The following is a 72,089-nucleotide window of genomic DNA, read 5'->3' as shown; positions in this document are numbered from 1 at the left end:
TAGAGCAGCGTGCTACCATCAGGAAAATGATTATTTTCTGTGTAGAAATGGTTGAAGAGGCCAAGGCAGTCATTAAATGCAAACCAAGAAGCACACATTCTTCACTATGATACCACGTTTGACCTGGGCAAATTTTATGTTTCGCCCCTTGTTTTCCGTCATGTAGCATTTCAAGAGGCACCTGTCCTTCCCCTGGCCTTTTTCATTCACACCACCCGGCACATGGAAAACCACAAACAGTTATTTCGCATCATCCTTTAACTCCTTCCCCAACTATCAACAGCAATCTTCTGCACAGACCGTGAGGTGACTATTGAGGGAGCAATCCAGTCTGTGCTGCCGCAAGCCAGGATTGTCAATTGCTGGAACCTCATCTCGAAACAATGTGAAGTACAAGATGGGGTCATAGGGTGCCCAAGCTGTGGCCGATTACCAGCATGCCATCAAAAAGCCTCTTCAACCATTTCTGGTGCTGCCACCACCAGAAGGGTTGCGGGTCGAGTCTCCATATGGGTGACAAATCCGGGGAGAATGTCACCCATCATATGTGTTGTGCCACCAACTCGTCCTGGTCCAAAACAGTAATGTCCCTTGGTCGACGAATTGTGTCCTTCACTTGTGCCAAGTTGCGAGGTTGGTACTCTGGCATGAAGGATGTATTTGGGGGTGGTGGTGGGTTATTGGTCATGTCAGTGTACTTTCCCAGGTGTTTCAGTCTTTAGCCTGGACATTTCATCTGTAATTGAGGGAGCCAATCAGATGAAATCCCTTGCTTGCTGCTGTTGGCTGTTGCCGTTGGGGACAGCGGAAAGCAAAGTAGTGAACTAGCACAGTATGAGGCTGATGCAGCAACTCATACTCCCTTTTTTTGGAGCCCTGGTGCTTCCTTCCCTGCATACTATCGCACCCTTAGTTTTGGTGAACGGCGCGGAAGGCTGTGGGATCCCTTCTGAATCCATCGCTTTTGGTCCGAACATAAAAATGTCTCCAGGCTTGGGGTGGAGTGGTGGAAGGTGGGATATGTTAGCGGGATCAACCGTTTCAAACATTTCAGCTGCTTGTGCTGGTGTTAAAGGCAGCAGGCATGTGGTGCATTCTTGCTGGGGTATTGATTAAGGGACCTGGGGTAGTGTAGGGGCAATCTGGGAGACGGAGGGGGATTGCGCATTGGCTATCCTTCCCCTCCTCCACACGCCATAGAGTTGACGATGATAGCTGAGGGTGTTAGACCTTTCCAGTTCAATGACCAGCACAGAAAATAATCATTTTCCTGATGGTAGCACGCTGCTCTAACTTCGTCTGGTGAGAGGCCTAACCTTTTAACAACTGAGGCAATGTCATCAAAAGTTGGGGCCCTCTTTCTTTTTGGCATTCTGATAAGTATGGAGATGACACATAGGACAAGTTTTCCAGACAGTTACAGGCTAACTATATGGAATGTTATATGGAGAAATGTCCCCTAGTGCTTCAAATAGTTTTCCAAGCTAGATTGGGGTCCATTCAGAATTAAATTGAGACCTGTTACATTCTACATCAGTTACTTCTTTTTAAATGGAAATAATCAGTATACAGAATTTGACATTGAATGTAAAGAACATGGATTGAAAGTGAATTACAATAGTATTTTTTTTTAACCATATCCCCCCTGTAATCTATGATCATTTCTAAATTCATGACTTTCCCAATCATGTCTAAGCAATGATTACTTCCAGTGAGGATGGAATTGCGCTATGACGCATAACCACAGTGGGCTGCAGGCATAATCCACATACGCAGTAGCTAGGAGACCACCGACCATTATTATCATTATTATTTCTTTTTTAACAGCGGTCACTTACTGTTGTGCTACAATAGTAAAATACACAAGGTGAAATTTAGAGATTTGGTTGTGCATCAGCAGTTGGTTAGCAAATAAAAGTTTGTCACATACACATATGTTATCGTACGGGCAACAAAATGTTGGTTTCTAGCTCCAACAATGCAGTAATACCTAACAATACAAAACACACAATCCTAAAAATGTATATAGTAAATATCAGAACAAATATTGCCAGTCACCGAGTCACAATTAGCCATGTCAGCTACAAAAATGTAGATTGGTAAGTTAGTCTAGCCAGTTATCTAAACTTCTTGTAATAATGGCCCGATACCGACTGGGCACGCAGGGGCATGTGCCCAAGGGCCCTGACCTCCAGGAGGCCCCCAATGATTGTGTTAGTCACTCTCACTCAAACATGGTTAACATTGCATAAATCTTGGCAAAATGTGTAGAATTGCAGCAAATTCACTGTAATACTGCACCTTTTCTCTGCTCCGTGGCAAAATGAGTCTAATTGCATGAAATGTATTCAAAATTGCTAAACCTTTCCCTGCACAATGGCAAAATGGCCACAATTGAAATGTAAATATTTCAACAATTTCAATTTCTCTCCACCGTCAAGAGGGGGGAGGGCACTACAACGTTTTGCCAGCGAGGTGGGCAGCCCCCAAACCAAATATTGGTTAGGGCCCTCAAAAGCCATGTTAAGATCCAAATGAACAACATAACATGGACAGAGGGGGACCTGGGACTTCATCCACAAATCATCTCACAGTAATTGTTGATCTAGGATGTGTCTATAATCTTATTCTTGTTGTAAACTGCAAAACTGATCCGAGAGGAACACTCCTACTCTGAGACAGTTGATACGTAAGGCTCCAGGTTAGATGGAATGTTAACACTTGGCCCCTGGGGTTGAGTGGGGTCATATGGGTATCAAACTTCATGCTAATGAATTTATCTGGAGTAGGAGTGATGAGTTATTGCTGATGTGGACGAGGCAGAGGCTCAAGTGTTTCCACTGTACAAGATATCTGTGGAATGGTTACAGACAATATACAGGTGAGAGGTCAAAAGTATATTATATGCAAATAACAGGATTGGGTTGTGTAGCTGACAGTAGTGGCTCGCTCAATCTTTACATATATCCCTCCTTTTGTCCTCCTAAGGTGTAATCACTGAGTAGAAATGACTAGACAGGTTAATGCCATGTAGTGGAGCCCTTAGTTTCACCTGCCCATTCCTGTCTAAGCAGTGATTACTTCAAGGAGGGAGGAAGGAGTTGCTCAGTAATTTGTATCAAACATCTCAGTTCTCCCAAAGTGCCCCCTTTCAATTCTCTGCATGAACAGGAAATATGGTGGAAACTCCTTTTGGGCCATGCATACGCCAATCTAATGCTTTTACATTTATGGCGAATAGTGAATCATATTATGTACGCCCTTCAGGAGAAGTGAGTGTTTGATGTCATTACACTAAATTGAAATATTGATCATCATAAGTGATTTCTTACAGACATCCCACCAAATGATGTTAAATATATTTCAAAAGGACAAATTAAGAAAGACTACAAATGAAATGCATCACCCACATATGAAACATATTCAATGTCTACATGAACAAATATAGCAATGTGCAGAATAAATTAGCAATTTCAATTGTCATTGATTGACATTTCCCCTCATCCCAAATCACATGTCATGTCTACATCAAGTAGCACTTTTCCATCTAACTGCACCGTAGGTCAGCCCACATGGGACAAGTGAGAGGGATTTTTTTTTTCACACGCTAGATCAAACAATGAAAGTTCAGCAGGATGTCATCCAGAATGTGGAAATTTAAGGCCCTTTGCAAGGGGTCAAAGGTTACAATAGTGCAGAATGGAAAGTATCACCAATAACCAGAGACTGGATGTATTATTAGTGTATTTGTATACTGTTCTGCATATACACAGAAAGAACCGGATGAATTTTTCACCCGTTAGTTGGAATTTCTCTACCCCACACTGTCAGATCGTCAAGTTGTAGTTCATGAATGTCTTTGACAGGAAAGTTGTGGTTAGCTAATGGCCAACTTTCACCAAAATTTAGAAATGTGTTGTTGTATATGTAAGACTTAAAGCATAATAAATGCAAAAAGTAACTAAATGTTTTCTGGTAGGGTCCACTACATCATAGGCCCTGTCCGGGGGAATCATAGGACATGGCCACAGTGTCTCCCTACCCCTCGTATCTCAGCCTCCAGTATTTATGCTGCAAAAGTTTGTGTCAGAGGGCTAGGGTCAATCTGTTATATCTGGAGTATTTCTCCTGTCTCATGCACCCTGTAATTCTCTCTCTCTCTCCCTCACCCTCCCCTCCCAGAGGACCTGAGCCCTGGAACCATGCCTCAGGACTTCCTGGCCTGATGACAACAACCTCTCCCTCAATGTGAGCAAGACAAAGGGGCTGATCGTGGACTTTAGGAAAAGGAGGGCCGAACAGGCCCCCATTAACATCGACGGGGCTGAAGTTGAGCGAGTCGAGAGTTCCAAGTTCCTTGGTGTCCACATCACCAACAAACTATCATGGTCGAAACACACCAACACAGTTGTGAAGAGGGCACGACAAAACCTTTCCCCCTCAGGAGACTGACAATATTTAGCATGGATCCCCAGATCCTCAAAAAGTTCTACAGCTGCACCATCGAGAGCATCCTGAGAGGTTGTATAACCGCCTGGTACTGCAACTGCTGGGCATCTGGCCATAAGGCGCTACAGAGGGTAGTGCGTACGGCCCAGTACATTACTGGGGCAAAGCTTCCTGACATCAAGGACCTATATACTAAGCGTTGTCACAGGAAGGGCAAAAAAATTGTCAAAGAGCCCCCACCCCCCCAGTGTTTTTACACTGCTGCTACTCACTGTTAATTATAAATGCAAAGTCACTTTACAAATGACCTCAACTAACCTGTACCCCCGCACATTGACTCTGTACCGGTACCCCATGTATATAGCCTCGTTATTGTTATGTAATTGTCTTGTGTTACTTATGGATTTAATAAAAAAAATAGACTTTAGTTTATTAAAACTTTTCTTAACTCTATTTCTTGACCTGCATTGTTGGTTCAGGGCTTGTAAGTAAGACCTTCACAGTAAGGTCCACAGCTGTTGTATTCGGCGCATGTGACAAATAAAATTTGATTTGATTTGGCTTGGTTTTTGCTCTGGCATGCACTGTCAACTGTGGGACCTTATATAGACAGGTGTGTGCCTTTCCAAATCATGTCCAATCAATTGAATTTACCACAGGTGGACTCCAATGAAGTTGTAGAAACAGCTCTAGGATGATCAATGGAAACAGGATGCACCTGAGCTCAATTTGAGACTCATTGCAAAGGGGAAGAATCATTATGTAAATAAGGTATTTCTGTTTTTTATTTGTAATTAATTTGCTAAAATGTATAAACACGGTATTCACTTTGTCATCATAGGGTATTGTGTGTAGATTGAGGGAAAATATTAACATAATCGATTTTAGAATAAGGTTGTTAGGTTATAGCATGTGAAAAAGAAAAAGGAGTCTCTGCATGTGAAAAGTAAAAGGAGTCTGTCTGTCTGGTAGAGTAGTGGTTATGGCGTTTGCTCCCTGAACCAGAGTTTGAGAGTTCAAATCTGAGAAGAGTAATTTTTAGAGAGCCATTTTTGATGTTGCGTTTTGTTGGCATGAAAGAGCTATTTTGAGGTGTGTAGGGGGGTAGGGGCTAGTTCCCATCAAATAGAAGGACTGAAGTGACACCTTGTATAGAATGTCCTTTTAATAGAGTTGTGATAACATACTTTGTCGTGGAGTAACAATATAATCCTTGTCTGCAAAAAGCCAATTTTGACCTGGGGGCATGCTTTGTAGACCATTCAAAAGCGTTCCGATACCTTGTCCCCAAGAAAAAACCCACATGTCATGATAGCTTATAGACAGTAGTAGGCAAATGAAGGGACAAAGTTCCAATATTAAGATTTTGGAATAACATTTCTAGGGTCTATTTGCTGGTAATTGGAAACACGTCCCTTTCGAATTTCGTCCCCTGTTCCTAAACACATCCATTCCTATAGTGTAGGTTTTGAAGATTCATAATCTATGCTTGTAATCATCAGAAGAAGATTGAAGGAACGGTTGGTGGACCCAAGAAGTACAAGCCCCCACACCATTCTCCAACCTCTGAAATGTTGTCTTTGATGTGTGCATTTTGAAGTATCCATTAGCATTTAGTCTCTGTCTGTCTGGTAGAGTAGTGGTTATGGCGGTTGCTCCCCGAACCAGAGTTTGAGAGTTCAAATCTGAGAAGAGTAATTTTTAGAGAGCCATTTTTGATGTTGCGTTTTGTTGGCATGAAAGAGCTATTTTGAGGTGTGTAGGGGGGTAGGGGCTAGTTCCCATCAAATAGAAGGACTGAAGTGACACCTTGTATAGAATGTCCTTTTAATAGAGTTGTGATAACATACTTTGTCAGTGGAGTAACAATATAATCCTTGTCTGCAAAAAGCCAATTTTGACCTGGGGGCATGCTTTGTAGACCATTCAAAAGCGTTCCGATACCTTGTCCCCAAGAAAAAACCCACATGTCATGATAGCTTATAGACAGTAGTAGGCAAATGAAGGGACAAAGTTCCAATATTAAGATTTTGGAATAACATTTCTAGGGTCTATTTGCTGGTAATTGGAAACACGTCCCTTTTGAATTTCGTCCCCTGTTCCTAAACACAACCATCCTATAGTGTAGGTTTTGAAGATTCATAATCTATGTTTGTAATCATCAGAAGAAGATTGAGGAACGGTTGGTGGACCCAAGAAGTACAAGCCCCCACACCATTCTCCAACCTCTGAAATGTTGTCTTTGATGTGTGCATTTTGAAGTATCCATTAGCATTTAGTCTCTGTCTGTCTGGTAGAGTAGTGGTTATGGCGGTTGCTCCCCGAACCAGAGATTTGAGAGTTCAAATCTGAGAAGAGTAATTTTTAGAGAGCCATTTTTGATGTTGCGTTTTGTTGGCATGAAAGAGCTATTTTGAGGTGTGTAGGGGGGTAGGGGCTAGTTCCCATCAAATAGAAGGACTGAAGTGACACCTTGTATAGAATGTCCTTTTAATAGAGTTGTGATAACATACTTTGTCGTGGAGTAACAATATAATCCTTGTCTGCAAAAAGCCAATTTTGACCTGGGGGCATGCTTTGTAGACCATTCAAAAGCGTTCCGATACCTTGTCCCCAAGAAAAAACCCACATGTCATGATAGCTTATAGACAGTAGTAGGCAAATGAAGGGACAAAGTTCCAATATTAAGATTTTGGAATAACATTTCTAGGGTCTATTTGCTGGTAATTGGAAACACGTCCCTTTCGAATTTCGTCCCCCGTTCCTAAACACATCCATTCTATAGTGTAGGTTTTGAAGATTCATAATCTATGCTTGTAGTCATCAGAAGAAGATTAAGGAACGGTTGGTGGACCCAAGAAGTACAAGCCCCCACACCATTCTCCAACCTCTGAAATGTTGTCTTTGATGTGTGCATTTTCATGATCCCCTTAATACTTAGTCTCTGTCTGTCTGGTAGAGTAGTGGTTATGGTGGTTGCTCCCCGAACCAGAGTTTGAGAGTTCAAATCCCAGAGAAACAGTTAATGTAGCACCTTCTTTCTTGTTGCCTTTGTGGGCCTGAAAGAGCAAACAAGAGGTATGTAGGGGAAAAGGGGCTAGTTCCCATCAAATAGCAAGAATGAAGTGACACCTTGTTTCAAATGTCATTTCAATAGAGTTGTGATATGCTGTGGGGTAACAATACAACCATACTCTGCAAAAGCCAACTTTTACCTGGGGCCATTCTTTGTAGACCATTCAAAGGTGTTCCTAGTCTTGGTCCCCCTGAAGAAAGCCACATGTTAAGATAGTTTAAAAATAGTTGTAGTAGTAGTTATGGTGGTGAATTCCCAAAGGAGAGGTTGTGAGTTAAATTCCTTTCAAGAGCATGCCAACTTGCTTTTGTTGCCTTGACAGAACAATGTTGAGGTGGGGTTCCGGAAGGACATAGACAGCAAGGGAAATTGGATTATAAAATGTTAGGGTACAGCAACTGGTGTTGAGTAGGAGTGCTGATCTATGATCAAACCCACCCCTGTCCATATAATCTTATTCCAGAGACAACTGATTCAGAATGATCAAGGCAAAGCTGATCGTAGAAAAGTGCTCCTCTGTACGCATTTATGAAATGTCTCAGGCTAAGAGTGCTGAACTGGAATCAGTACCCCCCACCCCCCGTCAAAGTAATGTTATTCATTCTACTCACAAATGCTAAACAGATCCTAGTTCAGCACTCCTACTTCAAGCCACCAAGTGAATGTTGGATATTGGGTGCTAAACGTCTTGAACAGTGGTTGAAAAAGTACCCAATTGTCATACTTGAGTAAAAGTAAAGATACCTTAATAGAAAATGTCTCAAGTAAAAGTCACCCAGTAAAATACTAAGTAAATGTCATTGCTAAAAGATACTTAAGTATCAGTGGTAAAAGTATAAATTATTTGACCTTCCATATATTAAGCCAACCAGACAGCACAATTCTCTTGTATTTTTATTTAAGAAATAGCCATGGGAACACTCAGACATAATTTACAAACGAAGCATGTGTTTAGTGAGTCTGCTAGATCAGAGGCAGTAGGGATGACCAGGGATGTTCTCTTGATAAGTGTGTGAATTGGACCATTTTCCTGTCCGGCTTAGCATTCAAAATGCAAAAAGTACTTTTGGGTGCCAGGGAAACTGTATGGAGTAAAAAAAATATTATTTTCTTTAGAAATGTGGTGAAGTAAAATATAATGTTGTAAAGAAACAGAAAGAGTAAAAGTACAGATACAAAAAAAACAGATATAAACGGAATGTAGTGGAGTAGTTTAAATACATTTTTGTTAAGTAATTTACACCACTGGACTTGAAAGGAACACCTCAATTACCTCGACTAACAGGTGCCCCGACACATTGACTCTGTACCGGTACCCCATGTATATAGGCTCGCTGTTTTTATTTTACTGCTGATCTTTAATTATTTGTTACTTTTATTTCTTATTTTTCTTACAACTAAATTGTTGGTTAAGGGCTTAATTTCAGCATTTCACTGCAAGGTCTACACATGTAGTATTCGGCGCATGTGACAAATACAATTTGATTTGTGACACATGAAAACATGTTGTGAACCTGGTGTGACATTATTGAAGCTGTGCTGACACCTAGTGGACATCAAGAGGACCTACACTACACACACATATACACACACACACACACTATAACCTTAAAACAGATAGGATGCTTTACATAAGTTGCTCTTTTTTATTAGACATTAATATATATGTCCAATAAACAGACGTTCAAAAGTCGGAATGTAAAGCAAAAACGACTGGAAAGTTATTCAAAAGCAGGTGTAGTGAATCAAGCTTCTTGGGGTTACCTGAAATAGGTCAAAGTATATATTTTAAATATTCTAATTTATTTAATCTTTATTTAACTAGGCAAGATGAACTCAACAACATCGACAGACACAAGTTACCTGCTATATTTGGGAAACAGGGCTAGCGGTCATTAGTTACATTTCAACCACAGAGATTCCCTAATTGAGGCGCAACAGAGTTCACCGGCAAATGCAGGAACACCGGAAATAATAACTAAACCAACGAACGAGAACTGGTGGAGGCTACCAGATCGAAGAGACATTTTTCCGAATAAACGTGGTGAGTGAAAAACGTAATTACATAGCTCACTCCCTACCCGGTATGTCATTCTACTGTTATACGACTGTATGCGTTGTTTGTTGGCAACCTTGATATTTACGACGTTTTTGGAACGGATTCCTGTTGGAACGTTCCTCAAATTATACCCACCCTAATCAGTCCTCTAGCTGACTAAAAACAACAGCACCTTAAATATGAAATTAAATCGGATAACTAACTAGACGACAGAAGTGAGTTTAAAACACAGTGGCTCTAGAGCTTTATTGGCTCGGCTATTATGTCTAGCAAGCTACCGAGGTGGCTGACCAACTGTTGCTGCTGTTGAAAGAAGCGTTCCGTCCACTAGATTATACGTCACACTAGCAGCATAACCTAAAAGCCCCAAACCGCCATCTGCTGATTGGAGTGGGCAAAATATCACAGTAAAATATTGTTATGACTATAACTTTTGTTGTCACCTTCAATTGTTGCACATTTTCTCATAAAAAGTATATTTTAACACTGTCTGTCTGTTCAGGCAAATTTGCCGAACTCCTAAACTTGGAACCAATCAGAGGTCCCGTACATACCCCTCGTGATGTAGGCAGCCAATGGCCTGCTTTTATCTACGATGTAACTACAGCTTCTTGTGAAAACGTGAGCTGCTGTCTGATGAAGAGAAACAGATATTACTAGTTCCCAAAGACTGAAATTAGATAATAATATGTTTTAGAGTGCATTTGAAATGTTCAGTATGCAATAATAATTATCTTGATAGTATGAAGAGGTAACTCCATGGACCATGTATCCAATTTATTGAAAGCTAGCCAATGTTACAGTTTGAATAGCCTAGCCAGCTACTGTAAATGTCAATTTGTGTTTCATTAGCTAGCTATCCATGTCAGTTAATAGCACTTTTGAATCATGTTTTGGCCTGATTATATGTCTCATTTCAAATAACTAGCTTCGGCTTGAAGAATCATTCCAATCATATACTTTGCACAGAAACCCAAGTGAAATCCCCCTATTGTAATTACCCAAGGTCTCTCTGAATTCCAGGACCACAGACTGTTTTTTTGTTGTTGCCATCAGACAGCAGCTCACGTTTTCACAAGAGGCTGTAGTTACATCGTAGATAAAAGCAGGCCATTGGCTGCCTCCATCACGAGGGACCTCTGACGGGACCTCTGATTGGTTCCAAGTTTAGGAGTTCGGGCAAATTTACCTGAGCAGGCAGAGTGTTAAAATCTACTTTTTATGAGAAAACGTGCAACAATTGACGGTGACAACAAATGTTATAATCATAACAATATTTTCTGTGATATTTTGCCTACTCCAATCAGCAGTAGGCCGTTTGGTGCTTTTAGGTTATGCTGCTAGTGTGACGTATAATCTAGTGGACGGAACGCACGTATAATCTAGTGGACGGAACGCTTCTTTCAACAGCAGCAACAATAGTTCGTCAGACACCTCGGTAGCTTGCTAGACAAAATAGACGAACCAATAAAACTCTTTACAGAGCCACTGTGTTTTAAACTCACTTCTGTCGTCTAGTTAGTTATCCGATTTAATTTCATATTTAAGGTGCTGTTGTTTTTAGTCAGCTAGCTGGCTGATTAAGTTAGCATTAGCCTAGCTAGCTAACATCCCCGACCATGAGTTCACTAAGCTACTCTCCTCCTGCTACAGAAGAGGAGGTCTGCTGGACGGAGAAAGAAGTTCTCGTGAAAGAGGAGGAGGAAGAGGAGGCTGTTACAATACAAAAACAAGTAGAGGGTGAGGCTGTTACCGTGAAAGAAGAAGAGAAAGACGTTTCAGTGAAAGAAGAGGAAGACGCATTCAGAGTGAAAGAGGAGGAGGGTGTTACAGTAAAAGAAGAGGAGAATGCTGTTTTTGGAGTGGAAGAGGAGGAGGGGGAGATGACTGTCACATCGAAAAAGGAGGAGGAAGAAGAGGAGGAAACTGGATATCTGGGCCCGGTTTCCCAAAGACAACTTACGCCGTACAATGGTTCTAATGATGAACTGAGTCGTGAAATGGTTTTGAAAAACCGTGCCCTGATTAACACTAGTAAGTACTGTCTTAAAAACAGAGGAACAAACTCTGCAGTTGTTGAACTGATGTGTGGTGTTAAAGGTGAAATCTGCAATTGCATCTATATTTTGACTTTTAAATTATTTATTTATAGCCATTGATTCTTGAAGAATATAACACATGCCCCATGAGCTTAGTTCAACTGTTGTACCCCATCAGAACCCCAAATAAGATTTTTTTACCCCAATGTTTAGAAACAATGTAAATCAACACTGTATAGCCTCAACATGGTTAAAACTGTCATGTTGATATCATGGATGGTCAGTCCTTGCATCCATTGGTCTGTCGATGAATTAAAGAGTAGTTACATTTCTCCAGGCCCATCCCTCATCTTATTACCAAAACAGTGGTGGAATGACAGATTTGTTATTGTTTAAACTGCATATTGGTTGATTGATGTGTGGCTTTTTTAAAGGGGCAAACTAGGATTTAAACAACAACAAAATGGCATCCCAGACACTTGGTTTGGTAAACAGCTGAGGGATGGGGGCTGGAGAAATGTAACCACTATCAAATTCATAGAGAAAGCTATTGTAGCAACCTTAACCCAAAACCTAGTGACCTCGTCAAGAAGTTCAGACATCTTGGCATAACAGTTATAAGGTGTTGACTTGACAGTCACTGGATCCAGGTTTGAGTTCAGCTCAGGGCTACCCCCTGAATTCACTACACTATGAATACAAGGACTGGCCATCCATGAGGTCATAATGATAGTTTTGACCAGATTTTGAGACTATACAGTGTTTGTTTATGAACAGTGGTGTTTAACAAGCTTATGTTTTGGTTTCTGGTCGGGGTAAGACAGTTGAATCATTTGAGGCATTTATAAGTTATATTCTTCAAGAATCAATGTCTATATTGTCTGACCCCATTTAGTCGACTGGTCGATAGGCTATTGGTCAACCAACATCTTTTTAGTCGAGCAAATTATATATATTTTTTATGGCACAAGACACCTGTCTTGCGCCGTTTCAGTGGACTAATCCATTGCGGAGGCTGTGGGGACAGTACAAGAAGGGGCGTGTACACTACATGATTTTGGCCCCGATTTAGCTGTCTTTGACAAGTATTTGTGATCGGAGACAAAGTCCCCGTGTCGTTGCCTACTCGGGGTGTGAGGCTGTCACTGACACTCGTTTAATGTGAGCTGGGCAGAGACACAATCTGAGGGCTGCTGATCACATCTATGAGCTGTCCCAGACGTCCTGATATTTTAAAACATGTTTGATTTTAACGGAACATAATCTACAATGCATTTTTAGTGGTGAGATGCGCAATGACATGTTTTGAGAACGGTGATCAGAAATAGCCAATGAGAGCTCGTTAGAGAAGAGGCCATCGAGATGGTAACATTGTGGAGACTCTCCAGCAGGAGAGATGACTACTACCACTACCACCACTACTACTACTACTACTACTACTCCAGCAGGAGAGATGACTACTACCACTACCACCACTACTACTACTACTACTACTACTACTCCAGCAGGAGAGATGACTACTACCACTACCACCACTACTACTACTACTACTACTACTAATACTACTACTACTAATACTACTACTCCAGCAGGAGAGATGACTACTACCACTACCACCACTACTACTACTCCTAATACTACTACTCGAGCAGGAGAGATGACTACTACTACTACTACTACTAATCCAGCAGGAGAGATGACTACTACCACTACCACCACTACTACTACTACTACTACTACTAATACTACTACTCCAGCAGGAGAGATGACTACTACCACTACCACCACTACTACTACTACTAATACTACTACTCCAGCAGGAGAGATGACTACTACCACTACCACCACTACTACTACTACTACTACTAATACTACTACTCCAGCAGGAGAGATGACTACTACCACTACCACCACTACTACTACTACTACTACTACTACTAATACTAATACTAATACTACTACTCCAGCAGGAGAGATGACTACTACCACTACCACCACTACTACTACTACTACCACTACCACTACTACCACCACTACTACTACTACTACTACTACTACTCCAGCAGGAGAGATGACTACCACCACTACTACTACTACTAATACTACTACTACTACTACTACTACTACTACTACCACTACTACTACTACTACTACTACTACTACTCCAGCAGGAGAGATGACTACTACCACTACTACTACTACTACTACTACTACTACTACTCCAGCAGGAGAGATGACTACTACCACTACCACCACTACTACTACTACTACTACTACTACTACTACTACTACCACTACTACTACTACTACTACTAATACTACTACTCCAGCAGGAGAGATGACTACTACCACTACCACCACTACTACTACTACTACTACTACTACTAATCCAGCAGGAGAGATGACTACTACCACTACCACCACTACTACTACTACTACTAATAATCCAGCAGGAGAGATGACTACTACCACTACTACTACTACTACTACTAATACTACTACTCCAGCAGGAGAGATGACTACTACCACTACCACCACTACTACCACTACTACTACTAATACTACTACTCCAGCAGGAGAGATGACTACTTGTATGTGTTTGTCCTCGCCTTTAACCAAAGCCAGTGGGAAATCGTTCCAGCTTTGAAGTTCACAAGCAATGTTATTAAAAATGTTTGGTGGATATTTCAACTCTGTAGGGTAAGGGTGAATGTCTGACTGAAAAGGTTTATGCGGCTGCTTTGAGCCACAGCTTGTTCTAGCTACGTTAACAATCTAATTACATCATCACATCATTGTTTTAGAGAGACAGCGTGGTGGTAAATCAAAGTTTTTGTCACGTGCGCCGAATAGAATAGACCTTACAGTGAAATGCTTTACTTTCTAGCCCTAACCAACAGTGCAGTTCAAGAAGAAATATTTACCAATTCTTAAGTAAAAAATAGACAAGTAAAGAAATCAAATAAAAAAACTGTTAAATTACAGTGAAAATAACAGTAGCGAGGCTCTATAGAGGAGGTACCGGTACAAAGTCAATGTGGAGGCTATATACAGGGGGTACAGAGTCAATGTGGAGGCTATATACAGGGGGTACAGAGTCAATGTGGAGGCTATATACAGGGGGTACAGAGTCAATGTGGAGGCTATATACAGGGGGTACAGAGTCAATGTGGAGGCTATATACAGGGGGTACAGAGTCAATGTGGAGGCTATATACAGGGGGTACAGAGTCAATGTGGAGGCTATATACAGGGGGTACAGAGTCAATGTGGAGGCTATATACAGGGGGTACAGAGTCAATGTGGAGGCTATATACAGGGGGTACAGAGTCAATGTGGAGGCTATATACAGGTGGTACCGGTACAGAGTCATTGTGGAGGCTATATACAGGTGGTACCGGTACAGAGTCAATGTGGAGGCTATATACAGGTGGTACCGGTACAGAGTCAATGTGGAGGCTATATACAGGTGGTACCGGTACAGAGTCAATGTGCGGGGGCACCCGTTAGTCGTGCTAATTGAGGTAATATGTACATGAATGTATAGTTAAAGTGACTATGCATAGACAATAAACAGCGAGTAGCAGCGGCGTAAAAGTGGGGGAGGGGGTGGTGGGACACAATGCAAATAGTCCGGGTAGCCATTTCATTACCTGTTCAGGAGTCTTATGGCTTGGGGGTAAAATCTGTTGAGAAGCCTAGACTTGGCGCTCTGGTACCACTTGCCATGCGGTAGCAGAGAAAACAGTCTATGACTGGGGTGGCTGGGGTCTTTGACCATTTTTAGGGTCTTCCTCTGACACCGCCTGGTGTAGAGGTCCTGGATGGCAGACAGCTTAGCCCCAGTGATGTACTGGGCCGTACGCACTACCCTCTGTACTGCCTTGCGATCGGAGGCCGAGCAGTTGCCGTACCAGGCAGTGATGCAACCAGTCAGGATGCTCCCGATGTTGCAGCTGCAGAACCTTGTGAAGATCTGGGGACCCATGCCAAATCTTTTTAGTCTCCCGAGGGGGAATAGGTTTTTTCGTGCCCTCTTTACGACTGTCTTGGTGTGTTTTGACCATTCTAGTTTGTTGTTGATGTGGACACCAAGGAACTTGAAGCTCTCAACCTGCTCCACTACAGCCCCGTCGATGAGAATGGGGGCATCCTCGGTACTCCTTTTCCTGAAGTCCACAATCATCTCCTTTGTCTTGATTACGTTGAGGGATAGGTTGTTATTCTGGCACCAACTTAATGATTGTGTTGGAGTCGTGCCTGGCCATACAGTCGTGGGTGAATAGGGAGTACAGGAGGGGACTGAGCAGGCACCCCTGAGGGGCTCCAGTGTTGAGGATCGACATGGCAGATGTGTTGCTACCTACCCTCACCACCTGGGGGCGGCCCGTCAGGAAGTCCAGGATCCAGTTTCAGAGGGAGGTGTTTAGTCCCAGGATTCTTAGCTTAGTGATGAGCTTTGAGGGCACTATGGTGTTGAACGCTGAGCTGTAGTCAATGAATAGCATTCTTACGTAGGTGTTCCTTTTGTCCAGGTTGGAAAGGCAGTGTGGAGGGCAATAGAGATTGCATCATTTGTGGATCTGTTTGAGCGGTATGCAAATTGGAGTGGGTCAAGGGTTTCTGGGATAATGGTGTTAATGTGAGCCATTACCAGCCATTCAAAGCACTTCATGGCTACGGACGTGAGTGCTACGGGTCTGTAGTCATTTAGGCAGGTTACCTTAGTGCTCTTGGGCACAGGGACTATTGGGATCTGCTTGAAGCATGTTGGTATTACAGACTCAATCAGGGACATGTTGAAAATGTCAGTGAAGACACCCGCCAGTTGGTCAGCACATGCCCGGAGCACACATCCTGGTAATCCGTCGGGCCCAGCGGCCTTGTGAATGTTGACCTGTTTTAAGGTCTTACTCACATCAGCTACGGAGAGCGTGAACACGCAGTCGTCCGGAACAGCTGATGCTCTCATGCATGTCTCAGTGTTGCTTGCCTCGAAGCGAGCATAGAAGTGATTTAGCTCGTCTTGTAGGTTCATGTCACTGGGCAGCTTGCGGCTGTGCTTCCCTTTGTAGTCTGTAATAGTTTGCAGGCCCTGCCACATCCGATGAGCGTCGGAGCCAGTGTAGTACGATTCCATCTTAGTCCTGTATTGGCGATTTCCTGTTTTGATGGTTCGACTTAGGGCATAGCAGGATTTCTTATAAGCTTCCGGGTTAGAGTCCCGCACCTTGAAAGCGGCAGCTCTACCCTTTAGCTCAGTGCGGATGTTGCCTGTAATCCATGGCTTCTGGTTGGGGTATGTACGTACAGTCACTGTTGGGTTGACGTCCTAGATGCACTTATTGATAAAGCCAGTAACTGATGTGGTGTACTCCTCAATGCCATCGGAAGAATCCTAGAACATATTCCAGTCTGTGCTAGCAAAACAGTCCTGTAGCATCTGCTTCATTTGACCACTTTTTTATAGACCAAGTCACTGGTGCTTCCTGCTTTCATTTTTGCTTGTATTTATGGTCAGATTTGCCAAATGTAGGTCATGGGAGAGCTTTGGACGCGTCTCTGTGTGTGTAGTAAAGGTGATATAGAATTTTTTCCCCTCTGGTTGCGCATTTAACATTCTGATAGAAATTAGGTAAAGCTGTCTTACTGCCAGCGTCTGTCTGTGGTGGTAAATAAAGAGCCATGAACAATGTTTATGAAAACTCTCGTGAAACCGAAGATATTACAGTTTTTGATGTCCCGTTGGGAGTATATTCGTGATCGTCGTGTAATTTATTGTCCAATGTTGGCAAGTAATGTTGATGGTAAGGGCAGATTTCCCGCTGTCGGCAGATCCTTCCTCTATTCCTGCGTCTCTTTCTCTTGCCTCTTCTTCTCTCAATGACGGGGATGTTGGCCTTGTCGGGTGTCTGAAGTACATCCTGTGCTTCCTGCTCGTTGAAGATTTTTTTTGTTCATATCACAACCAAAGTTACTCAAAGGATCTGATGATCTGACGGGGCGGCAGGTAGCCTAGTGGTTAGAGCGGTGGGCCAGTAACCGAAAGGTTGCTAGATCGAATCCCCGAGCTGACAAGGTAAACATCTTGCCTAGTTAAATAAAGGTTAAATAAAGAATATATAGGTCTAGGTATTGTTTTGACCTTCTTGTGTTTTAGGTTTTTCCTAATTGTCATCTACTTTAAGTTAATAAAGTATTTTATTGTTGAAATCTTTTCTTTGTTTTTTTAAGCCTCACTGCTTTATCACATGGCCACATTCCCATGTTCCAATGTGAATTCTTTAAAACTTCTCTAGGATATGTGGGACGCTAACGTCCCACTTGGCCAAAAGCCAGTAAAAATGCAGAGCGCCAAATTCAAATAAATTACTATAAAAATCAAACTTTCATGAAATCACACATGAAAGACACCAAATTAAAGCTACACTTGTTGTGAAATCCAGCCAACATGTCTGATTTCAAAAAGGATTTACGGCGAAAGCACACCAAACAATTATGTTAGGTCAGTAGATAGCCACAGAAAACACAGCCATTTTCCAGCCAAAGAGAGGAGTAACAAAAAGCAGAAATAGAGATAAAATGAATCACTAACCTTTGATGATCTTCATCAGATGACACTCATAGGACTTCATGTTACACAATACATGTATGTTTTGTTCGGTAAAGTTCATATTCATATCCAAAAAATCTGAGTTTAGGCGGGACGCTACTGTCTCACTTGGCAAAATGCCAGAGAAAATACAGAGCGCCAAATTCAAATTAATTACTATGAAAATTACTATAAAAATCTAACTTTCATTAAATCACACATGAAAGTCACCAAATTAAAGCTACACTGGTTGTGAATCCAGCAAACATGTCAGAATTCAAATAGGCTTCTCGGCCAAAGCAAACGATGCTATTATCTGAGGATAGCACAATAGTAAACAAGGACAGAGAAGCATATTTCAACCCTGCAGGCGTGACACAAAACGCAGAAATAAAAATATAATTCATGCCTTACCTTTGACGAGCTTCTGTTGTTGGCACTCTCTGTCCCATAAACATCACAAATGGTCCTTTTGTTCGATTAATTCCGTCGATATATATCCAAAATGTCCATTTATTTGGCGCGTTTGATCCAGAAAAACACAGCTTCCAAATTGCTCAAACGTGACTACAAAATATCTCAAAGGTTACCTGTAAACTTTGCCCCAAAATTTCAAACTACTTTTGTAATACAACTTTAGGTATTTTTTGACGTTAATAATCGATAAAATTGAAGACGGGATGATCTGTGTTCAATGCAGGATTAAAACCAAATATAGCCAGCTTTCTGCTCACGCGCTTCTATCTAACAGGACACTTAATGTGACTCTCATTCAAGATGGCCGTACTTCTTTATTACACAAAGGAATAACCTCAACCAATTTCTCAAGACTGTTGACATCCAGTGGAAGCGGTAGGAACAGCAAGCAGGTCGATTAGAAATCTGGTTTCCCAATGAAAGCTCATTGAAAAGAGAGTGACCTCAAAAAAAGAAAATCTGAATGGTTTGTCCTCGGGGGTTCGCCTGCTAAATAAGTTCTGTTATACTCACAGACATGATTCAAACAGTTTTAGAAACTTCAGAGTGTTTTCTATCCAAATCTACTACCAATATGCATATCTTATCTTCTGGGGATGAGTAGCTGGCAGTTGAATTTGGGTATGCTTTTCATCCAAACGTGAAAATACCCCTATCATAGAGAGGTTTTAAGAGATGGGTGGGTCTAAGGCTCTAGAGGTTGTGAAAGATGCTAAATGGGTGTGAACAAAGAGCAGCACTGAAGCTATACAACAATAGACAATGTAAAACTGTTAATGGTTTGCCTAATGGGGGAACATGGTGCGATAAATACTGTTTATTTGAGATAATGTTCAGATAATCCAGTTAGGAAATTTGGTTAAAGTATTCCTTTTTCTAAATAATATGTTTCCTAAGGATTAATGTTTTGTGAACAAAGAACAGCACTGTAGCTGTACAACAATAGACAAAAAGTAATCTGACACACTGCTTAGGGTTTCAGCAACTTCAATTATTTATTTATAGCCGAGAATAATCCACTATACTACTGTGAAAACAATAAAACAAAATATGTCTATTGTTGCTCACTTGACTGTCTTGTTAAGATAATTGTCAAATAAGTTTATAAAAGCATTTAAATATTCATTACAGACGTAAATTGTTGTACGACATCATGGGCATCACCTTTTAGCTCAAATAAACAGTGGATTTCTGCTGTTGTGGGCCTTTAACCATCTGTCTGACTTTGTTGTCCATACAGGAGAGAGACGGGACTATAGTGGATCCTCTGGGGAGTCTACAGGAGAGAGACGGGACTATTGTGGATCCTCTGGGGAGCTTCAACTACATCATGAAGCTGACGAGGCAGAGAAGAGTCTCCCCAGATCAGACCATCTCAAACACCAGCAGAGACCCACAGGGAAGAAACCTCACCACTGCTCTGACTTTAGAAAGAGTTACTCAAGATCATATTCACTAAAAGCACACCAGAGAATTCACACAGGAGAGAGAACATATCGCTGTAATCAATGTGGAAAGAGGTTTGCTCACTTAAAAATACTGATATTACACCTGAGAATACACACTGGGGAGAAATGTCACAGCTGCTCTGATTGTGGGAAGAGATGCACCTCTTTAGTAACCCTTAAAATACATCAAAGAATCCATACAGGAGAGAAACCTTATAGCTGCTCTGACTGTGGGAAGTGTTTTGTTTTGTCAGGACATTTAAAATCACACCAGAGAATTCACACGGGAGAGAAACCTTATAGCTGTGACCAATGTGGGAAGAGTTTTACTCAGTCAAACAACCTGATATCACACCAGAGAACACACACAGGCGAGAAGCCTTACCACTGCTCTGACTGCGGTAAGAGTTTCTCAAGAACAGATACACTAAAAGTACACCAGAGAATCCATACAGGAGAGAAACGTTATTGCTGCTCTGACTGTGGGAAGAGGTTTTTTTGGTCAGGACATTTAAAATCACACCAGAGAAGACACACAGGAGAGAAACCTTATAGCTGTGACCAATGTGGGAAGAGTTTTACTCAGTCAAGCAACCTGATAGCACACCGGAGAACACACACAAGAGAGAATTATCACAGCTGCTCTGATTGTGGGAAGAGATGCACCTCTTTAGTAACCCTTAAAATACATGAGAGAATCCATACAGGAGAGAAATGTTATAGCTGTGACCAATGTGGAAAGAGTTTTACTCAGTCAAACAACCTGATATCACACCAGAGAACACATACAGGAGAGAAGCCTTACCACTGCTCTGACTGTGGGAAGAGTTTCTCCAGATCAGATTCTCTAAAAAGACACCGGAGAACACACACAGGCGAGAAATCTCATAGCTGTGAACAATGTGACAAGAGATACTCAGATAAAAGATCTCTGATTAAACATCAGAAAATTCATACATGAAGGAGTTGTTCCATGATATCAATTAAATAATAATATGGAGTATTTTAATGATGTTCTATTGATTTCAGTTTAATGTGGATATTAGCCTCATCAGGGGAAAAATCCAGGTTCTGAATTGAAGGAGTACCATTTAACAAAAAAAGTGTTGTGTTACACTTACCGCATTGGTGACCCACTTGAATTCAAATACAACACTTCAAAATGTAGCTAGCTGTTTGCTACTAATTGTTGTTTAACCGGTGATGTACACATTATTCCCAGATTCCGAGTGGTTTTTGATCTGTTCGTTTTATCAGGATATGCAACCTCATCTCCCCCCTCTCGTGAATTTTTTTCCCAAGTGATATCGATATGAGTGATGACAAATAAGTGTTACATTTCTCTTAGTTTTGGGGACAACTAAATTTAAATGTATCACTCCAAAAATGTTGATGACTGTCTTCTGCTAATTGTCGTTATTCCACTACTGAAGAAGCATGACTCAAATCACCTCATATTTCAAACATTCAGCCTGACAAAAGATACATGTTTTTTGTTAATTGCTGCTAATACCTATTAACAAAGTGGCTTTGATTTAGAATATTTCATAACATTTTCAATTCATGTTACATTTGCAACCAACTTACAATTTTTATAAATGTTTATAAAACAATGTAGTAAAACAAGCTTATATTTGTGGTTGGATATTACATTCTATTCTTACTATTTTAATCAATGTCATTTCCTTAGAATGCTCACTAGTCTTTTTTATTGTTATTCTTTAGTTTTTTTTATCCTCTGTTTGTTGTGTAGTAAATATTTCAGTTTTTATTTTTAATTAAAATAAAATAAAAATCCTGTGAAGCACGTTGCTTTGCGTCCATGTCTGACGTGTGCTATATAAATAAAGCTTGATTTGATTTGAACATATTGTTGAACAAATTAACCCAATGTCCGACCAATCAACAGACTCTTGCAAAACAAAAGAACAGATATGTGTAAAAGCAACCCATATCTTGGTCCATCTTAGTACGATAAACTATAAATTCAGTATAGGGCGGCAGGTAGCCTAGTGGTTAGAGCGTTAGGCCAGTAACCGAACAGTTTCTGGATCGAATCCCAGAGCTGACGAGGTAAAAATCTGTTCCCTGGTAGGCCGTCATTGTAAATAAGAATTTGTTCTTAACTGACTTGCCTGTTTAAATTAAGGTTAAAGTAAAAAAATCGCTTCCATCATGTAAAAATAGTGTAAGTTTATCACTTTTCAACCAATCCAGTACATTTTTGTTGAACATGTTGAAATTGTAGTGTAATATAGAAATACTCATCAACTGGCTGAGTCTCCATTTAGTTTGGAAATGATCCATCCATTATGTAGGTTGGTGGAAATGATCCAACCATTATGTAGGTTGGTGGAAATGATCCATCCATTATGTAGGTTGGTGGAAATGATCCAACCATTATGTAGGTTGGTGGAAATGATCCAACCATTATGTAGGTTGGTGGAAATGATCCAACCATTATGTAGGTTGGTGGAAATGATCCAACCATTATGTAGGTTGGTGGAAATGACCCAACCATTATGTAGGTTGGTGGAAATGATCCAACCATTATGTAGGTTGGTGGAAATGATCCAACCATTATGTAGGTTGGTGGAAATGACCCAACCATTATGTAGGTTGGTGGAAATTATCCATCCATTATGTAGGTTGGTGGAAATGATCCAACCATTATGTAGGTTGGTGGAAATGATCCAACCATTATGTAGGTTGGTGGAAATGATCCATCCATTATGTAGGTTGGTGGAAATGATCAATCCATTATGTAGGTTGGTAGAAATTATCCAACCATTATGTAGGTTGGTGGAAATGATCCAACCATTATGTAGGTTGGTGGAAATGATCCAACCATTATGTAGGTTGGTGGAAATGATCCAACCATTATGTAGGTTGGTGGAAATGATCCAACCATTATGTAGGTTGGTGGAAATGATCCATCCATTATGTAGGTTGGTGGAAATTATCCAACCATTATGTAGGTTGGTGGAAATGATCCAACCATTATGTAGGTTGGTGGAAATGATCCATCCATTATGTAGGTTGGTGGAAATGATCCAACCATTATGTAGGTTGGTGGAAATGATCCAACCATTATGTAGGTTGGTGGAAATTATCCATCCATTATGTAGGTTGGTGGAAATGATCCAACCGTTATGTTGGTTGGTGGAAATGATCCAACCATTATGTAGGTTGGTGGAAATGATCCAACCATTATGTAGGGTGGTGGAAATGATCCAACCATTATGTAGGTTGGTGGAAATGATCCAACCATTATGTAGGTTGGTGGAAATTATCCAACCCATATGTAGGTTGGTGGAAATGATCCAACCATTATGTAGGTTGGTGGAAATGATCCATCCATTATGTAGGTTGGTGGAAATGATCCAACCATTATGTAGGTTGGTGGAAATTATCCAACCATTATGTAGGTTGGTGGAAATTATCCAACCATTATGTAGTTTGGTGGAAATGATCCAACCATTATGTAGGTTGGTGGAAATGATCCAACCATTATGTAGGTTGGTGGAAATCCCCATTGACTGAGGATGAGGGGTCTCCATTTTGTAGATGTGTAATAATGATGTTGAATAATAATAATAAACTACATTGATCAATCTGACTCCATTATTGTGTGAATGCTATATATCAGGGCAGCGATTAATCACTGGATGAATTGGAAGTCGGATGGGAAGGATTTACTTCGGACGTCCAACACGGCCCTCATCCCCGTCATTCGCAGGAGGAAAAGACAGAGATATCGTGCACGACTGTCTGGGTGCCTTGTAAGGATCCGTCGCCGCGAGGGTAATCTACCTTTACCATCGGTCCTATTAGCCAACGTACAATCAAATCGATAATGAAATAGACGAACTACGAGCAGGTATAGACAAACTACGAGCACGTATATATTCTACCAATGGGATATTAAAAACTGTAATATCTTATGTTTCACTGAGTCGTAGCTGAACGACGACATGATTAACATACAGCTGGCAGGTTTTAAGCTTTTTCGGCAGGATAGAATAGCAGCCTCTGGTAAGACAAGGGTGGGGGTGTGTGTATATTTGTAAACAACAGCTGGTGCATGAAATCTAAGGAAGTCTCGAGATTTTGCTCGCCTGAGTTAGAGTATCTCATGATAAGCTGTAGACCACACTGTCTACCTAGAGAGTTTACATCTGTATTTTTCGTAGCTGTCTTATATACCACCACAGACCGATGCTGGCACTAAGACCGCACTCAATGAGCTGTATACGGCCATAAGCAAACAGGAAAACGCTGATCCAGAGACGGCGCTCCTAGTCGCTGGGAACTTTAATGCAGGGAAACTCAAATCCATTCTACTTAATCTCTACCAGCATGTAAAATGTGCAACGAGGGGGAAAAAATAGACCACATTTACTCCACACACAGAGACGCGTACAAAGCTCTCCCTCGCCCACCATTTAGCAAATCTGACCATAATTCTATCCTCCTGATTCCTGCTTACAAGCAAAAACTAAAGCAGGAAGCACCAGTGACTCAGTCAATAAGAAAGTGGTCAGATGATGCTAAGGACTGAAAATTACTGCTGAGCCCTTAGGAAACACTGGAACTATTGTTCTCTCCTGCAGTGTTTTTTATAACTGTATATGCATGGGCTTGGTCTCATGAGTAGAAGGTGTTAACGTAGGCAGTTGCATCACTAGGGGTTGACTGCAAGCATAATAAAGCAACTTGGACCGTTTTTATTTTGCAGAACTTACTCTGAAACATACGTGCTGTGTTTCCGTCGTCAACTTCTGTCTGCAATTGCATTAATAAAGGTTTGATTGATTTACTTAAAGAAGATATTGTCTGATTGCTGATTTCACCAATAAGCCAATGATTGACAAGGAACAAGGAACCTACCCCAACAATACCCTCCGACGAACCATCAAACAAGCGAAAAATAAGCCACTGTAGTTTTTTTTTGAGCGAGAGTTAAGACGACTTTCAAGTGGTAAGACATGCGCATAACAGCAACAGAAACCATTAGTAAGAAGGGGCTAGAAGCGTCTACTCAACAAACAAAAAAACAAAACAAAAAGAAGCGTCTTATATGGTGAGCTACCGAGTGGCTAGGACAGGCAAGCCCCGTACTATAGTGGAGGACTTAGTTCTTCCTGCTGCCGCGGATATGGCTGGGACAATGCTGAGGGAAAAAGCCCCCAAAAAACTATACAGACAATAATTTTATCAAACAACACTGTTTCATGATGCATCAGTGACATGGCAGGAGATGTTTTGAAACAATTACTGCTTCACATACAAGCCAGTGAATTCTATGCGTTACAGCAGGATGAGACAACAGACATGGCGGGCCTGGCACAGCTCCTGGTATATGTCTGTTACGTTTATGGGGGGTCAATTAAGGAATACATCCTCTTCTGCAAACCACTGGAAACCAGGACAACAGGAGAGGATATGTTTTAAGTATTGGACAGCTTTGTGACATCAAATGGACTTTGGTGGACAAGATGTGTTGTTATCTGTACTGATGGCGCAAAAGCCATGACAGGGAGACATAGTGGAGTGGTAACGCACGTGCAAGCAGTTGCTCCCGACACCACTTGGGTACACTGCAGCATCCACCGAGAGGCTCTTGCTGCCAAGGGAATGCCTGACAGCTTGAAAGACGTTTAGAGCACTAGTGAAAATGGTTAACTTTGTTATTAAAGCAAGGCCCCTGAACTCTCGTGTATTTTCTGCACTATTCAATGATATGGGCAGCGACCATGTAACGCTTTTACAACATACAGAAGTGTGCTGGTTATCAAGGGGCAAAGTATTGACACTTTTGTTTTTAAATTGAGACGAGCTTAAAGTTTTCTTACTGACCATCATTTTGGGTGCGCAATTATGCAGGTACTTTCCCGAAATGGATGACACAAACAACTGGATTCGTTATCCCTTTCATGCCCTGCCTCCAGTCCAGTTACTGATATCTGAACAAGAGAGCCTCATTGAAAATGCAACAAGTGGTTTTGTGAAAATGTAATTTAATTAGAAGCCACTGACAGATTTCTGGATTGGGCTGCACTCAGAGTATCCTGCGCTGTTAAGACACTGATGCCTTTTGCAACCACATACCTATGTGAGAATGGATTGTCAGCCCTCACTGGCATGAAAACTAAATACAGGCACAGACTGTCTGTGGAAAATGATTTAAGACTGAGACTCTCTCCAGTACAACCCAGCATTGCAGAGTTATGTGCATCCTTTCAAGCACACCCTTCTCATTAACCTGTGGTGAGTTATTCGATGAACAAATAAGATTTTATATGTAAGATGGTTAAATAAAGAGCAAGATTATTGATTATTATTATATTATTATTTGTGACCTGGTCCTATAAGAGCTCTTTGTCACTTCCCACGAGCCGGGTTGTGATAAACACTCACACTCATTCTTATGTTTAATAAATGTATCGAAAAGTGTGTGTGTGGGAGGCTTACAAGATGACAAAAAAAACATTTGAGAGTGCGCTGACCCTGTTGCTAGAGGGGGTACGCAGCTGGAGGTTGAATGTTTGAAGGGGTACGGGACTTTAAAAAGTTAGGGAACAACTGCCCTAGACCCACTCCAATTTGCATACAGATCCACAGATGATGCAATCTCTATTGCACTCCACACTGCCTTTTCCCACCTGGACAAAAGGAACACCTATGTGAGAATGCTATTCATTGACTACAGCTCAGTGTTCAAAACCATAGTGCCCTCAAAGCTCTTACTAAGCTAAGGACCCTGGGACTAAACACCTCCCTCTGCAACCTGATATTGCACTTCCTGACGGGTCGCCCCCTGGTGGTAAAGGTGGGGAATAACACATCCGCCACGCTGATCATCATAAAGAGGGCCCCTCAGGGGTGCGTGCTCAGTCCCCTCCTGTACTCCCTGTTCACTCAGGACTGCATGGCCAAGCACGACTCCAACACCATCATCAAGTTTACCGATGACACAACAGTGGTAGGCCTGATCACCGACAACAATGAGAGACTATAGGGAGGAGATCAGAGACCTGGCCGTGTAGTGCCAGGACAACAACCTCTCCCTCAACATGATCAAGACAAAAGAGATGATTGTGGACTACAGGAAAAAGAGGACCGAGCACGCCCCCATTCTCATCGACGGGGCTGCAGTGGAGCAGGTTGAGAGCTTCAAGTTCCTTGGTGTCCACATCACCAACAAACTAACATGGTCCAAGCACACCAAGACAGTCGTGAAGAGAGCACGACAAAACTTATTCCCCCTCAGGAGACTGAAAAGATTTGGCATGGGTCCTCAGATCTTCAAAAGGTTCTACAGCTGCACTATCGAGAGCATCCTGACTGGTTGCATCACTGCCTGTTATGGCAACTGGTCGGCTCCCGACCGCAAGGCACTACAGAGGATAGTGTGTATGCCCCAGTGCATCACTGGGGCCAAGCCTCCTGCCATCCAAGACCTCTATACCAGGCGGTGTCAGAGGAAGTCTTAAGAATTGTCAAAGACCCCAGCCACCCAAGTCACAGACTGTTCTCTCTTCTACCTCACGGCAAGCGGTACCGAAGCACCAAGTCTAGGTCCAAAAGGCTTCTTAACAGCTTCTACCCCAAAGCCATAAGACTCCTGAACAGCTAATCAAGGGCTACCCAGACCCCTCTTTTACGCTGCTGCTACTCTCTGTTGTTATTGTCTATGCATAGTCACTTTAACTGTACCTACATGTACATATTACCTCAATTACTTCAACTAACCGGTACCCCCGCACATTGACTCTGTACCGGTACCCCCTGCATATAGCCTCGCTACTGTTATTTTACTGCTGTTGTTTAATTATTTGCAACTTTTTTTTTTGTTCTTAAAACTTAAACATTGTTGGTTAGGGCTTGATATAAGATGCAAGTGTCTAGGTTTACCATTATGCAATTATTATTAAGTTGAGGAACAAGGAGCTAATATCTTGCAATTGATGTATTAGCATTAAATGATTGAGTTAACCTTAGCTCAGAGATGCACAGTTAGAGACTGAGAATATATGCTATGTACAGTGCGTTTGAAATATCATAAAAATAATAAATATGTATATGTACATAAATATCATTTTCCCACATATTATTATGTTATTTTTCTAAACGGGTCTTATTATTCAACAAATTATTCTATAATTTATTTAAAAAAAAAAAAAATCCTCATCAATCTACCCAAAATACCCCATAATGACATCACAATACCCCATAATGACATCACAATACACCATAATGACAAAGCAAAAACAGATTTTTAGATTTTTTTGCTCATTTATAAAAAAAAAATTAAAACAGTAAATATCACATTAACATAAGTATTCAGACCCTTTACTCAGTACTTTGTTGAAGCACCTTTGGCAGCGATTACAGCCTCGAGTCTTCTTTGGTATTGTAACGATCGTCGTAGGTGACCAAGGTGCAGCGTTGTACGTGTTCATGCTTCTTTATAAAAATAAAAAAAACACCAAACAAAACAACAAAAGAACAACGAACGTAGCGTCTTGAAGGCTCACCAGAGCTAACAAAAACAACATCCCACAACCTAAGGTGGCAAAACAGGCTGCCTAAGTATGATTCCCAATCAGAGACAACGATAGACAGCTGTCCCTGATTGAGAACCATACCCGGCCAAAACATAGAAACACAAATCATAGCAATAAAGAACATAGAATGCCCACCCAAATCACACCCTGACCAAACCAAATAGAGACATAAAAAAGGCATCTCTAAGGTCAGGGCGTGACAGGTATGACACTACAAGCTTGACACATCTGTATTTGGGGAGTTTCTCCCATTCTGCTCTTCAGATCCTCTCAAGCTCTGTCAGGTTGGATGGGGAGCGTCGCTGAACAGCTATTTTCTGTTCAAGTCCGGCCTCTGGCTGGGCCACTCAAGGACATTCAGAGCCTTGTCCCGAAGCCACTCCTGCATTGTCTTGGCTGTGTCCTTAGGGCCGTTGTTCTGTTAAAAGGTGAACCTTCGCCCCCAGATGAGGTCCTGAGTGCTCTTGAGCAGGTTTTCATCAAGGATCTCTCTGTCCTTTTCTCCGTTCGTCTTTCCCTCAATCCTGACTAGTCTCCCAGAGCCTGTCGTTTAAAAACATCCCCACAGCATGATGCTGCCACCACCATGCTTCACCGCAGGTTGTCTTTCTTGAGATGGTTGTCCTTCTGGAAGGTTCTCCCATCTCCACAGAGGAACTCTGGAGCTCTGTCAGAGTGACCATCAGTTTCTTGGTCACCTCCCTGACCAAGGCCCCTCTCCCCCGATTGCGTCACGTCTGGAGGAAACCTGGCAACATCCCTACGGTGAAGCACGGTGAAGCATGGTGATGGCAGCATCATGCTGTGGGGGTGTTTTTCAGTCAAGTTTGGCTACTTTCGAAGAATCTGAAATATAAAATATATTTTGTATTGTTTCACTATTATTCTACAATGTAGAAAAGAGTCAGAATAAAGAAAAACCCTTGTCAGTGTGTCCAAACTTTTGACTGGTACTGTATATGATTGTAATGTTTTGTTAAGCCTGAAGCTAGTTACTTGAAATTAGACATAATCAGGCCAAAAATGATTTTAAAAATGCTATTAACTGACATGGATAGGTAGCTAATGAAACACAAATGGACATGTACAGTAGCTGACTAGGCTATTCAAACTGTAACATTGGCTAGCTTTCAATACATTGGATAAATGGTGGAGTTACCTCTAAATACTATCAAGATAATTCTTATTGCAGCTGAATATTTCAGATATTTATATTTATAAAACATATATTTATCTTATTTCAGTCTTTGGGAACTAGATATATCTGTTTATCTTCATCAGACAGCAGCTCACGTTTTCACAAGAGGCTGTAGTTACATCGTAGATTAAAGCAGGCCATTGGCTGCCTACATCACCAGGGGTATGTACGGGACCTCTGATTGGTTCCAAGTTTAGGAGTTCGGCAAATTTGCCTGAACAGACAAGAGTGTTAAAATATACTTTTTATGAGAAAATGTGCAACAATTGAAGGTGACAACAAAAGTTATAGTCATAACAATATTTTCTGTGATATTTTGCCCACTCCAATCAGCAGATGGCGGTTTGGGGCTTTTAGGTTATGCTGCTAGTGTGACGTATAATCTAGTGGACGGAACGCTTCTTTCAACAGTCAGCCAGACACCTCGGTAGCTTGCTAGACAAAATACTCAACCAATAAAGCTCTTTAGAGTATAGTAGCTACTGTGTTTTAAACACACTCCTGTCGTCAAGTTAGTTATCCGATTTACGGTGTTGTTGTTATTGGTCAGCTAGCTGGCTGGTTAAGTTAGCATTAGCCTAGCTAGCTAACATCCCCGACCATGAGCTCACTAAGCTACTCTCCTCCTGCTATAGAAGAGGATGTCTGCTGGACGGAGAAAGAAGTTCTCGTGAAAGAAGAGGAGGAAGAGGAGGCTGTTACAATACAAAAACAAGTAGAGGATGAGGCTGTTACCGTGAAAGAAGAAGAGAAAGACGTTTCAGTGAAAGAAGAGGAAGACGCGTTCAGAGTGAAAGAGGAGGAGGAAGAGAAAGAGGAGGATGCCGTTTTTGGAGTGAAAGAGGAGGAGGGGGAGATGACTGTTACATCGAAAAAGGAGGAGGAAGAAGAGGAGGAAACTGGTTATCTGGGCCCGGTTTCCCAAAGGCAACTTAAGGCGTCCAATGGTTCAAACAATGAACTTAGCTGTAAAAGGATTTTGAGAAACCGGGCCTTGATTAACACTAGTAAGTACTGTCTTAAAAACAGAGTCACGAACTCTGCAGTTGTTGAACTGATGTGTGGTGTTAAAGGTGAAATCTGCAGTTGCTACATCCATATTGGGACTTTTAAATTATTGATATATGGCCGGCCAGTGGTCAGTCCTTGCATCCATAGGTCTCTCTATGAATTTGGAATGACGGCTTTGTTATTGTTTGAACTGCAGATTGATTGATTGATTGATTGTGGCTTTTTTAAAGGGACAACCTAGGATTTAAACAGCAACAAAATGGCTGCCTGAGACTTGGTTTGGTAAACGGATGGGGGCTGGAGAAATGTAACCACTCTCAAATTCATAGAGAACGATATTGTAGCAACCGTAACTCAACACCGAGCGACCTCGTCAAGAAGTTCAGACATCTTGGCATAACGGTTATAAGGTGTTGTCTTGACAGTCGCTGAACTCACTATGTATACAAGGACCTTCCAGAAGGTCAAAATTATAGTTTTAACCAGGTTGAGGCTATACAGTGTTTGTTTATAAACAGTGGCGTTATACAAGCTTATGTTTTGGTTTCTGGTGGGGTAATACAGTTGAAACATTTGAGGCATTTATAAGTTTTATTCTATAGGAATCAAGAGCTATAATGACTTCATTTAGTCAGCTGGTCGAATGTTTGGTTGATCGACTGTTGGTCGACTGTTGGTCGTCAAATTATATGTTTTATGGCACGAGACACTTGTCTGATTCGTTCCTGTCTCAGTGGACTAATCCATTGCGGAGGCTGTGGGGACAGTACAAGATTTAGCCCCTGATTTAGCTGTCTTATTAAAGTTTTTCAGACAAGCTTTTGTGATTGGAGATAAAAATCCCCATGTCGTTTCCTGCTCAGGATGTGCAGCCGTCACTGACGCTCGTTTAATGTCAGCTGGTCAGAGACACAGTCTGAGGGCTACCGATCACGTCTTTGAGCTGTCCCAGATGTCCCAATATTTTAAAACATGTTTGATTTTATCGGCCCTAATCTACAATGAGATGTGGAACAACAAGTTTTGAGAACGGTGATCAGAAATAGCCAATGAGAGCTCGTTAGAGAAGAAGCCATCGAGATGGTAACATTGTGGAGACTCTCCAGCAGGAGAGATGACTACTAGTATGTGTTTGTATTTGCCTTTAACCAAAGCCAGTGGGAAATCATTACAGCTTTGAAGTTCACGAGCAATGTTATTCAATTCAAAGTGTTTGGTGGATATTTCAACTCTGTAGTGTAAGGGTGAATGTCTGACTGAAAAGGTTTATGCGGCTGCTTTGAGCCACAGCTTGTTCTAGCTACGTTAACAATCTAATTACATCATCACATCATTGTGTAATTACATCATCACATCATTGTTACATCATAAACGTTTATAAGAGTGAGGAGCTCGAGGAAAGACTCTTGTTTAATGTGATTTAATGTTTAAGGCTCAGAGATGTTATGATTTGCAGTGCCTTAGACCGCGCAGCGGTCTGCATCTCAGTGCTTGAGGCGTCACTACAGACAACCTTACCGTTCTCGTTGTCAGAGTGAACACGTTGTTTACAGAGCTGTATTATTACAGTCTAACCGTTGTCAGAGTGGACACGTTGTTTACAGAGCTGTATTATTACAGTCTTACCGTTGTCAGAGTAGACACGTTGTTTACAGAGCTGTATTATTACAGTCTAACCGTTGTCAGAGTGGACACGTTGTTTACAGAGCTGTATTATTACAGTCTTACCGTTGTCAGAGTAGACACGTTGTTTACAGAGCTGTATTATTACAGTCTAACTGTTGTCAGAGTGGACACGTTGTTTACAGAGCTGTATTATTACAGTCTAACTGTTCTCATTGTCAGAGTGGACACATTGTTTACAGAGCTGTATTATTACAGTCTCACCGTTCTCATTGTCAGAGTGGACACGTTGTTTACAGAGCTGTATTATTACAGTCTAACCGTTGTCAGAGTGGACACGTTGTTTACAGAGCTGTATTATTACAGTCTTACCGTTCTCATTGTCAGAGTGGACACGTTGTTTACAGAGCTGTATTATTACAGTCTAACCGTTGTCAGAGTGGACACGTTGTTTACAGAGCTGTATTATTACAGTCTAACTGTTGTCAGAGTGGACACGTTGTTTACAGAGCTGTATTATTACAGTCTAACCGTTCTCATTGTCAGAGTGGACACGTTGTTTACAGAGCTGTATTATTACAGTCTAACCGTTGTCAGAGTGGACACGTTGTTTACAGAGCTGTATTATTACAGTCTAACTGTTGTCAGAGTGGACACGTTGTTTACAGAGCTGTATTATTACAGTCTAACTGTTGTCAGAGTGGACACGTTGTTTACAGAGCTGTATTATTACAGTCTTACCGTTGTCAGAGTGGACACGTTGTTTACAGAGCTGTATTATTACAGTCTTACCGTTGTCAGAGTGGACACGTTGTTTACAGAGCTGTATTATTACAGTCTAACCGTTGTCAGAGTGGACACGTTGTTTACAGAGCTGTATTATTACAGTCTAACCGTTGTCAGAGTGGACACGTTGTTTACAGAGCTGTATTATTACAGTCTAACTGTTGTCAGAGTGGACACGTTGTTTACAGAGCTGTATTATTACAGTCTAACTGTTGTCAGAGTGGACACGTTGTTTACAGAGCTGTATTATTACAGTCTAACCGTTGTCAGAGTGGACACGTTGTTTACAGAGCTGTATTATTGCAGTCTAACTGTTGTCAGAGTGGACACGTTGTTTACAGAGCTGTATTATTACAGTCTAACTGTTCTCATTGTCAGAGTGGACACATTGTTTACAGAGCTGTATTATTACAGTCTCACCGTTCTCATTGTCAGAGTGGACACGTTGTTTACAGAGCTGTATTATTACAGTCTAACCGTTGTCAGAGTGGACACGTTGTTTACAGAGCTGTATTATTACAGTCTTACCGTTCTCATTGTCAGAGTGGACACGTTGTTTACAGAGCTGTATTATTACAGTCTAACCGTTGTCAGAGTGGACACGTTGTTTACAGAGCTGTATTATTACAGTCTTACCGTTGTCAGAGTGGACACGTTGTTTACAGAGCTGTATTATTACAGTCTAACCGTTCTCATTGTCAGAGTGGACACGTTGTTTACAGAGCTGTATTATTACAGTCTAACTGTTGTCAGAGTGGACACGTTGTTTACAGAGCTGTATTATTACAGTCTTACCGTTGTCAGAGTGGACACGTTGTTTACAGAGCTGTATTATTACAGTCTAACCGTTGTCAGAGTGGACACGTTGTTTACAGAGCTGTATTATTACAGTCTTACCGTTCTCATTGTCAGAGTGGACAGGTTGTTTACAGAGCTGTATTATTACAGTCTAACCGTTCTCATTGTCAGAGTGGACACGTTGTTTACAGAGCTTTATTATTACAGTCTAACTGTTCTCATTGTCAGAGTGGACACATTGTTTACAGAGCTGTATTATTACAGTCTTACCGTTGTCAGAGTGGACACGTTGTTTACAGAGCTGTATTATTACAGTCTTACCGTTGTCAGAGTGGACACGTTGTTTACAGAGCTGTATTATTACAGTCTAACCGTTGTCAGAGTGGACACGTTGTTTACAGAGCTGTATTATTACAGTCTAACTGTTCTCATTGTCAGAGTGGACACATTGTTTACAGAGCTGTATTATTACAGTCTTACCGTTGTCAGAGTGGACACGTTGTTTACAGAGCTGTATTATTACAGTCTAACTGTTCTCATTGTCAGAGTGGACACATTGTTTACAGAGCTGTATTATTACAGTCTAACCGTTGTCAGAGTGGACACGTTGTTTACAGAGCTGTATTATCACAGTCTTACTATTCTGTTAATGGTTTGCCTAATGGAGGAACCTGGTGAGATAAATACTGTTAATGGTTTGCCTAATGGAGGAACCTGGTGAGATAATGTTCAGATAATCCAGTTAGGAAATTTGGTAAAGGTATTCCTTTTCTAAGTAATATGTTTCCTAAGGATTAATGTTTTGTGAACAAAGAGCAGCACTGTAGCTGTACAACAATCTGCCACACTGCTAAGGGTTTCAGCAACTTCAATTATTTATTTATAGCCTAGAATCATCCACTATACTACTGTGAAAACAATAAGACTAAATATGTCTATTGTTGCTCACTTGACTGTCTTGTTAAGATAATTGTCAAATAAGTTTATAAAAGCATTTAAATATTCATTACAGACGTAAATTGTTGTACAACATCATGGGCATCACCTTTCAGCTAAAATAAACTGTGGATTTCTGCTGTTGTGGACCTTTAACCTTCTGTCTGACCTTGTTGTTCACACAGGAGAAGGATGTGACTATTGTGGATCCTCTGGGGAGTCTCAACATCATCATGAAGCTGATGTGACAGAGAAAAAATCACAATCACACCAGAGAATACACACAGGAGAGAAACTTTTTAGCTGTGATGAATGTGGGAAGAGTTTTACTCAGTCAATCAACCTGATATCCCACCAGAAAATACACACTGGAGAGAAGCCTTACCACTGCTCTGACTGCGGAAAGAGGTTCTCAAGAGCAGAGAACCTAAAAGTACACCAGAGAATCCATACAGGAGAGAAACCTTATAGCTGCTCTGACTGTGTGAAAAGTTTTTTTTTGTCAGCACATTTAAAATCACACCAGAGAATACATACAGGAGAGAAACCTTATAGCTGTGATGAATGTGGGAAGAGTTTTACTCAGTCAAGCAACCTGATATCCCACCAGAGGATACACACAGGAGAGAAATGTCACAGCTGCTCTGATTGTCGGAAGAGATGCACCACTTTATCAGACCTCAAAAGACACCAGAGAATTCACACGGGAGAGAAACCTTATAGCTGTGACCAATGTGGGAAGAGTTTTGTTTCATCTAGCCAGCTGACTGTACACCAGAGAACACACACAGGAGAGAAATGTCATAGCTGTGATCAATGTGGGAAGAGTTTTACTCAGTCAAAGAACCTGATATCACACCAGAGAATGCATACAGGAGAGAAGCCTTACCACTGTTCTGACTGCGGGAAGAGTTTCCCCAGATCAGATTCCCTAAAAAGACACCAGCGAACACACACAGGCGAGAACCGTCTTAGCGAGAAATCTCATAGCTGTGATCAATGTGACAAGAGATACTCTGATAAAAGATCTCTGATCAAACACCAGAAAATACATGAAGGAGTTGTTTCATGATATCAATGAAATAATGTCACACTGTAGAATGTTTTAACATTTGGAGTATTTTAATGATGTCACAATGTAGAATGTTTTAACATTGTAGTAGAAGTATTTTAATGATGTCACAATGTAGAATGTTTTAACATTGTAGTAGGAGTATTTTAATGATGTCACAATGTAGAATGTTTTAACATTGTAGGAGTTGTATTTTAATGATGTCACAATGTAGAATGTTTTAACATTGTAGGAGTTGTATTTTAATGATGTCACAGTGTAGAATGTTTTAACATTGTAGGAGTTGTATTTTAATGATGTCACAGTGTAGAATGTTTTAACATTGTAGTAGAAAAATCCAGGTTCTGAATTGAAAGATTACTATTTAACAAAAAAAGAGCTGTGTTACACTTACCTCGTTGGTGACCCACTTGAATTAAAATGCAACACTTCAAAATGTAGCTAGCTGTTTGCTACAAATTGTGCTCTAATCAGTGATGTACACATTATTCACTGATTCCGTGTGGTTTTTGATCTGTTAGTTTTAACAGGATATGCAACGTCATCTCCCCCCTCTCGTGCAATTTATTTCCAAGGGATATCGATATGAGTGATGACAAATAGTGTTACATTTCTCTTAGTTCTGGGGACCCCTAAATTTAAATGCATCACTCCAAAATGTACATGACTGTCTTCTGCTAATTGTAGTTATTCCACTATTGAAGAAGCATGACTCAAATCACCTCATATTTCAAACATCCAGCCTGACCAAAGATACATGTTTAATTATTCCTCACCATTCAGTTAATTGTTGCTAATACCTATTAACAACGGGGTGTACATTTGGTTTTGATTTTGAAAATTTCATAACATTTTCAATTCATGTAACATTTGCAACCAACTTACAATTTTTATAAATGTTTATAAAACAATGTAGTAAAACAAGCTTATATTTCTGGTTGGATATTACATTCTATTCTTACTATTTTAATCAAAAATTCCTTAGAATGCTCATTAGTCTTTCAGTTTGTTATTCTATAGTTTTAATCCCCTTATGTTTGTTGTGTTGTAAATATTAAAGTTTTTATTTTCATAGTTTTTTTATTACGTTTTTTTCCCTGTGAATCCATGTCTGAAATGTGCTGTAGAAATAAAGCTTGATTTGATTTGAACATATTGTAGAACAAATGAACCCAATGACCGACCAATCAACAGACTCTTGCAAAACAAAAGAACAGATATGTGTAAAAGCAACCCATATCTTGGTCCATCTTAGTACGATAAACTATAAATTCAGTATAGGGCGGCAGGTAGCCTAGTGGTTAGAGCGTTGGGCCAGTAACCGAACAGTTTCTGGATCGAATCCCAGAGCTGACGAGGTAAAATCTGTTCCCTGGTAGGCCGTCATTGTCAATAATAATTTGTTCTTAACTGACTTGCCTGTTTAAAGTAGGTTAAAGGTTAAAGTAAGGTTAAAGTAAAAAAATAGCTTCCGTCATGTAAAAATAGTGTAAGTTTATCACTTTTCAACCAATCCAGTACATTTTTGTTGAACATGTTGAAATTGTAGTGTAATATAGAAATACTCATCAACTGGCTGAGTCACCATTTAGTTTGGAAATGATCCAACCATTATGTAGGTTGGTGGAAATGATCCAACCATTATGTGGGTTGGTGGAAATGATCCAACCGTTATGTAGGTTGGTGGAAATGATCCAACCATTATGTAGGTTGGTGGAAATGATCCATCGACTGAGGATGAGGGGTCTCCATTTTGTAGATGTTGAATAATAATAATAAACTACATTGATCAATCTGACTCCATTATTGTGTGAATGCTATATATCTATCTACCTAGAGAGTTGACAAATATATTTTTCGTAGCTGTCTAAATACCACCACAGACTGATGCTGGCACTAAGACCGCACTCAATGAGCTGTATACGGCCATAAGCAAACAGGAAAACGCTGATCCAGAGACGGTGCTCCTAGTCGCTGGGAACTTTAATGCAGGGAAACTCAAATCCATTCTACCTAATCTCTACCAGCATGTTAAATGTGCAACGAGGGGGGAAAAATAGACCACATTTACTCCACACACAGAGACGCGTACAAAGCTCTCCCTCGCCCACCATTTAGCAAATCTGACCATAATTCTATCCTCCTGATTCCTGCTTACAAGCAAAAACTAAAGCAGGAAGCACCAGTGACTCAGTCAATAAGAAAGTGGTCAGATGATGCTAAGGACTGAAAATTACTGCTGAGCCCTTAGGAAACACTGGAACTATTGTTCTCTCCTGCAGTGTTTTTTATAACTGTATATGCATGGGCTTGGTCTCATGAGTAGAAGGTGTTAACGTAGGCAGTTGCATCACTAGGAGTTGACTGCAAGCATAATAAAGCAACTTGGACTGTTTTTATTTTGCAGAACTTACTCTGAAACATACGTGCTGTGTCGTCAACTTCTGTCTGCAATTGCATTAATACAGGTTTGATTGATTTACTTAAAGAAGATATTGTCTGATTGTTGATTTCACCAATAAGCCAATGATTGACAAGGAACAAGGAACCTACCCCAACAATACCCTCCGACGAACCATCAAACAAGCGAAAAATAAGCCACTGTAGTTTTTTTTGAGCGAGCGTTAAGACGACTTTCAAGTGGTAAGACATGCATAACAGCAACAGAAACCATTAGTAAGAAGGGGCTAGAAGCGTCTTATATGGTGAGCTCCCGAGTGGCTAGGACAGGCAAGCCCCGTACTATAGTGGAGGACTTAGTTCTTCCTGCTGCCGCGGATATGGCTGGGACAATGCTGAGGGAAAAAGCCCCAAAAAAACTATACAGACAATGACTTTATCAAACAGCACTGTTTCGCGACTTATCAGTGACATGGCAGGAGATGTTTTGAAACAATTACTGCTTCGCATACAAGCCAGTGAATTCTATGCGTTACAGCAGGATGAGACAACAGACATGGCGGGCCTGGCACAGCTCCTGGTATATGTCTGTTACGTTTATGGGGGGTCAATTAAGGAAGACATCCTCTTCTGCAAACCACTGGAAACCAGGACAATAGGAGAGGATATTTTTTAAGTACTGGACAGCTTTGTGACATCAAATGGACTTTGGTGGACAAGATGTGTTGTTATCTGTACTGATGGCGCAAAAGCCATGACAGGGAGACAAAGTGGAGTGGTAACGCGTGTGCAAGCAGTTGCTCCCGACACCACTTGGGTACACTGCAGCATCCAACGAGAGGCTCTTGCTGCCAAGGGAATGCCTGACAGCTTGAAAGACGTTTTGGACACTACAGTGAAAATGGTTAACTTTGTTAAAGCAAGGCCCCTGAACTCTCGTGTATTTTCTGCACTATTCAATGATATGGGCAGTGACCATGTAACGCTTTTACAACATACAGAAGTGTGCTGGTTATCAAGCGGCAAAGTATTGACACTTTTTTTTTTAAATTGAGAGACGAGCTTAAAGTTTTCTTACTGACCATCATTTTGGGTGCTCAATTATGCAGGTACTTTCCCGAAACTGATGACACAAACAACTGGATTCGTTATCCCTTTCATGCCCTGCCTCCAGTCCACTTACTGATATCTGAACAAGAGAGCCTCATCGAAAATGCAACAAGTGGTTTTGTGAAAATGTAATTTAATTAGAAGCCACTGACAGATTTCTGGATTGGGCTGCACTCAGAGTATCCTGCGCTGTTAAGACACGGATGCCTTTTGCAACCACATACCTATGTGAGAATGGATTGTCAGCCCTCACTGGCATGAAAACTAAATACAGGCACAGACTGTCTGTGGGAAATTATTTAAGACTGAGACGCTCTCCAGTACAACCCAGCATTGCAGAGTTATGTGCATCCTTTCAAGCACACCCTTTTCATTAACCTGTGGTGAGTTATTCGATAAACAAATAAGATTTTATATGTAAGATGGTTAAATAAAGAGCAAGATTATTGATTATTATTATATTATTATTTGTGACCTGGTCCTATAAGAGCTCTTTGTCACTTCCCACGAGCCGGGTTGTGATAAACACTCACACTCATTCTTATGTTTAATAAATGTATCGAAAAGTGTGTGTGTGGGAGGCTTACAAGATGACAAAAAAAACATTTGAGAGTGCGCTGACCCTGGTGCTAGAGGGGGTACGCAGCTGGAGGTTGAATGTTTGAAGGGGTACGGGACTATAAAAAAGGTTAGGGAACAACTGCCCTAGACCCACTCCAATTTGCATACAGATCCACAGATGATGCAATCTCTACTGCACTCCACACTGCCCTTTCCCACCTGGACAAAAGGAACACCTATGTGAGAATGCTATTCATTGACTACAGCTCAGTGTTCAAAACCATAGTGCCCTCAAAGCTCTTACTAAGCTAAGGACCCTGGGACTAAACACCTCCCTCTGCAACCTGATATTGCACTTCCTGACGGGTCGCCCCCTGGTGGTAAAGGTGGGGAATAACACATCCACCACGCTGATCATCATAAAGAGGGCCCCTCAGGGGTGCGTGCTCAGTCCCCTCCTGTACTCCCTGTTCACTCAGGACTGCATGGCCAAGCACGACTCCAACACCATCATCAAGTTTACCGATGACACAACAGTGGTAGGCCTGATCACCGACAACAATGAGAGACTATAGGGAGGAGATCAGAGACCTGGCCGTGTAGTGCCAGGACAACAACCTCTCCCTCAACATGATCAAGACAAAAGAGATGATTGTGGACTACAGGAAAAAGAGGACCGAGCACGCCCCCATTCTCATCGACGGGGCTGCAGTGGAGCAGGTTGAGAGCTTCAAGTTCCTTGGTGTCCACATCACCAACAAACTAACATGGTCCAAGCACACCAAGACAGTCGTGAAGAGAGCACGACAAAACTTATTCCCCCTCAGGAGACTGAAAAGTTTTGGCATGGGTCCTCAGATCTTCAAAAGGTTCTACAGCTGCACTATCGAGAGCATCCTGACTGGTTGCATCACTGCCTGTTATGGCAACTGCTCGGCTCCCGACCGCAAGGCACTACAGAGGGTAGTGCGTACGCCCCAGTGCATCACTGGGGCCAAGCCTCCTGCCATCCAAGACCTCTATACCAGACGGTGTCAGAGGAAGTCTTAAGAATTGTCAAAGACCCCAGCCACCCAAGTCACAGACTGTTCTCTCTGCTACCTCACGGCAAGCGGTACCGAAGCACCAAGTCTAGGTCCAAAAGGCTTCTTAACAGCTTCTACCCCCAAGCCATAAGACTCCTGAACAGCTAATCAAGGGCTACCCAGACCCCTCTTTTACGCTGCTGCTACTCTCTGTTGTTATTGTCTATGCATAGTCACTTTAACTGTACCTACATGTACATATTACCTCAATTACCTCAACTAACCGGTACCCCCGCACATTGACTCTGTACCGGTACCCCCTGCATATAGCCTCGCTACTGTTATTTTACTGCTGTTGTTTAATTATTTGTAACTTTTTTTTTTGTTCTTAAAACTTAAACATTGTTGGTTAGGGCTTGATATAAGATGCAAGTGTCTAGGTTTACCATTATGCAATTATTATTAAGTTGAGGAACAAGGAGCTAATATCTTGCAATTGATGTATTAGCATTAAATGATTGAGTTAACCTTAGCTCAGAGATGCACAGTTAGAGACTGAGCATATATGCTATGTACAGTGCGTTTGAAATATCATAAAAATAATAAATATGTATATGTACATAAATATCATTTCCCCACATATTATTATGTTATTTTTCTAAACGGGTCAAATTATTCTATAATTTATTTAAAAAAATAATAATCCTCATCAATCTACCCAAAATACCCCATAATGACATCACAATACCCCATAATGACATCACAATACACCATAATGACAAAGCAAAAACAGATTTTTATATTTTTTTGCTCATTTATAAAAAATAAAAAAAAACAGTAAATATCACATTAACATAAGTATTCAGACCCTTTACTCAGTACTTTGTTGAAGCACCTTTGGCAGCGATTACAGCCTCGAGTCTTCTTTGGTATTGTAACGATCGTCGTAGGTGGAATTAGACCAAGGTGCAGCGTGGTACATGTTCATGCTTTTTTATTTTAAAAAAACAAACACCAAACAAAACAACAAAAGAACAACGAACTTGACGGCTCACCAGAGCTAACAAAAACAACATCCCACAACCTAAGGTGGCAAAACAGGCTGCCTAAGTATGATTCCCAATCAGAGACAACGATAGACAGCTGTCCCTGATTGAGAACCACACCCGGCCAAAACATAGAAACACAAATCATAGAAATAAAGAACATAGAATGCCCACCCAAATCACACCCTGACCAAACCAAATAGAGACATAAAAAAGGCATCTCTAAGATCAGGGCGTGACAGGTATGACACTACAAGCTTGACACATCTGTATTTGGGGAGTTTCTCCCATTCTGCTCTTCAGATCCTCTCAAGCTCTGTCAGGTTGGATGGGGAGCGTCGCTGAACAGCTATTTTCTGTTCAAGTCCGGCCTCTGGCTGGGCCACTCAAGGACATTCAGAGCCTTGTCCCGAAGCCACTCCTGCATTGTCTTGGCTGTGTGCTTAGGGCCGTTGTTCTGTTAAAAGGTGAACCTTCGCCCCCAGATGAGGTCCTGAGTGCTCTTGAGCAGGTTTTCATCAAGGATCTCTCTGTCCTTTTCTCCGTTCGTCTTTCCCTCAATCCTGACTAGTCTCCCAGTCCCTGCTGCTGAAAAACATCCCCACAGCATGATGCTGCCACCACCATGCTTCACCGTAGGGATGGTGCCAGGTCTCCTCCAGATGTGACGCTTGGCATTCAGAGCAAAGAGTTCAATCTTGGTTTGATCAGACCAGAGAATCTTTTTTATCATGGTCTGAGTGGGCTCTCATGTGCCTTTTACTGAGGAGTGGCTTTCGTATGGCCCCTCTACCATAAAGGCCTGATTGGTGGAGTGCTGGAGAGATGGTTGTCCTTCTGGAAGGTTGTCCCATCTTCACAGAGGAACTCTGGAGCTCTGTCAGAGTGACCATCGGGTTCTTGGTCACCTCCCTGACCAAGGTCCAATTCCCCCGATTGTTCAGTTTGGCCGGGCGGACAGCTCTAGGACGAGTCTTGGTCACCTCCCCGACCAAGGTCCAATTCCCCCGATTGTTCAGTTTGGCCGGGCGGACAGCTCTAGGACGAGTCTTGGTCACCTCCCCGACCAACGTACATTCTGGAAATCATGTCTCACACTTGGTCATCGCTCCTGAGTGGCGCAGTGGTCTAAGGCACTGCATCTCAGTGCAAGAGGCGTCACTGCAGTCCCTCGAATCCAGGCTGCATCACATCTGGCTGTGATTGGGAGTCCCATCGGGCGGCGTACAATTGGCCCAGTGTTGGCTGGGGTGGGCCGTCATTGTAAATAACAATTTGTTCTTAACTGACTTGCCTAGTGAAATAAAGGTTAAATATATATATTTTCTTTAAATAGTTAGTAGAATAATGATTGGAAAGATGTTCAACTTTTATAAGAGACAGTTAGCAGCAGCCTCTTCTTCGTCTGCAGTCGCAGAGGTTGGAAATGAGACAGAGAGAGTCAAAGCCTAGAGAAACCATTAACCTGGTGAGAGTCATCAAACGCTGGGAGCAAACCTTCTATTTCTAGGAGCACTATTATACCCTCTGTCCCTGTCCCTCGCTCCTCTCTCTCCCATCAGCCTTATACCCTCTGTCCCTGTCCCTCGCTCCTCTCTCTCCCACCAGCCTTATACCCTCTGTCCCCTGTCCCTCGCTCCTCTCTCTCCCACCAGCCTTATACCCTCTGTCCCCTGTCCCTCGCTCCTCTCTCTCCCACCAGCCTTATACCCTCTGTCCCCTGTCCCTCGCTCCTCTCTCTCCCACCAGCCTTATACCCTCTGTCCCTGTCCCTCGCTCCTCTCTCTCCCACCAGCCTTATACCCTCTGTCCCTGTCCCTCGCTCCTCTCTCTCCCACCAGCCTTATACCCTCTGTCCCTGTCCCTCGCTCCTCTCTCTCCCACCAGCGTTATACCCTCTGTCCCCTGTCCCTCGCTCCTCTCTCTCCCACCAGCCTCTTACCCTCTGTCCCTGTCCCTCGCTCCTCTCTCTCCCACCAGCGTTATACCCTCTGTCCCCTGTCCCTCGCTCCTCTCTCTCCCACCAGCCTTATACCCTCTGTCCCTGTCCCTCGCTCCTCTCTCTCCCACCAGCCTCTTCGAGCTGCTAGAGGTCATGTCTTTACTTACCTTCTTCTTTTAGTAGGAAAGCTAATGTGTTTTTTTATCTTCATACTATCAAGATAATTCTTATTGCATGCTGAATATTTCAAATGCTCTAAAACACATATTTATCATCAGACAGCAGCTCACGTTTTCACAAGAGGCTGTAGTTACATCGTAGATAATAGCACGCCATTGGCTGCCTACATCACCAGGGGTATGTACGGGACTTCTGATTGGTTCCAAGTTTAGGCGTTTGGCAAATTTGCCTGATCAGACAGTGTTAAAATATAATTTTTATGAGAAAATGTGCAATAATTGAAGGTGACAACAAATGTTATAGTCATCATATCAATATTTTACTGTGATATTTTACCCACTCCAATATGGCGATGTGTGACTTTAAGGCGATGCTGCTAGTGTGACGTATAATCTAGTCGACGGGACGCTTCTTTCAACAGCAGCAACAGTCAGCCACCTCGGTAGCTTGCTAGCCAAAATAGACGAACAAATAAAGCTCTTTATAGTATAGTAGCCACTGTGTTTTAAACCCTCTTCTGTCGTCTAGTTAGTTATCCGATTTAATTTAATATTTACGGTGTTGTTATTGGTCAGCTAGCTGGCTGGTTAAATTAGCATTAGCCTAGCTAGCTAACAACCCCGACCATGAGCTCACTAAGCTACTCTCCTCCTGCTACAGAAGAGGAGGCCTGCTGGACGGAGAAGGAGGCTCTCGTGAAAGAGGAGGCGGAAGAGGAGGCTGTTACAATACAAAAACAAGTAGAGGGTGAGGCTGTTACAGTGAAGGAAGAAGAGAAAGACGTTACAGTGAATGAGGAGGTAGAGGCGTTCAGAGTGAAAGAGGAGGAGGAGGAGGAGATGACTGTCACAACGAAAAAGGAGGAGGAAGAAGAGGAGGAAACTGGATATCTGGTCCCGGTTTCCCAAACGCATCTTAAGGCATCCAATGGTTCTAACGATGAACTTAGCCATAAGATGGTTTTGAGAAACCGTTCCCTGATTAACACTAGTAAGTGCTGTCTTAAAAACAGAGGCATAAACTCTGCAGTTGTTGAACTGATGTGTGGTGTTAAAGGGGGAATCTGCAATTGCATCTATATATTGACTTTTAAATTATTTAGGACTTGCCATCCGTAAGGTCAAAATGATAGGTTTAACCAGGTTGAGGCTATACAGTGTTTTATTACAAACAGTGGCATTATACAAGCTTATGTTTTGGTTTCTGGTGGGGTAAGACAGTTGAAACATTTTAGGCATTTATAAGTTATATTCTTCAAGAATCAATGGCTGTAAGGGCTGACCCCATTTAGTCAGCTGGTCGATTGTTTTGGTCGACAGGCTGTTGGTCGAGCAAGATCTTTTTAGTCGAGCAGTCGCAAATTATATACATGTTTTATACATGGTCCCATCTGGGAATGGATGGTCCATTTACTTCTAAATAAACTGTTCAACTTCTTGGACCATTCAACAGTCTAGATTTACCAGGTTATTACTTCTAAATAAACTGTTCACCATCTGGGACCATTCAACAGTCTAGATTTACCAGGTTATTACTTCTAAATAAACTGTTCACCATCTGGGACCATTCAACAGTCTAGATTTACCAGGTTATTACTTCTAAATAAACTGTTCACCATCTGGGACCATTCAACAGTCTAGATTTACCAGGTTATTACTTCTAAATAAACTGTTCACCATCTGGGACCATTCAACAGTCTAGATTTACCAGGTTATTACTTCTAAATAAACTGTTCACCATCTGGGACCATTCAACAGTCTAGATTTACCAGGTTATTACTTCTAAATAAACTGTTCACCATCTGGGACCATTCAACAGTCTAGATTTACCAGGTTATTACTTCCAAATCAAATCAAGTTTATTTTATATAGCCCATCGTACATCAGCTAATATCTCGAAGTGCTGTACAGAAACCCAGCCTAAAACCCCAAACAGCAAGCAATGCAGGTGTAGAAGCACGGTGGCTAGGAAAAACTCCCTAGAAAGGCCAAAACCTAGGAAGAAACCTAGAGAGGAACCAGGCTATGAGGGGTGGCCAGTCCTCTTCTGGCTGTGCCGGGTGGAGATTATAACAGAACATGGCCAAGATGTTCAAAATGTTCATAAGTGACAAGCATGGTCAAATAATAATCAGGAATAAATGTCAGTTGGCTTTTCATAGCCGATCATTAAGAGTTGAAAACAGCAGGTCTGGGACAGGTAGGGGTTCCATAACCGCAGGCAGAACAGTTGAAACTGGAATAGCAGCAAGGCCAGGTGGACTGGGGACAGCAAGGAGTCATCATGCCCGGTAGTCCTGACGTATGGTCCTAGGGCTCAGGTTCTCCGAGAGAGAGAAAGAAAGAGAGAAGGAGAGAATTAGAGAGAGCATACTTAAATTCACACAGGACACTGGATAAGACAGGAGAAGTACTCCAGATATAACCAACTGACCCTAGCCCCCCGACACAAACTACTGCAGCATAAATACTGGAGGCTGAGACAGGAGGGGTCAGGAGACACTGTGGCCCCATCCGATGATACCCCCGGACAGGGCCAAACAGGAAGGATATAACCCCACCCACTTTGCCAAAGCACAGCCCCCGCACCACTAGAGGGATATCTTCAACCACCAACTTACAATCCTGAGACAAGGCCGAGTATAGCCCACAAAGATCTCCACCACAGCACAAACCAAGGGGGGGCGCCAACCTAGACAGGAAGATCACGTCAGTACCTCAACCCACTCAAGTGACGCACCCCTCCTAGGGACGGCATGAAAGAGCACCAGTAAGCCAGTGACTCAGCCCCTGTAATAGGGTTAGAGGCAGAGAATCCCAGTGGAGAGAGGGGAACCGGCCAGGCAGAGACAGCAAGGGCGGTTCGTTGCTCCAGAGCCTTTCCGTTCACCTTCACACTCCTGGGCCAGACTACACTCAATCATATGACCTACTGAAGAGATAAGTCTTCAGTAAAGACTTAAAGGTTGAGACCGAGTCTGCGTCTCTCACATGGGTAGGCAGACCGTTCCATAAAAATGGAGATCTATAGGAGAAAGCCCTGCCTCCAGCTGTTTGCTTAGAAATTCTAGGGACAATTAGGAGGCCTGCGTCTTGTGACCGTAGCGTACGTGTAGGTATGTACGGCAGGACCAACTCGGAAAGATAGGTAGGAGCAAGCCCATGTAACGCTTTATAGGTTAACAGTAAAACTTTGAAATCAGCCCTTGCCTTAACAGGAAGCCAGTGTAGGGAAGCTAGCACTGGAGTAATATGATCAAATTTCTTGATTCTAGCAGCCGTATTTAGCACTAACTGAAGTTTATTTAGTGCTTTATCCGGGTAGCCGGAAAGTAGAGCATTGCAGTAGTCTAACCTAGAAGTAACAAATGCATGGATAAATTTTTCTGCATCATTTTTGGACAGAAAATTTCTGCTTTTTGCAATGTTACGTAGATGGAAAAAAGCTGTCCTTGAAACAGTCTTGATATGTTCGTCAAAAGAGAGATCAGGGTCAAGAGTAACGCCGAGGTCCTTCACAGTTTTATTTGAGACGACTTTACAACCATCAAGATTAATTGTCAGATTCAACAGAAGATCTCTTTGTTTCTTGGGACCTAGAACAAGCATCTCTGTTTTGTCCGAGTTTAAAAGTAAATAAACTGTTCACCATCTGGGGCCATTCAACAGTCTAGATTTACCAGGTTATTACTGCTAAATAAACTGTTCACCATCTGGAACCGGCAGGAGATCTCCAGCCGCAGGGTTTTCTTCAGGGGGTCGACCACCGTGGTGACACGAAGGCCCCTGAAGGACGGGGTCCAGCCACGGAATTGGAGTCGGTACCCCTCGAGCATTGTGGACAATACCCCAGGGGAACTCCACACCCTCGTCCCAATTTGCCCTTTGAGATTGGGAGAAGCGTCCGAGGCCTGGGGAATGGGTGTGTCAGGGGTCCTGCCGGGGCCCGCCTCTCCTCTGACGCCCCCGAGTGCCTGGGTCCCCCCGGCACATCCCTATGGCGGTGACGGTTGACAGGTCGTAGCTCCACTGCACGCAGTGCCCCCCCCCCCCCCCCCCCTGTCGTCCCCCAGCACAAGAAGATGGGGCAGGAGAGGGACCCCACCGTCGTTTAGTAATTAGCAGAGAACCCACGCTATGGCGGGGAGCAACATAGAACAAGTCAGTCGTCAAGTTGTGTAAGGTCATTTACATTTTGTGGCAGCAAGAGCCACCATACTAATGGATGCACACAGAGTTGTAGTGTAACATTAACAAAAACACAAGTACGACAGATCAACCGCACACAGCGAGTGGAGCACTCAAGAGGAGGGGCGGCCATGTTGTGGCCAGCTGCTCCAGGCTGCAAACAGCCAGTGAGTATACTTCCACGTAAGATATTACACTTACCAGTGACTTACCAAGCAAACTTCAGAAATGTTGTACCTCAAACCATACGGACGTCCGCCGATAAAATGAAAGAGAACGTGTGTCATGGGGTTTATATATAGGGTCGGTCCCCAGCCGTGACACAGGTGTACACGGGAGTGAATCTGTCAATCCTCACCTCGGATGTATCCCTTCGCCTCGGAGTGATACCAATATATTGGAGTGACATACGTACATACCTAACCTTCGATCCAGTATAGCTCACATAACCGTGGTTACATACGTAACCTTGGATCCAATATAGTGAAACGTAACCGTGGTTACATACGTAACCTTCGATCCAATATAGCTCACATAACCGTGGTTACATACGTAACCTACGATCCAATATAGCTCACATAACCGTGGTTACATACGTAACCTTTGATCCAATATAGCTCACATAACCGGGGTTACATACGTAACCTACGATCCAATATAGTGAAACGTAACCTTCGATCCGATATAGTGAAACGTAACCGTGGTTACATACGTAACCTTCGATCCAATATAGTGAAACGTAACCGTGGTTACATACGTAACCTTCGATCCAATATAGTGAAACGTAACCGTGGTTACATACGTAACCTTCGATCCAATATAGTGAAACGTAACCTTCGATCCAATATAGTGAAACGTAACCGTGGTTACATACGTAACTTTCGATCCAATATAGCTCACATAACCGTGGTTACATACGTAACCTTTGATCCAATATAGCTCACATAACCGGGGTTACACACGTGGGGGAACCTGGTGAGATAAATACTGTTAATGGTTTGCCTAATGGGGGAACCTGGTGAGATAAATACTGTTAATGGTTTGCCTAATGGGGGAACCTGGTGAGATAAATACTGTTAATGGTTTGCCTAATGGGGGAACCTGGTGAGATAAATACTGTTAATGGTTTGCCTAATGGGGGAACCTGGTGAGATCAATACTGTTAATGGTTTGCCTAATGGGGGAACCTGGTGATATAAATACTGTTAATGGTTTGCCTAATGGGGGAACCTGGTGAGATAAATACTGTTAATGGTTTGCCTAATGGGGGAACCTGGTGAGATAAATACTGTTAATGGTTTGCCTAATGGGGGAACCTGGTGAGATAAATACTGTTAATGGTTTGCCTAATGGGGGAACCTGGTGAGATAAATACTGTTAATGGTTAGCCTAATGGGGGAACCTGGTGATATAAATACTGTTAATGGTTTGCCTAATGGGGGAACCTGGTGAGATCAATACTGTTAATGGTTTGCCTAATGGGGGAACCTGGTGAGATAATGTTCAGAGAATCCATTTAGGCAATTTGGTAAAAGTATTCCTTTTCTAAGTAATATGTTTCCTAAGGATTAATCTTTTGTGAACAAAGAGTAGCACTGTAGCTGTACAACAATAGACCAAAAGTAATCTGACACACTGCTTAGGGTTTCAGCAACTTCAATAATGTATTTATAGCCGAGAATCATCCTCTATACTACTGTGAAAACAATAATACAAAATATGTCTATTGTTGCTCACTTGACTGTCTTGTTAAGATAATTGTCAAATAAGTTTATAAAAGCATTTAAACATTCATCAAGGACGTACATTGTTGTACAACATCATGGGCATCACCTTTCAGCTAAAATAAACTGTGGATTTCTGCTACTGGGGCCTTTAACCTTCTGTCTGACTTTGTTGTTCACACAGGAGAAGGATGTGACTATTGTGGATCCTCTGGGGAGCCTCAACATCATCATGAAGCTGATGTGACAGAGAAAAAATCACAATCACAGCAGAGAATACACACAGGAGATAAACCTTTTAGCTGTGATGAATGTGGGAAGAGTTTTACTCAGTCAAGCAACCTGATATCCCACCAGAGAATACACACTGGAGAGAAGCCTTACCACTGCTCTGACTGCGGAAAGAGGTTCTCAAGAGCAGAGAACCTAAAAGTACACCAGAGAATCCATACAGGAGAGAAACCTTATAGCTGCTCTGACTGTGGGAAGAGTTTTTTTTTGTCAGCACATTTAAAATCACACCAGAGAATACATACAGGAGAGAAACCTTATAGCTGTGATCAATGTGGGAAGAGTTTTACTCAGTCAAGCAACCTGATATCCCACCAGAGGATACACACTGGAGAGAAATGTCACAGCTGCTCTGATTGTGGGAAGAGATGCACCACTTTATCAGACCTCAAAAGACATCAGAGAATCCATACAGGAGAGAAATGTCATAGCTGTGATCAATGTGGGAAGAGTTTTACTCAGTCAAAGAACCTGATATCACACCAGAGAATGCATACAGGAGAGAAGCCTTACCACTGTTCTGACTGCGTGAAGAGTTTCCCCAGATCAGATTCCCTAAAAAGACACCAGCGAACACACACAGGCGAGAACCGTCTTAGCGAGAAATCTCATAGCTGTGAACAATGTGACAAGAGATACTCTGATAAAAGATCTCTGATCAAACATCAGAAAATACATACATGAAAGAGTTGTTCCATGATATCAATGAAATAATGTCACAATGTAGAATGTTTAAACATTGTAGTAGGAGTATTTTAATGATGTCACAATGTAGAATGTTTTAACATTGTAGAAGGAGTATTTTAATGATGTCACAATGTAGAATGTTTTAACATTGTAGAAGGAGTATTTTAATAATGTCACAATGTAGAATGTTTTAACATTGTAGTAGGAGTATTTTAATGATGTCACAATGTTGTAGGAGTATTTTAATGATGTCACAATGTAGAATGTTTTAACATTGTAGTAGGAGTATTTTAATGATGTCACAATGTTGTAGGAGTATTTTAATGATGTCACAATGTAGAATGTTTTAACATTGTTGAAGGATTATTTTAATGATGTCACAATGTAGAATGTTTTAACATTGTTGAAGGATTATTTTAATGATGTCACAATGTAGAATGTTTTAACATTGTAGTAGGAGTATTTTAATGATGAAAAATCCAGGTTCTGAATTGAAAGATTACTATTTAACATAAAAAGTGTTGTGTTACACTTACTTCGTTGGTGACCCACTTGAATTAAAATGCAACATTTCAAAATGTAGCTAGCTGTTTGCTACAAATTGTTGTCTAACCAGTGATGTACACATTATTCACTGATTCCGTGTGGTTTTTGAGCTGTTAATTTTAACAGGACGTGCAACCTCATCTCCCCCCTCTCGCAAAATTTATTTGCAAGGGATATCGATATGAGTGATGACAAATAAGTGTTACATTTCTCTTAGTTTTGGGGACAACTAAATTTAAATGCATCACTCCAAAATGAATATGACTGTCTTCTGCTAATTGTCGATATTCCACTATTGAAGAAGCTTGACTCAAATCACCGACTCATATTACAAACATTCAGCCTGACAAAAGATACATGTTTTATTATTCCATTCCTCACCATTAAGTGAATTATTGCTAATACCTATTAACCATTATCAATCAATCAAGTTTATTTTATATAGCCCTTCGTACATCAGCTAATATCTCGAAGTGCTGTACAGAAACCCAGCCTAAAACCCCAAACAGCTAGTAATGCAGGTGTAGAAGCACGGTGGCTAGGAAAAACTCCCTAGAAAGGCCAAAACCTAGGAAGAAACCTAGAGAGGAACCAGGCTATGAGGGGTGGCCAGTCCTCTTCTGGCTGTGCCGGGTGGAGATTATAACAGAACTATGCCAAGATGTTCAAAAATGTTCATAAGTGACAAGCATGGTCAAATAATAATCATGAATAATTTTCAGTTGGCTTTTCATAGCCGATCATTAAGAGTTGAAAAACAACAGGTCTGGGACAGGTGGCGGTTCCATAACCGCAGGCAGAACAGTTGAAACTGGAATAGCAGCAAGGCCAGGCGGACTGGGGACAGCAAGGAGTCACCACGCCCGGTAGTCCCGACGTATGGTCCTAGGGCTCAGGTCCTCCGAGAGAAAGAAAGAGAGAAGGAGAAAATTAGAGAGAGCCAAGATTTTCAAAATGTTCATAAATGACAAGCATGGTCAAATAATAATCAGGAATAAATCTCAGTTGGCTTTTCATAGCCGATCATTAAGAGTTGAAAACAGCAGGTCTGGGACAGGTAGGGATTCCGTAACCGCAGGCAGAACAGTTGAAACTGGAATAGCAGCAAGGCCAGGCGGACTGGGGACAGCAAGGAGTCATCATGCCCGGTAGTCCTGACGTATGGTCCTAGGGCTCAGGTTCTCAGAGAGAGAGAAAGAAAGAGAGAACGAGAGAATTAGAGAGAGCATACTTAAATTCACACAGGACACTGGATGAGACAGGAGAAGTACTCCAGGTATAACCAACTGACCCTAGCTCCCCGACACATAAACTACTGCAGCATAAATACTGGAGGCTGAGACAGGAGCGGTCAGGAGACACTGTGGCCCCATCCGAAGATACCCCCGGACAGGGCCAAACAGGAAGGATATAACCCCACCCACTTTGCCAAAGCACAGCCCCCGCACCACGAGAGGGATATCTTCAACCACCAACTTACAATCCTGAGACAAGGCCGAGTATAGCCCACAAAGATCTCCACCACAGCACAAACCAAGGGGGGGCGCCAACCCAGACAGAAAGATCACGTCAGTAACTCAACCCACTCAAGTGACGCACCCCTCCTAGGGACGGCATGAAAGAGCACCAGTAAGCCAGTGACTCAGCCCCTGTAATAGGGTTAGAGGCAGAGAATCCCAGTGGAGAGAGGGGAACCGGCCTGGCAGAGACAGCAAGGGCGGTTCGTTGCTCCAGAGCCTTTCCGTTCACCTTCACACTCCTGGGCCAGACTACACTCAATCATATGACCTACTGAAGAGATAAGTCTTCAGTAAAGACTTAAAGGTTGAGACCGAGTCTGCGTCTCTCACATGGGTAGGCAGACTGTTCCATAAAAATGGAGATCTATAGGAGAAAGCCCTGCCTCCCGCTGTTTGCTTAGAAATTCTAGGGACAATTAGGAGGCCTGCGTCTTGTGACCGTAGCGTACGTATTGGTATGTACGGCAGGACCAACTCGGAAAGATCGGTAGGAGCAAGCCCATGTAACGCTTTATAGGTTAACAGTAAAACCTTGAAATCAGCCCTTGCCTTAACAGGAAGCCAGTGTAGGGAAGCTAGCACTGGAGTAATATGATCAAATTTCTTGGTTCTAGTCAGGATTCTAGCAGCCGTATTTAGCACTAACTGAAGTTTATTTAGTGCTTTATCCGGGTAGCCGGAAAGTAGAGCATTGCAGTAGTCTAACCTAGAAGTAACAAATGCATGGATTAATTTTTCTGCATCATTTTTGGACAGAAAATTTCTGATTTTTGCAATGTTACGTAGATGGAAAAAAGCTGTCCTTGAAACAGTCTTGATATGTTCGTCAAAAGAGAGATCAGGGTCAAGAGTAACGCCGAGGTCCTTCACAGTTTTATTTGAGACGACTTTACAACCATCAAGATGAATTGTCAGATTTAACAGAAGATCTCTTTGTTTCTTGGGACCTAGAACAAGCATCTCTGTTTTGTCCGAGTTTAAAAGTAGAACGTTTTCAGCCATCCACTTCCTTATGTCTGAAACACAGGCTTCTAGCGAGGGCAATTTTGGGGCTTCACCATGTTTCATTGAAATGTACAGCTGTGTGTCATCCGCATAGCAGTGAAAGATAACATTATGTTTTCGAATAACATCCCCAAGAGGTAAAATATATAGTGAAAACAATAGTGGTCCTAAAACGGAACCTTGAGGAACACCGAAATGTACAGTTGATTTGTCAGAGGACAAACCATTCACAGAGACAAACTGATATCTTTCCGACAGGTAAGATCTAAACCAGGCCAGAACTTGTCCGTGTAGACCAATTTGGGTTTCCAGTCTCTCCAAAAGAATGTGGTGATCGATGGTGTCAAAGGCAGCACTAAGGTCTAGTAGCACGAGGACAGATGCAGAGCCTCGGTCTGACGCCATTAAAAGGTCATTTACCACCTTCACAAGTGCAGTCTCAGTGCTATGATGGGGTCTAAAACCAGACTGAAGCATTTCGTATACATTGTTTGTCTTCAGAAAGGCAGTGAGTTGCTGCGCAACAGCTTTTTCTAAATTTTTTGAGAGGAATGGAAGATTCGATATAGGCCGATAGTTTTTTATATTTTCCGGGTCAAGGTTTGGCTTTTTCAAGAGAGGCTTTATCACTGCCACTTTTAGTGAGTTTGGTACACATCCGGTGGATAGAGAGCTGTTTATTATGTTCAACATAGGAGGGCCAAGCACAGGAAGCAGCTCTTTCAGTAGTTTAGTAGAAATAGGATCCAGTATGCAGCTTGAAGGTTTAGAGGCCATGATCATTTTCATCATTGTGTCAAGAGATATAGTACTAAAACACTTAAGTGTCTCTCCCGATCCCAGGCCCTGGCAGAGCTGTGCAGATCCAGGACAGCTAAGCCCTGGAGGAATACGCAGATTCAAAGAGGAGTCCGTAATTTGCTTTCTAATGGTCATGATCTTTTCCTCAAAGAAGTTCATGAATTTATTACTGCTGAAGTGAAAGCCATCCTCTCTTGGGGAATGCTGCTTTTTAGTTAGCTTTGCAACAGTATCAAAAAGAAATTTTGGATTGTTCTTATTTTCCTCGATTAAGTTGGAAAAGTAGGATGATCGAGCAGCAGTGAGGGCTCTTCGGTACTGCACGGTACTGTCTTTCCAAGCTAGTCGGAAGACTTCCAGTTTGGTGTGGCGCCATTTCCGTTCCAATTTCCTGGAAGCTTGCTTCAAAGCTCGGGTATTTTCTGTATACCAGGGAGCTAGTTTCTTATGACAAATGTTTTTCGTTTTTAGGGGTGCAACTGCATCTAGGGTATTGCGCAAGGTTAAATTGAGTTCCTCAGTTAAGTGGTTAACTGATTTTTGTCCTCTGACGTCCTTGGGTAGGCAGAAGGAGTCTGGAAGGGCATCAAGGAATTTTTGTGTTGTCTGAGAATTTATAGCACGACTTTTGATGCTCCTTGGTTGGGGTCTGAGCAGATTATTTGTTGCGATTGCAAACGTAATAAAATGGTGGTCCGATAGTCCAGGATTATGTGGAAAAACATTAAGATCTACAACATTTATTCCATGGGACAAAACTAGGTCCAGAGTATGACTGTGGCAGTGAGTAGGTCCAGAGACATGTTGGACAAAACCCACTGAGTCGATGATGGCTCCGAAAGACTTTTGGAGTGGGTCTGTGGACTTCTCCATATGAATATTAAAATCACCAAAAATTAGAATATGATCTGCTATGACTACAAGGTCTGATAGGAATTCAGGGAACTCAGAGAGGAACGCTGTATATGGCCCAGGAGGCCTGTAAACAGTAGCTATAAAAAGTGATTGAGTAGGCTGCATAGATTTCATGACTAGAAGCTCAAAAGACGAAAACGTCATTTTTTTTTTTGTAAATTGAAATTTGCTAGGTTGGTGGAAATGATCCAACCATTATGTAGGTTGGTGGAAATGATCCAACCATTATGTAGGTTGGTGGAAATGATCCAACCATTATGTAGGTTGGTGGAAATGATCCAACCATTATGTAGGTTGGTGGAAATGATCCAACCATTATGTAGGTTGGTGAAAATGATCCAACCATTATGTAGGTTGGTGGAAATGATCCAACCATTATGTAGGTTGGTGGAAATGATCCAACCATTATGTAGGTTGGTGGAAATGATCAATCCATTATGTAGGTTGGTGGAAATGATCAACCATTATGTAGGTTGGTGGAAATGATCCAATCATTATGTAGGTTGGTGGAAATGATCCAACCATTATGTAGGTTGGTGGAAATTATCCAACCATTATGTAGGTTGGTGGAAATGATCAATCCATTTTGTAGGTTGCTGGAAATTATCCAACCATTATGTAGGTTGGTGGAAATCCTCATCGACTGAGGATGAGGGGTCTCCATTTTGTAGATGTGTAATAATGATGTGAATGCTATAGGGCCCATAATCGTATCCAGAGGATTTAGGTTGTGAGTGTCGCGTCACCACTCAGAATACTATAGAGATGATAATGGCGCCGAAAGAGATGGCTGTCGTTTTGCGATCCCGTTTCCATCTACCTTTACCATCGGTCCTATTAGCCAACGTACAATCAATAATAAAATACACAAACTATGAGCACGTATATATCCTACCAACGGGACATTAAAAATAATATCTTATGTTTCACGGAGTCGTGGCTGAACGACGACACGATTAACATACAGCTGGCGGGTTTTAAGCTTTTTCGGCAGGATAGAATAGCAGCCTCTGGTAAGACAAGGGGCGGCCGCCTATGTAGATTTGTAAACAACAGCTGGTGCATGAAATCTAAGGAAGTCTTGAGGTTTTGCTCGCCTGAGGTAGAGTATCTCATGATAAGCTGTAGACCACACTGTCTACCTAGAGAGTTTACATCTATATTTTTCGTAGCTGTCTATATACCATCGATGCTGGCACTAAGACCGCACTCAATGAGCTGTATACGGCCATAAGCAAACAGGAAAACGCTCATCCAGAGGCAGCGCTCCTAGTGGCCGGGGACTTTAATGCAGGGAAACTCAAATCCATTCTACTTAATCTCTACCAGCATGTAAAATGTGCAACGAGGGGGAAAAAATAGACCACATTTACTCCAAACACACAGAGACGCGTACAAAGCTCTCCCTCGCCCACCATTTAGCAAATCTGACCATAATTCTATCCTCCTGATTCCAGCTTACAAGCAAAAACTAAAGCAGGAAGCACCAGTTTTTTTTAAATGAGTAGGTGTGTCCAAACTTTAGACTGTATATGCTGGAAATCATGTCTCACATTCAGCATAGTTAGTAATGATAATAATAATAATGAATGGATTGGTAAGATTTTGGCACGTCAACTTTTAGATTGTTAGTAGGAAAGTCAATTTTGTATTTATTTAATTTTTTATTTAACCTTTATTTAACTAGGCAAATCAGTTAAGAATAAAATTCTTATTTACAACGACAACGCCAAACCATGTAAACCACCTAAATATACTCACATTCACTATACAGTTAGTATTTGAAACTCAAACATGAATTTCTCTACTGTTTTTTCTGTCATCCTAAAGGCTCTTTATCAGTTTCCATGGTATTGGTCAGCTGCTATTTGAGAACTCATGTGGTTTAGAAATCAAACTTTGGTTATCTTATTGCACAGCACTTTGTACAACTGTTTCTTAGAGAAGATTGTACCGCAAGGTATGCTATATGTGTAGGCTATGCTATATGTGTAGACTACGCTGTATGTGTAGGCTACGCTATATGTGTAGGTTACGCCATATGTGTAGGTTACGCTATATGTGTAGGCTACGCTATATGTGTAGGCTACGCCATATGTGTAGGTTACGCCATATGTGTAGGCTATGCTATATGTGTAGGCTTTCAGACTTTCAATAAATTGGATAAATGGTCCATGGAGTTACCTCTTCATACTATTAAGAGAATTCTTATTGCATACTGAACATTTCAAATGCACTCTAAAACATATATTTATCTAATTTCAGTCTTTGGGAGCTAGATACATCTGTTTCTCTTCATCAGCTCTGCCCACTTCCTCGCTTGTTCTGCCCACTATGATTAATTTGCTCCCATTGGAAACGACCGGTTCTGGTCTATCTTGGGTTAGTTTTGAAAGTTAAATCTTTGGCCAAACAGTCCGTGAAGAGCATGATGTGTTGCTGACGTTAGCCACCGAGCTAGTATAAGACCTCCGTAGCACAGAGTATTTCAATTTGACATTGCAAAATTGTGCATTGTGGGTAGTTTAGAAGATATGCGGAAATAAGTTAAATATGTAATAACGCAACAACATAACTGTTTGTACTTATAGGTAACCAGATCGTGACTACATCTCAGTTACTAAGTCTTTAACCAGAATGTGTTGTTACATTGGTGGGTAAAAACGAATGCTTCCTACCCTTTAACTTTTTATCTGAAAATAAAATGTACGTTTTACTCAAATGCGTTACCCACTCCAGTTAGCAGACGGCGGTCTGAGACTTTAAGGCAATGCTGTTAGTGTGACGTATAATCTAGTGGACGGAACGCTTCTTTCAGCAGCAGCAACAGTCAGTCAGCCACCTCGGTAGCTTGCTAGACAAAATAGACGAACCAATAAAGCTCTTTAGACGCTTTAGTGTATATTAGCCACTGTGTTTTAAACCCACTTCTGTCGTCTAGTTAGTTATCCGATTTAATTTGATATTTACGGTGTTGTTATTGGTCAGCTAGCGGGCTTGTTAAGTTAGCATTAGCCTAGCTAGCTAACATCCCGACCATGAGTTCACCAAGCTACTCACCTCCTGCTACAGAAGAGGGGATCTGCTGGACGGAGAAAGAAGCTCTCGTGAAAGAGGAGGAGAAAGAGGAGGCTGTTACAATACAAAAACAAGTAGAGGGTGAGGCTGTTACCGTGAAAGAAGAAGAGAAAGACGTTACAGTGAAAGAAGAGGAAGACGCGTTCAGAGTGAAAGAGGAGGAGGATGTTACAGTAAAAGAAGAGGAGGAAGAGAAAGACGAGGATGCAGTTTTTGGAGTGAAAGAGGAGGAGGGGGAGATGATTGTTACATCGAAAAAGGAGGAGGAAACTGGATATCTGGGCCCGGTTTCCCAAACGCATCTTAAGGCATCCAATGGTTCTAATGATGAAGTTAGCTGTAAGATGGTTTTGAGAAACCGTTCCCTGATTAACACTAGTAAGTGCTGTCTTAAAAACAGAGGCACAAACTCTGCAGTTGTGGAACTAATGTGTGGTGTTAATGAGGAAATATGCAATTGCTACATCCATATTTGGACTTTTAAATTATTTATTTATAGCCACCCCAAATAAGCTTTTTTTACCCCAATGTTTAGAAACAATGTAAATCAACACTGTATAGACTCAACATGGTTAAAACTATAATGTTGATATCATGGATGGTCAGTCCTGGCATCCATAGGTCTGTCTATGAATTTGAGAGTAGTTACATTTCTCCAACCCCATCATCATCTTATTAGCAAAACAGTGGTGGAATTACAGCTTTGTTATTGTTTCAACTGCAGATTGGTTGATTTGATTGTGGCTTTTTTAAAGGGGCAACCTAGGATTTAAACAGCAACCAAATGTCAGCCCTGTAAATGTCAACCGTAACCCAACACCTAGCGACCTCGTCAAGAAGGTCAGACATCTTGGGATAACGGTTATAAGGCGTTGGCTTGACAGTCACTGAACTCACTATGTATACAAGGACCTTCAAGAAGGTCAAAATGATCGGTTTAACCAGGTTGAGGCTATACAGTGTTTGTTTACAAACAGTGGAGTTATACAAGCTTATGTTTTGGTTTCTGGTGGGGTAATACAGTTGAAACATTTGAGGCATTTATAAGTTATATTCTTCAAAAGTCAAATATACAGTCAGTGTTTACTCTGTGGTCATTTAAGTGTGGCTCTGCGACACGGTATAATCATTGCCGCCACACCAAAAGAAACATCCTATTTCTACCAAACATAGTTTCAATAAAGTTCTGTAAAGCACGTTCGCTTTTCTTGGGTTCAAAGATGAGTTCTGAAGGTTATTCAGCTCTGTGAGCTGCGGCCTGCAACTCCAGAAACCCAGCGTGCCAGTTGTGCCCAGTTCTTAGTACTGACGCTCTGCCAGTTGTGCCCAGTTCTTAGTACTGACGCTCTGCCAGTTGTGCCCAGTTCTTAGTACTGACGCTCTGCCAGTTGTGCCCAGTTCTTAGTACTGACGCTCTGCCAGTTGTGCCCAGTTCTTAGTACTGACGCTCTGCCAGTTGTGCCCAGTTCTTAGTACTGACGCTCTGCCAGTTGTGCCCAGTTCTTAGTTCTGACGCTCTGCCAGTTGTGCCCAGTTCTTAGTACTGACGCTCTGCCAGTTGTGCCCAGTTCTTAGTTCTGACGCTCTGCCAGTTGTGCCCAGTTCTTAGTTCTGACGCTCTGCCAGTTGTGCCCAGTTCTTAGTACTGACGCTCTGTCAGTTGTGCCCAGTTCTTAGTTCTGACGCTCTGCCAGTTGTGCCCAGTTCTTAGTACTGACGCTCTGCCAGTTGTGCCCAGTTCTTAGTACTGACGCTCTGCCAGTTGTGCCCAGTTCTTAGTACTGACGCTCTGCCAGTTGTGCCCAGTTCTTAGTACTGACGCTCTGCCAGTTGTGCCCAGTTCTTAGTACTGACGCTCTGCCAGTTGTGCCCAGTTCTTAGTACTGACGCTCTGCCAGTTGTGCCCAGTTCTTAGTTCTGACGCTCTGCCAGTTGTGCCCAGTTCTTAGTACTGACGCTCTGCCAGTTGTGCCCAGTTCTTAGTACTGACGCTCTGCCCGTTGTGCCCAGTTCTTAGTACTGACGCTCTGCCAGTTGTGCCCAGTTCTTAGTTCTGACGCTCTGCCAGTTGTGCCCAGTGCCCAGTGCCCAGTTCTTAGCTCTGCGGCTCCTCCACTCACCCTTAAATTGCATCCTGTAAACTATTATCATTTCCTGTATACTATTATCATTTCCTGTATACTATTATCATTTCCTGTAAACTATAATCATTTCCTGTATACTATAATCATTTCCTGTATACTATAATCATTTCCTGTATACTATTATAATTTCCTGTATACTATTATAATTTCCTGTAAACTATAATCATTTCCTGTAAACTATAATCATTTCCCCAATACGTTATTGAGCTCATTTCTGGGGGTGGAAATTATATTTTAGATGGTTTGAGTTTTTTTCCTTTAAAACAAAAAGTCACCAGAACCAAGCTTTTGAGGGACTTATACATATTTGTTTTGGGGGGGAGGACCCCGGAACCCCCCCTTAAACGCCCCCCACCAACTAGCTAACTTTCCCCCAGAGGAAACACTATATACACTGTATATCCCTTGACTTTTTTCACATTCACAGCCTTATTCTAAAAATTCATTCAATGTTTTTTTTTCTCACCTACAAACCTACACACAATAACCCACAATGACAAAGCAAAAACAGTTTCTTAAAGAAATGTTTACATAATAAATATAATATAATATTTTTTTTAAACTGATGTCACATTATCATAAGTATTCAGACCCTTTACTCAGTACTTTGTTTAAGCACCTTTGGCAGCGATTACAGCATCGAGTTTTCTTGGGTATGACGCTACAATCTTGGCTAATGTGTATTTGGGTAGTTCCTCCCATTCTTCTCTGCAGATCCTCTCAGATCATCTCATGTCCGATTGGATGGGGAGTGTTGCTGCGCAGATATTTTCAGGTCTCTCCAGAGATGCTCGATCGGGTTCAAGTCTGGGCTCTGGCTGGGCCACTCAAGGGCATTCAGAGACTTGTCCCGAAGCCACTCCTGTGTTGTCCTGGCTGTGTGCTTAGAGTCGTTGTCCTGTTGGAAGGTTAACCTTCATCCCAGTCTGAGGTCCTGAGCACTCTGGAGCAGGTTTTCATCAAGGAACTCTCTGTACTTTGCTTGGTTCATCTTTCCCTTGATCCTGACTAGTCTCCCAATCCCTGCCGCTGAAAAACATTCCCACAGCATGATGCTGCCACCACCACCATGCTTCACCGTAGGGATGGTGCCAAGTTTTCTCCAGATGTGATGCTTGGCATTCAAGCCAATGAGTTCGATCTTGGTTTCATCAGTCCAGAGAATCTTGTTTCTCATGGTCTGAGAGTCTTTAGGTGCCCAAGGTCCTTCTCCCCCGATTGCTTAGTTTGGCCAGGCGGCGAGCTCTAGGAAGAGTCTTGGTGGTTCCAAACTTCTTCCATTTGAGAATGATGGCCACTGTGTTCTTGGGGAACTTCAAAGCTGCAGAAATTTGTTAGTATGCTTCCCCAGATCTGTGCATTGACACAATCCTGTCTCAGAGCTCTACGGACAATTCCTTCGACCTCATGGCTTGGTTTTTGCTCTGACATGCACTGTCAACTGTGGGACCTTATATAGACAGGTGTGTGCCTTTCCAAATCATGTCCAATCATATGAATTTACCACAAGTGGACTCCAATCAAGTTGTAGAAACATCAAGGATGACCAATGGAAACAGGATGCACCTGAGCTCAATTTCAAGTCTCATAGAAAAGGGTCTGAATACTTATGTAAATAAGGTATTTCTGTTTTTTATTTTGAAAAATAAAAGTCTGTCAGTGGTATGAATACTTGGTAGAACTGTTATACAGAAACCAGCTATTCTCTGAATTTTGCAAAAATATAAACTTGTTTTCGTTTTGTCATTATGGGGTATTGTGATGTCATTATGGGGTATTGTGATGTCATTATGGGGTATTGTGTGTAGATTTCTTAGTATTTTATTTGATCCATTTTAGAATAACGTAACAAAATGAAAAAAGTTAAGGGCTCTGAATACTTTCCGACGTGGATCTCCAGCTTAGTGTGTTTAAAGTGGGACAGAAAAACAACTAATTCCCTGTACATTCTGATATACTGTAAGTGTTAAGAAAAAGAATTCTCTGCAAATTACCACATACCACAGGGATTATATATATATATATATATAGAGCCATTTTATAGGTGGATTTAATGGAATTTGTAAGGGCCTAAAGGCCGTTATGGGGAAAAAGACCTGGAGGTAACAGTTTGGAGAGGAGTAATGGAAGAAAATAGCACAGCACAGTACCGCAGTCAACAATTTCATTAATTCATAACAATCAATTAATTAATTCATGTTTGAACCTATTTTTCTGTAATTTGTCTACCAGTAGAAGGAGATGGTCGAGGGTGAACAAGTAATACTTCAGGTATTTTGTCTTTGTACTCTGAGCTTGTTGCTTGGACTTGGGGGTCAATTCATGTTATTGATGGTATACAGCTTAGAATGACTTAAAAAAAAAAAAAAAACATTTTTAAACATATCCGGGTCCAAAGGGCAGAACAGAAATATGCTCTCAGGCAATTTGGTGAAAGTATTCCTTTTCTAAATATGTTTCCCAAGGATTCATGTAGAGAAAGTGTGAAAACCAAAATGTTTGAATGCCTTTTTGTCCTGAATGGGATTCTAAGTGTATCACCTTTTTGAAGCTGCGTTAGAGGGCACAGCGGCCTGGTACTGCTGGAGGCGTCACTACAGACCCGGTTTCGATTCCGGGCTGTATCACAACCGTCCGTGATCGGGAGTCCCATAGGGCGGCGCACAATTGGCCCAGCGTCGTCCGGGTTAAGGGAGGATTTGCCCGGGGGAGCTTTACTTGGCTCATCGCGCTCTAGTGACTCCTTGTGGCGGGCCGGGCGCCTTCAGGCCAAGCTCAGTCATAAAGTGAACAGTGTTTCCTCCGACACATTGGTGCGGCTGGCTTCCGGGTTAAGCGGGCGGGTGTTAAGAAGCGCAGTTTGACGGGTCATGTTTTGGAGGACGCATGACTCGACCTTCGACTTCCCGACGAGTTGCAGCGACGAGACATGATTGAAATTGGGGAGAAAAAAGGGGGTACATTTAAAAAAAATAAAAATAAAGCTGCATTACTTCCTCATGTTTCCTCCAATCACAGTGTATGATGCGCCATTTAAAAGCTCTGGGTCATTACTTCCTCATGTTTCCTCCAATCACAGTGTATGATACGCCATTTAAAAGCTCTGGGTCATTACTTTCTCATGTTTCCTCCAATCACAGTGTATGATACGCCATTTAAAAGCTCTGGGTCATTACTTCCTCATGTTTCCTCCAATCACAGTGTATGATACGCCATTTAAAAGCTCTGGGTCATTACTTCCTCATGTTTCCTCCAATCACAGTGTATGATACGCCATTTAGAAGCTCTGAGTCATTACTTCCTCATGTTTCCTCCAATCACAGTGTATGATACGCCATTTAGAAGCTCTGAGTCATTACTTCCTCATGTTTCCTCCAATCACAGTGTATGATACACCATTTAGAAGCTCTGGGTCATTACTTCCTCATGTTTCCTCCAATCACAGTGTATGATGCGCCATTTAGAAGCTCTGAGTCATTACTTCCTCATGTTTCCTCCAATCACAGTGTATGATACGCCATTTAAAAGCTCTGGGTCATTACTTCCTCATGTTTCCTCCAATCACAGTGTATGATACGCCATTTAGAAGCTCTGAGTCATTACTTCCTCATGTTTCCTCCAATCACAGTGTATGATACGCCATTTAGAAGCTCTGAGTCATTACTTCCTCATGTTTCCTCCAATCACAGTGTATGATACACCATTTAGAAGCTCTGGGTCATTACTTCCTCATGTTTCCTCCAATCACAGTGTATGATACGCCATTTAGAAGCTCTGCCGAAGGCCTTGAGGCCGATAAAGCTTAATAAAGAGCAGTGTGGGAGTTTCTCCTCTTTTCTCTCATGTTATTCCATTGAATACCAGGCACCTGCAACAAAAACATCAGCTCAGATGTGCAAGTGCCTTTTTCGAAGTTGTGATAGTGGCACAATATGTATTTTGGATGCAGCAGTTGTTAGCTTGAATGCTAACGCTCATTGACATAGGCTGGTAGCAAAGCTAGCCACAGAGCATTTTACTGGTTGAAGTCGGAAGTTTTTTAAAAGTATTAAAGCAGTTGATTTGCGACGACACAAACATATTAAGCAATAAGACATTTCAAATGAGCCTTACAATTATAATCCAATAGTGGTGTGAAATGCACTCGTATTCAACCTGTAAATGGAGGCTATTTTTGCTGTCAGCCTATGAGAACTCTACTGAGTTTTCCCCCATGGCGGTGAGTTTGTGAATAGACACAGAGGTTAATGTGCAATTTTTGCAATCACAGAAAGGGGCCTGTATTGGAGGGGCCTATGTTAGTGGGGCCTATATTGGTGGGGGTTATATTGGTGACAAAGTCTGCTTAGGGTTTCAGCAATATATTGGAGGGGCCTATATTGACGGGGCCTATATTAGTGACAAAGTCTGCTTAGGGTTTCAGCAACTGTAATAACTTATTTATAGTCTACAATCATCCACTTTACTACAAATAGGAAAGAAATAAGACAGAATATGTCTATTGTTGCTCACTTGACTGTCCAAGACAATTGTCAAATAAGTTTGTAAAAGCATTTAAACATTAAGGACAAATTATTGTACATCACGGGCATCACCTTTCAGCTAAAATAAACAGTATGTTTCTGCTGTTGTGAGCCTTTAACCATCTGTCTTACTTTGTCGTTCACACAGGAGAGAGACCTGACTATCGTGGATCCTCTGGGGAGCCTCAACTACATCATGACACTGACGAGGCAGAGAAGAGTCTCTCCACATCAGAACATCTCAAGAAACAGCAGCGGAAACGCACAGGGAAGAAACCTCACCACTGCTCAGACTGTGGGAAGAGTTACTCAAGATCAGATGCACTAAAAGCACACCAGAGAATTCACACTGGAGAAAAATCTTATAGCTGTGATCAATGTGGGAAGAATTTTGCTACGTCTAGCAAGCTGACTATTCACCAGAGAAAACACACAGGAGAGAAATCTTTCCACTGCTCAGACTGTGGGAAGAGTTACTCAAGATCAGATTCACTAAAAGCACACCAGAGAATTCACACAGGGAAGAAGTCTCACCACTGCTCTGTCTGTGGGAAGAGTTACTCCAGATCAGATTCACTAAAAGCACACCAGAGAATTCACACTGGAGAGAAATCTTTCCACTGCTCAGACTGTGGGAAGAGTTACTCAAGATCAGATTCACTAAAAGCACACCAGAGAATTCACACTGGAGAAAAATCTTATAGCTGTGATCAATGTGGGAAGAATTTTGCTACGTCTAGCAAGCTGACTATTCACCAGAGAAAACACACAGGAGAGAAATCTTTCCACTGCTCAGACTGTGGGAAGAGTTACTCAAGATCAGATTCACTAAAAGCACACCAGAGAATTCACACTGGAGAAAAATCTTATAGCTGTGATCAATGTGGGAAGAATTTTGCTACGTCTAGCAAGCTGACTATTCACCAGAGAAAACACACAGGAGAGAAATCTTTCCACTGCTCAGACTGTGGGAAGAGTTACTCAAGATCAGATTCACTAAAAGCACACCAGAGAATTCACACTGGAGAAAAACCTTATAGCTGTGATCAATGTGGGAAGAGTTTTACTACATCTAGCCAGCTGACTATACACCAGAGCAAGCACACAGGAGAGAAACCTTACAACTGCTCTGACTGTGGAAAGAGTTTTGTTATATCAGGATATTTAAAATCACACCAGAGAATACACACAGGAGAGAAACCTTATACCTGTGATCAATGTGACAAGAGTTTTAGTCACTCAAGCAGCCTGATAGTACACCAGAGAACACACACAGGAGAGAAGCCTTATAGCTGTGATCAATGTGGGAAGAGTTTTACTGAATCTAGTCAGCTGACTAAGCACCAGAGAAAACACACAGGAGAGGAAATCTTACCACTGTTGTGACTGTGGCAAGAGTTTTGTTTTGTCAGGACTTTTATAAATAACACAGGAGAGAAGTCTTACCTTAACCACACTGCTAACCCTAATGCCTAACCTTAACCACACTGCTAACCCTAATGCCTAAACCTAACCTTAACCATACTGCTAACCCTAATACCTAACCCTTACCTTAACCATACTGCTAACCCTAATGCCTAACCCTTACCTTAACCATACTGCTAACCCTAATGCCTAAACCTAACCTTAAACATACTACTAACCCTAATGCCTAACCCTTACCTTAACCATACTACTAACCCTAATGCCTAAACCTAACCTTAAACATACTACTAACCCTAATGCCTAAACCTAACCTCAACCATACTGCTAACCCTAATGCCTAACCCTTACTTTAACCACACTGCTAACACTAATGCCTAACCCTTACCTTAACCATACTACTAACCCTAATGCCTAACCCTTACCTTAACCATACTACTAACCCTAATGCCTTACCTTAACCATACTGCTAACCCTAATGCCTAACCCTTACCTTAACCATACTGCTAACCCTAATGCCTAACCCTTACCTTAACCATACTGCTAACCCTTACCTTAACCATACTGCTAACCCTAATGCCTAACCCTTACCTTAACCATACTGCTAACCCTAATGCCTAACCCTTACCTTAACCATACTGCTAACCCTAATGCCTAACCCTTACCTTAACCATACTGCTAACCCTAATGCCTAAATAACCCTAACCTTAACCATACTGCTAACTCTAACCTTACATTGTTGTTTTTCATGAATTGAATGCCAAGAGTGTGCAAAGCTGTCATCAAGGCTACTTTGAAGAATATAAAATATATTTTGATTGTTTCAATTTTTTGGTTACTACATGATTCCATATGTGTGATTTCATCATTTTGATGTCTTCACTATTACAATGTAGAAAATAGTAAAAATAAAGAAATACCCTTGAATGAGTATGAGTGTCGTTATGTTTGGAGGGAAAAGGGGGAGGCTTGCAAGCCAAAGAACACCATCCCAATCATGAAGCACGGGGGTGGCAGCATCATGTTGTGAGGGTGCTTTGCTGCAGGAGGGACTGGTGCACTTCACAAAATAGATGGCATCATGAGGAGGGAAATTATGTGGATATATTGAAGCAACATCTCTTGACATTAGTCAGGAGGTTAAAGCTTGGTTGCAAATGGGTCTTCCAAATGGACAATGACCTCAAGCATACTTCCAAGGGTGTGGCAAAATGGCTTAAGGACAACAAAGTCAAGGTATTGGAGTGGCCATCACAAAGCCCTGACCTCAATCCTATAGAAAATTTGTCGGCAGAACTAAAAAAAGCATGTGCGAGCAAGGAGGCCTACAAACCTGACTCAGTTACACCAACTCTGTCAGGAGGAATGGGCCAAAATCCACCCAACTTATTGTGGGAAACTTGTGAAAAGCTACCTGAAACGTTTGACCGAAGTTAAACAATTTAAAGGCAATGCTACCAAATACTAATTGAGTGTATGTAAACTTCTGACCCACTGGGAATGTGATGAAATAAATAAAAGCTGAAATAAATCATTCTCTCTACTATTATTCTGACATTACACATTCTTAAAATAAAGTGGTGATTCCTAACTGACCTAAGACAGGGAATTTGTACGATGATTACATGTCAGGAATTGTGAAAAACAGAGTTTAAATGTATTTGGCGAAGGTGTATGTAAACTTCCGACTTCAACTGTAAAACCACCGACAAACCCCCCCTGCAACTTACATTTCGATGGACTGACAACATTCAGACATTTGTGTTACAGTCGACAATAAAAAGTCATCAGAAACAGACGTCTTCTCCCTTCAGACGATGACACTCTGACCTGAGTGGGCGGGTGCAGTGTCCAGACGATAACACTCTGACCTGAGTGGGCGGGTGCAGTGTCCAGACGATAACACTCTGACCTGAGTGGGCGGGTGCAGTGTCCAGATGATAACACTCTGACCTGAGTGGGCGGGTGCAGTGTCCAGATGATAACACTCTGACCTGAGTGGGCGGTGTCCAGATGACAACACTCTGACCTGAGTGGGCGGGTGCAGTGTCCAGATGATAACACTCTGACCTGAGTGGGCGGGTGCAGTGTCCAGATGATAACACTCTGACCTGAGTGGGCGGGTGCAGTGTCCAGAAGCACATTTCGAAGCGCTCTGATTGGTTGGGAATGGCAGGGCTATGATGGGTGAGGGATAATTTAGGCAGGCTGAGCAGCCACACTAACAGGACTTAAGGGAAACTGAAGGGACTGCTGGAGGTCATTTTGCAGGGCTCTGGCAGTGCTCCTCATTGCACAAAGGCAGAGGTAGCGGTCCTGCTGCTGGGTTGTTGCCCTCCTACGGCCTCCTCCACGTCTCCTGATGTACTGGCCTGTCTCCTGGTAGCGCCTCCATGCTCTGGACATTACGCTGACAGACACAGCAAACCTTCTTGCCACAGCTCGCATTGATGTGCCATCCTGGATGAGCTGCACTACCTGAGCCACTTGTGTGGGTTGTAGACTACGTCTCATGCTACCACTAGAGTGAAACCACCGCCAGCATTCAAAAGTGACCAAAACATCAGCCAGGAAGCATAGGAACTGAGAAGGGGTCTGTGGTCACCACCTGCAGAATCACACCTTTATTGGGGGTGTCTTGCTAATTGCCTATAATTTCCACCTTTTGTCTATTCCATTTGCACAACAGCATGTGAAATGTATTGTCAATCAGTGTTGCTTCCTAAGTGGACAGTTTGATTTCACAGAAGTGTGATTGACTTGGAGTTACATTGTGTTGTTTAAGTGTTCCCTTTATTTTTTTGAGCAGTGTAGTTCAATGTATTTTTGTAACGTAATAAAATGTGGTGTTTTGTTTGTAAATTTACATTTGTGAATATGAAATTTGCCCAAAATAATAATTGAATTAATTACATAAAATTGTTTCAACTTATTTCTATCGTAAGTAAAGAATCCAAGCAGTAAATCTCTCCATAATAGTGTAAAATCTTCATAAATGTGTTCAATTATTATGTAAAGTACTACTTAAGTCGTTTTTTGGGGTATCTGTACTTTATATTTTAGACAACTTTTACTTCACTTCATTCCTAAAGAAAATTGTGTACTTTTTACTGCATAGATTTTGACAGGAAAATGGTCCAATTCACACACGTATCAAGAGAACATCCCTGGTCGTCCCTACTGCCTCTGATCTGGCGGACTCACTAAACAGAGAACATCCCTGGTCGTCCCTACTGCCTCTGATCTGGCGGGCTCACTAAACAGAGAACATCCCTGGTCGTCCCTACTGCCTCTGATCTGGCGGACTCACTAAACAGAGAACATCCCTGGTCGTCCCTACTGCCTCTGATCTGGCGGGCTCACTAAACAGAGAACATCCCTGGTCGTCCCTACTGTCTCTGATCTGGCGGACTCACTAAACAGAGAACATCCCTGGTCGTCCCTACTGCCTCTGATCTGGCGGACTCACTAAACAGAGAACATCCCTGGTCGTCCCTACTGCCTCTGATCTGGCGGACTCACTAAACAGAGAACATCCCTGGTCGTCCCTACTGTCTCTGATCTGGCGGGCTCACTAAACAGAGAACATCCCTGGTCGTCCCTACTGTCTCTGATCTGGCGGACTCACTAAACAGAGAACATCCCTGGTCGTCCCTACTGCCTCTGATCTGGCGGACTCACTAAACACAAATGCTTAATTTGAAAGTTATTTCTGAGTGTGGGAGCGTGCCCCTGGCTATCCGTAAAGAAAAACATTTTAAATATTTGTGCAGTCTGGTTTGCTTAATATAAGGAATTTGAAATGGTTTATACTTTTACTTTAGATACTTAAGTATATTTAAAACCAAATACTTTTAGACTTTTCCTCAAGTAGTATTTTACTGGGTGACTTTTACTTTTTCTATTAAGGTATCTTTACTTTTACTCAAGTATGACAATTGAGTACTTTTCCCACCACTGTCAATTATACATCTACTGGTGTCTTGCCACAGATTCCTGACATGAATACAATGCCAAAAAAGCAAAAAAGATGCATCACTGTTTCTGGGTGGTCATTACAAAAGGTACAATTTGAAATTATGTTTTTTTTTTTTTTTTTACTTCATATAGTGGTTGGCAGGATAATATTTACGAATAATTTTTAAATAAACTTCCTTAATTTTGTTAATAAGTTGGTTTGTGTGTGGCAACATTCAAACCTTTTCCCAACAGATGTTATCAATGAAACCATTCCAATAAGGTATAGATACAACATCCTGTTGAAACAAGGCTCCTATTGATCTATTGTTGTTGAATGGACCAACATGACATGAGGTATAGATATATTGTTGTTGAATGGACCAACATGACATGAGGTATAGATATATTGTTGTTGAATGGACCAACATGACATGAGGTATAGATATATTGTTGTTGAATGGACCAACATGACATGAGGTATAGACACAACATTCTGTTGAAACAAGGCATGCATCGTTCTATTGTTGTTGAATGGACTAAAAGAGAATTTTGTGGCAACATCAAAACTTTTTTCCAACAGATGTTATCAATAAAACCATTCCAATAATGCATGACATGAGGTATAGACACAACATCCTGTTGAAAGAAGGTTCATATAGATCTATTGTTGTTGAATGGACCAACATGACATGAGGAATAGATACAACATCCTGTTGAAACAAGGCTCCTATTGATCTATTGTTGTTGAATGGACCAACATGACATGAGGTATAGATATATTGTTGTTGAATGGACCAACATGACATGAGGTATAGATATATTGTTGTTGAATGGACCAACATGACATGAGGTATAGATATATTGTTGTTGAATGGACCAACATGACATG

At 41.9% G+C, this 72,089-nt stretch overlaps 2 protein-coding genes across 2 annotated transcripts; both read left to right on the top strand.

Annotated features, from left to right (window-relative positions):
- The first annotated feature begins 30,763 nt into the window (after positions 1-30,763).
- LOC120043024 (zinc finger protein 271-like) lies at positions 30,764-51,283 on the top strand. Its single transcript, XM_038987756.1, has 3 exons — positions 30,764-30,914; positions 35,247-36,113; positions 50,589-51,283. Exons 1-3 carry the CDS (start codon positions 30,764-30,766, stop codon positions 51,281-51,283), a joined length of 1,713 nt encoding a protein of 570 aa, XP_038843684.1.
- Positions 51,284-63,536: 12,253 nt separating this feature from the next.
- Positions 63,537-67,357, top strand: LOC120043029 (zinc finger protein 2 homolog). Its single transcript, XM_038987762.1, has 2 exons — positions 63,537-63,546; positions 65,967-67,357. Exons 1-2 carry the CDS (start codon positions 63,537-63,539, stop codon positions 67,202-67,204), a joined length of 1,248 nt encoding a protein of 415 aa, XP_038843690.1. The 3' UTR covers positions 67,205-67,357.
- The last annotated feature ends 4,732 nt before the right edge of the window (positions 67,358-72,089 follow it).

This window comes from Salvelinus namaycush, unplaced genomic scaffold (assembly GCF_016432855.1).
Source record: "Salvelinus namaycush isolate Seneca unplaced genomic scaffold, SaNama_1.0 Scaffold84, whole genome shotgun sequence".
NCBI lineage: Eukaryota > Metazoa > Chordata > Actinopteri > Salmoniformes > Salmonidae > Salvelinus > Salvelinus namaycush.
Note: the sequence above shows the minus strand (reverse complement) of the source record. Positions and strands in the feature narration are given on the sequence as shown.

What these genes read in the sequence shown, in the direction of transcription:
- LOC120043024 (XM_038987756.1), top strand. Translation starts at nt 30,764, where the DNA reads ATGACTGTTACATCGAAAAAGGAGGAGGAAGAAGAGGAGGAAACTGGT. An exon ending in CCGGGCCTTGATTAACACTA is followed by an intron (nt 30,915 to 35,246) that starts GTAAGTACTGTC and finishes TTGTTCACACAG; the next exon opens with GAGAAGGATGTGACTATTGT. An exon ending in GATCAAACACCAGAAAATAC is followed by an intron (nt 36,114 to 50,588) that starts ATGAAGGAGTTG and finishes AGCAGAGAATAC; the next exon opens with ACACAGGAGATAAACCTTTT.